This window comes from Tenrec ecaudatus, chromosome X (genome assembly GCF_050624435.1).
Source record: "Tenrec ecaudatus isolate mTenEca1 chromosome X, mTenEca1.hap1, whole genome shotgun sequence".
Taxonomy (NCBI): domain Eukaryota; kingdom Metazoa; phylum Chordata; class Mammalia; order Afrosoricida; family Tenrecidae; genus Tenrec; species Tenrec ecaudatus.
The window spans coordinates 159,779,008-159,851,096 of NC_134548.1; positions in this window are offsets into that span (position 1 = coordinate 159,779,008).

Here is a 72,089-nt window from a genome sequence, read left to right on the forward strand (position 1 = left end):
GTCTGAACAATAAGAAAACCTACATTTGAAGAAAGAAGGGGGAAGAGAAAAAGATGAAAGAAAAGCAAAAAGACCCTAGATAGGTCCAGGTCTGTTTGCTGATCCCCATGGGACCCTTCCCCCTGGTCCTGAGGGAGATCTGGGGGCTGCCCCTGCTCACCCTAAGTTCAAGCTAGTGGAGAGGAAGCACTAAGAGTTGGAAGAAGGTGGAAACTGATGGTAGGGCAGGAGGAGGCAAAAGGAAACAGAGTCAAGCTCTAGGAAGCAAAGGCATAGATAGGGACATTAACAGAGGCATGCACTTATGCAAATAAATCAGTCCATAACAATAGTAGTATTGGCCTGTGTACATATATTTATAAGGCAATACAAGAACACTTTGTTCTAACAAATTAGCATTTTGTGATGCTCGCCCCACACCCCTACATGATCGCTGAAGACAAAATGGGTGCATAAGCAGATGTGGTGAAGATAGAGGTTGGTGATTGGTTATAAAAAGATATAGCATCTGGGGTCTTAAAAGCTTGAAGTTAAACAAGCGATCATCCACCAGCGAAGCAACAAGTCCACATGGAAGAAGCACATCAGCCGGTGTGATCATGAGGTGATGAGACTGGGCAACAGGCATCAGAAGATTCACAGCAAACAGTTAGACAAACAAACAAAAAATGCATTGGTGAGAATGGAGGGGGGTTCAAGTGGAGACCCAAAGCCCATCTATGCATCTATGCACAATGGAGCATCCCCCCACAGAGGGGTTCCGGGGAGGGGGTGAGTCATTCAGTGTGCCTTAGAGCCCTAATGGGTCATGCAATATACCTGTTCCCTGGAGGCCTCTTCACCCCCGCCTATCATGACCTCAATGTCGCCTCCCAATCTAGACTAGAGAGGAGCATGTACCTAGGTATAGACAAGAGATAAAACTCACAACATATGGAATCCAGGAACCAAAAGGGTAGGGGGGAGGGGGGGTGATATGGGGAGGAAGGGGACAGTGATTGTAATGAATGGCACATAACCACACACCCCCAGACAGGGGGGAAAACAAGATAAACCAGAGGGGAAGGGAGACAGTAGTCGGAGTGAGATTTGAACATAATTAACAATCTATGATCTATCAGGGGGCCACGAGAGTTGGGAAGGAAGAAGAGGGAAGGAAAAAAGGAGGAGCTGATCCCAAGCACTCAATGGAAAGTAAATGTCTAGAAAAGAATATATGATGGAATATATGAATATCTCAGATACAATTGATACATGGTTTGTAACAAGAATTGTAAGAACTCCCAATAAAATGATTTTTTTTAAAGAAGTGAGCCTGGTGAGACTTTGTCTTATCAGAAACCAGTTCCTGGGACAGGACATGGGTCTTGGTAAAGTCGAGGGCCAGTGAAAACGTGGATAATCTTCAATAAAATGAACTGGCACAGTGGCTGAAACAATGGGTTAATGCACACAAAAGAAACCAATTATGAGGATGGTGCAGGAATTATCAGTGTTGTGTTTGGCTTTGTTTCATTGTACATAGGGTTGCTATGAATCCGGTCAGGCTGCATGACATCTAACAGCAACAGAACTACATGAGTCGGAATCAACTTGATGGTCAAGGGTGGGTGAGGGTGTAAAAGAAGTCCTTCACTTGAAAAGCATTCCTGGGCAATACCCGTTTGTGAGGCTTCCGACTTTACAGTCCGTTTAAGGCTTGTTTCTCATGTATACCTAACTTCTTGAATACATGGATTTGTATAATTTGTATAAGATGCACATACAATTATAGATTATAATAATAATTACATTACAATAGTTTTGTCTCTAAAACCTCTCTTTGATTGAATCTATCAACATGGAGCCCTGGTGGTGTAGTGGGTTATGTGTTGGAATGCTAAACTCATGGTTAGCAGTTAGAAACCACAAGCCACTCCCTGGGAAAAAGATGAAGCTTTCCATTCACACAAAGAATTACAGTCTCAGAAACTCTGAGAGGCAGTTTTCCTCCATCCTATAGAATAAATGCATTGGAATTAATGACATGAATGCGAGTTTGCATTTGTGTTTCATTGTGTGTGTGTGTGCGCGCGCACGCACGTTTATTTTTAATGTAGGGAAGAGTTATCAATCTCTTTTCCATTTTAAAATTTTACCTTCAGAATTAGCAGTGTTTCATAATGGAAGGTGAGAAACCCTTTTCAATCAAATATGTTGATTCAAAGTTTACATCTAAAACACAGAGTGACAATGTACCAAGAGGTTCATCAAATATTTGGCCAGTTCCTAGGCATACAGAAATGAAGACAGGAAGCCTGTTTCCAAGGAGCTCAAAATCCACTAGGAAGAATACCAATTCCAGTTTCTCCAGACTCCTAGCCCCAATACCCTCCCTGCCCAATGTTGTCCAGGGCAGAATGACCTATCACATAAACATGTTACATTCTTTGTCAGAGTGATGTTTCTGGCAAAAGGCCACTGAAAACGTTCTGAGTGGGCAGAAAGGATTATTCCACAGGAGCAGGAAAACAGAAGATCCACCCATGGTTCTGGAGTCCATTCTCACTCAAAGCCATGAGACCAGTCAGGTTAAACTTGTTCACTGAGGTTTACAATGTTCTAATCTTCCCCGGGAACAATCTGTCCCCTCTTTCTTCCCCAGAGCTGCCGGTGGGTTCCATCCACCACCATTCCAGCTAGCAGCCCACCACCGAACCGTCAGGGACCCCAGGGAGATTTTTCAAGAACCAATGTGACTGAGAACATAAAGACATACCATGCAAAGGCAGTCAATAAAATCAACCATGGAAATGGGAATTTCCTACAGATAGAACAAATTGTTTAGAATCACTGGCCCAGTGGCCCTTGGGCATCTCTTTTGGTAAATCAGGATTTGCTGGATAGCAGTCATGTCCATTTATGTATGTACTGGCCCTGGCTGTCCTTGAAGAAGGACAGCCAAGCTGAGTAGCTGTGACTGAGACCATCTAGCTCACAAAACCTCAGATATTTACTACCTCACCCTTTACTGTAAAAGTTTGATGGCCCTGAATTAGAGGAAGACTATAAAATAAGCATGTGTTGGGTGTTCATAGAGATAAATAGAGTGATCCTCTCTCTCTCTCTCTCTCTCTCTCTCTCTCTCTCTCTCTCTCTCTCTCTCTCTCTCTTCTCAAAGACACACAATGAGAAATGAGTCTATTGCAAATGGAAACATTAAAATTCTTGTAAAATAAATCTAAAGCCAGCCGAAGGACAAGGAGAGGAAGCACAGACATGAAATGAAAGCCAAATGACCAGTAAAGGCACAAAGTCGACCTCGTCAGTAGTATTAGAGCAAGAGTACTTACCTTACTTGTCAGAATGGTAAACAGACAAAAATCCTGAAAGCGCTCACTACTGGTGAGGAGGTGGAAACCCAACCCCAAAGCCGAGCTCATTAATAATAAAGTTTGTGCAGAGAATGTAGCACTGTGCCTACCCATTCAAGCTTCCATTTGGGGTGATTCTGACACAGATGACTCCATGCGTTTCTGAGCAGAATTGTGCTCCACAGGGTTTTGAGAGCTGTGACCTTGCAGTAGCAGATCGGCAGGCCTTTCTTCTGAGGCACCTCCGGGTGAACACCAACTATCAACCTATCAAATCTTAACCATTCACAGCGCTTGGGGATTTCAGTAACGTGCTCCATAAAATGACAAATCTACATACTCTATGGTCCATCAATTAGACGTCCACATATGTACCATACAGGGAACCTACATATGAAAGAGTTGGTACACAGTGCTTATATGAGCATTAGCTCTAACAGTAAAACACTACAAATAAACATGGTGTTTATCTCAGCTTTACCAAAGTGGCTGCTAACAAACCACCCCCAAATTCAGTGGCTTCAAACATTGATCTTTATTCTTCCTCTCCTTTCTATGGTTTCCACAGGAAGGTCTGGACTGAGCTGCTCTTGGACCCACCCCTACAAATGGCTTCTAGTTGCTCATGTGCCTCTCATTCTAGCTGGGCCTACTGTCTTCCCCACGGCGATGGCAAAAGTGCAAAAGGGGGAAGGTCCCCACATGGAAGCGCATCTCGGGCCCCCTCTTGCATCAGGCCTAATACAAAGGTGCTTTAAAAAGTTTGTGGCAAGATGGAATGGACAGATACTGGAATTTTCCCGTGAATGTTTGAATGCCCCCTGCCCCTGGGAGTCTTTTGGCCAAAGTATATCATGTAGTCAAAGCTAACATTAATATAGTGGCAAAATGTACTCTGGCTCTGAGGAAGGAAACTGAAATGTCAAATTGCAAAGGACGTAGCTAGAGGGAGGAGCGAAGGACAGAGAAAGACACAAAAAAAATGCATCGCTCTATGGAATTTTATGAGAATACTCACTAAGCAACGAAAATACACAAGCTCGAGCTCTCTGTGTTAACAAGCCATACCCCAACAACCTAAATTTTAGCAAAGGGCAAACTGTCAAAAAATAGGCAAACTAATTCTATATGCTGTTGATGCAGAAGTGCATATGCAGGAAAATTCTAAAAACTTGCATGGAATTGCTCAGAACCAGATATAAAGAATGGGTGTCTGTGGGAAGGCTAGAAGGGGAGAGATTGTAAAGGAAAGGTATATGGTGAGGAACAGTCAGCTGTATTACATTATTTTATTTTAAAGCATACCAAAATATTGCTTGAAGATGGTACAAGGAAGGCAGTTTAGTGTAAGTGGTTAAGGGAACAATGAGGGTTTTATCCTACTCCCACCACCTAATAGATCACTTCCCTCTCTAAGACGTGAATGTTTTCTATTGCAAACTAATGTTCATAGTAACATATTTCAGAACACTGGTTATGGATTAAATGAACAGGTAAAGCCATTAGAGCTGTGCCTGTTACAAAGTGTACTTAAGGAACATTCGTATCATTTTATCCATTGCAATTACAAAGAAAGAAAAATAATTTACAGGATGATAAGGGAGGCTGAGAGTTTCGAAGTCGGGGTCACAGCTCACACTTTATATTGGTGAGACGCTATTTCTACTCTATTTGATCTAAAGTCTAAACTGAGAGCATCTTTCTAAATTGAGAGATGTGATGCTTGCATCCTAGTCCTATTGAAGGAGCCCTGGTGGAACAATGGGTTCAGCACTGAGCTGCTAACCATAAGGTCAGAGGTTCAAACTCACTAGCAACTTTAAGGAAGAATGCTAAGGCTATCTGCGCTCATGAAGATTCAAAGTCTCAGAACCCTAGTGAGAAGCTCTGTTCCATCCCATCCGGTTGCTGCGAGTGAGAATGGACTCTGCAGCAGTGGGTATGACCTATTATTGGAAAAGGCTTGGTGGTACAGTGATTAAGCTACCAGGTGTGAACGAAAAGATCAATGGTGTGAATCCACCAGCTAGCTGTTCCTTGGGAGCCAGACAGCCTTGGAAACCGTATGAGGACACAGTTCTACACTGTTCTCTGAAGTCATTATGAGTCAAAGTCAACATAAAAGCAGTAGTTTTAATTTGGTGGTTTATTCTCCATTGGACATTGGATCCGGAGAGGACACACATATGAGTAAGATATACTCTCTGAAAATCCTAGAATCTAGCCTATTAAAAAATTACTCGAGAAATGTTCTGTGAATTGAATGCCTCTACTTTTAAAATCGGACAGGAATACATTTGCGCCCCATTCCTTTTGAAATGGCATGCATACACATCAGTTCTTGAAAGATATTCATCGTGTCAGTGTTCTGGAACTCCAGTGAGTCCTGGTGAAGAAAACAGCTTGAAGTTGCCATCACCAGAGAATACTGAAAGAACACATTTCAGAGCAATTAATTTACCTCTCTTCACAGTTCCCATGTCATCGGCTCCACAAACTGTTCCTCTCCAGCACAGTAGAAGGGAGTGAGCAGAAGGACTAATGTGTTGTCGATCTTTTCCCACCTCGAACTCCTGTCTTTACTCATGAAACTCTCGAAGGCCTGAGTTCTGGTAGCTCGGGAGTTATATGTTGGGAACTTAGTTAACCCTTGAGCCACCAGGGTTCCTTAATAACTATAGTAATGACCATTTACTTAGCACTTACGATGTGCTGAGCAGTCAACATGCACTAATACTTACTTCCTATGAAAACCACATCATGTTATAAGCTCTATCTTCCAAACAGAACACAATGTCACCAAGTCCATTCCAACTCACAGTAGCCTATGGGACAGAGGAGAACTGTCCCTGAGGCTACACATCCAGAGGGAAGCAGACAGCCTAAAGCCCATTTCTCCCAAGAAATGCCTGGGGGGGGGGGGGTTCAAACCGCTGGCCCTTTAATTAGCAGCTAAGCACTTCGCCACTGTGCCACTAGGGCTTCTCTTTGTGACTAGGCAGGTAAATACAACTAATTCTGATACTCTACATTAGGAAGTGAATGGGGCTCTCAGGCCGAAGCCATAGTCTCCAATACCTACTTTCTCATTAATCCACATACTTCCCATCTTTCTGTGCCACTCTGATGCCTTCCTCCATGCAGAACGTAAGGCATGCTATGGTCACTAGTTACTGGGTGCTTTTAAAAGACCCTTCTTCCACTTTCTGTCCCTGCTGTCTGGAATCAGATCAGGGTCCAGCTTACACAAATCAATTCCTATTCATTCTTCAGATCAGCTACTTTCTAAGCAAAGTTGTCTGGCAACCTATCTGACGCAAGGTCAATGAGGCCTATTTATGAACTCTCCTAGTACTACGTACCTTCTCCTACCCCTCAAGTACCAAGGCTTTGGCAGATCACCTAATTACTTGTCTTCCCTATTAAAGTATCGGCTCTATCATGGCAGTGGTGATCACCCAGTTGAGTCATCATGCACCTTAAATACCTAGAACAGTCTTCAAAATGCATAATAAATTATCGATGCATAGGTGTTGAGGAATGGATGAATGAACGAATGATATTCCCATCTTACTTCCTGTAGGAACCCGTTTGGGCATATAGATTGAGTGTCCCTCCTGTTTTCCCATGGCAGAGTGGTTTGCTTTCATGACTCTTACCATACTTTACTGTCATTGTTTATGACTTCATCTCTGTAACCTAACCCTGACCTTGCTGAAGGAAAGGACTTCATTATATTCACCTCTGAATCTTTAGAAACTAGCACAGTCCCTGGCCAGGTTATTTGGGCAATAAGTTTATACTGAATGAATGAAATCATGTGGGCTTTGCTACATCATGAAAGTAATAGTCTTTAAAAGTCATGGGTCAACAGTAGTTGGTGAGAACAAACCAGAGGATGTGAACTTTCAGCAATGCAAAACAGCACAGGTAGTCTATGGGAATGTCTCCGGTGTTTCGAGACAGGGTAATAACAGGGTAATGGGAGGCAGAGTAATGACAAGAAATCAAGTCTTTCCCTGCAGTACAATGCCAAGGTTGTTTTGCAACTTTATCACACTTTAATTGCCTAAGACAAACAACCTCAAGAACCCCAGGTGGCACAGCGGTTAAAATTCTGGAGGGCAGTTTGAAACCCTCGGATGCTTGAGTGGGAGAAAGATAAATCAATGTGCTTTTGTAAAAGATTCACAGTCTTAGAAATCCTATAAAACCATTTTACTTTGTTCTGAAATTGACTTGTCAATGTTGGGCTTAGATTTTGGAAGTCGGCTTCAGGTACTCGGAGAATACAAACCGCCAGAAAAGTTGCAACTAAAAAGTGATTTGTAACAATAACAATAAAAAAGAAGTTTGTTTGTTTTTTAGGAGCATGCCACATCATATCTCTCTTAAAATACTAGTATATAAAAAGAGAGAAATGCCCTCCACAGATGCAAAAGCTTGTGACCAAACCCAGAGACACTGTAAATAACTACCGTAAAAACTCAGAAACAGACAGTGGCATACAGAACTTTACAGAACAGATCCAGGCTCTTATTGGAGTTTTATGAAAGCAGCCCTAGAGATGAATCCTTAGCGTTCCCATTTTATAGCCCGCAAAAGTAAGGCACACAATGACGAGGTGATCTAAGATAACATGGTTATTAAGGTTTGGATTCAAGGCTTATTGTAATATGTCATGCTGCCAGCCTCTGTGCCTGGCAGAGTCACTCTCTCTCAATCTCTGCGTTGAAATATATAACACTACAGTCTAAAACCTACCAGCTAATCCTGCATCTCAATGAGATTCAGGGTATTGGGTAAATGGGCTAGAAAAGTCTGTACTAGGATTTACAGCAAGCACTTTGGAGAAGGCACTGTTGGCCAGAGAATTGTCTTTGAGCCTTTCTTGTCTGTGTCCTTTTTATGATCAGCTGCCCAAGAAAATCCACTCTGTAAAAGCACAGTCTCTTTTCAACTTCAAATCTCAACTCAGCAGCTTAAATGTTAGAACTAAAAAAATTATGAAACATCCAATCCTTTCCTTTTGAGCGACTCAGAATCAATAAATTATCTTTAGCAGACAGCTCTCCGCCGACCTGCTGGGATAGCTTTTGGTAGCACATCACTTTGGCTTTCAGCTGCAAGAAAAAAGATGCTGGCTGCACTTTTCACCATAAGCATGCCTATTTGTTAGTGGGAAGAAAGGCTTCAAAACAGAAAAATGCTCACTCAAGCAGGCAACTTTTGAAATAAGGTAGAGGGTAGAACAAGTAAAGGAAGAGAAAGCCTTTTCCCGTCAGTGAATGGAATAAGCAGCTCCCATGCCATCCTTGAAAAGAAAATAAATATGTGCAGCCCTGTGGGCGGTAGATAATTGTATCTGGCGCTTTCAGCCATGGTTTCGGAACTCCCATCAACTGGGTGGCTGCGGCGATGCAAATAACGTGCTTGTGGCCTGAGCACGTATCAGCTTGCTAATAATGCAAAATGGAGGCCTGACCATACAGATAAGGTATCAGCAACCCTAATGAGGGGATTATTCAGTTTTGCCATCTTTACTAAGGTTAAAATGAGTCATCCCAGAAAGGGAAAATGGTGACCAGATTGCCACCAAGAAGAAGGGGTATGCCCTCTAGATCTGGGGTCATGGGGCTGAGAACCCTGTAGACCCAGCCAGCAGCGCTGTAATGCCAGAGATGGTGGGAGGCAGTGAGAAGCAGCAGCAGAGGAAGAATGACCACAGAGACAATAACACAAGAAGTAGTGCAAGACGGCTCAGTGGATCTCCTGGCCCATGGACTGAGTGGCTTCGGGCAGGCAGTTGTCTCACAGAACAAGGTGCCTCTAGGCCTAGGCATTTATCAGTGGAGCTATGGCATTTTGCAGTATTTACAGAAGTAGGACAGGATCAAGGAGAGTCCTGGTTCTGGTGATGGCTGAGAAGCGGCTGTCCTGACCAAAGAAATATGTCCTGAGCTCCAGAATTGTAACTTGATACTATCTTACTAAGTCCATAATTGTGAGCTTTGTCTGGGAGTTCTATGTGGCCATTGTAATGAATTATCAAACTGTAGCAGTTAGATCTTTTGTTAACTTGAATGTGTCAAAGTGGAGTCCTGGGCACAGTCTGCTGATGCCTCCCCTGGCGTAAGGCTTTTTTTTATTAAAAAAAAAAAAAACACTGAGAGATTCTCTTCCTGTCTTTGGCCCTTCGCATTTTCTTGAAGCCGGGTCTTGTGTCTGGTTCCTTGAGCTCCTGCTACATTCCCTGCTGGTGCCAGAAGCCATCAGCTAACTACAGACAGTTAAGTCTTTCGACCAACTTCTGATTCATTCACGTCTGCATCTGCACCCATCACCTCTGCTTCATCGCCTTCCTTCCTGTTCATCAGCTCCCACGCGTCAGAAGCAGCCTGACTTGAACCGGACTGGACTTCCCTACTTCTAAAACAGTGTAAGTCATTTCTCTCTATGCAACTTTCTATATACTAATACAGAGAAGCATTACCAGTTTTGCTTCTCTGGAGGACCCAACCTAACACACAAACCCAGCCATGAAGTAGAGCTTGTCGTAGGAGGTATAGCTGGTGTCAGAAGAAGTCAAACGGTTGGAGAGTAAAGGTAAGTCTAAATTCTACCTCGCAGGTGCCTGGGACCGATGTTGATTCTCCAACCTGGTGAAGCCAGAGGAAGTCAGATTCTCCTAATAGTTTGTAGCACTTTTTAAATAGTTATATGCATCTGCACAAATGCATATTATAAAACTGTATATAGTAGATAAAACCTGGAAATTCATGGATATTATTATTAGTCCCAAGTGAATATAAGAAAAATGTTAGGTAAAGGAGAGTACCATGAGTTAAAGGAAAACTGTGAAGATGGTCATCGAAAGACTGAGGTTCAGAGAAAAGTTGGTGAGGAAGCCATGTCTTATACTAATCTCTTTTGTAGGCCAAGTAAGTTAGAAAAGGATTTCATGACCTTGCATACTGACCTGGCACTTTAGACTGGTCAAAGGATCAGCATAGCAGGAGGTTAGCCAGGAGCTGCTTCAATGACAGAATGGATCAAGAAGAGAGAAAGACAAGGAAGGGCAAGGGTCCACTCAAGGATAGCCCACAGGAGGTGGTCCAGGCCCAGCAGGAATCAGAGGATGCTGAGCACAGTGTGCTTTCTACCATTAGTGATCCACACTCACTCAAACAACTTATCTATTAATAGACATGTGTGCTTCAAAGATGTTGAAGACCACTTTACTAAATAATTCAGAAAAGATCATGTCATAAGTAAAAAAATAACACAGGAAAATGAATATCAGACAGTATTGGGGAAGGAATAAATTAGGTCTTTACTATTTTTCCCATCAAAGACATTAACTTATCTTCTGCAGGAAAATAAATTCTAGCTGGATTACAAAAATCAATATCAAAACGATGAATCAACAAAAGTCTAGTCAAAAATAGAGACAAGTATTTACCATGAATGAATATTGCGGAAGGGAGGGCTTTCTTTGGTTTCAATTGTAGAAAGAAGTCACAAAACCATGTTAATACATGAGGGGGGCTCCAAATGTTCCCAGAAGATGAAATTAAAAGATAACCAATATTTAACATGAGCTTTTCAAAGCCCCCTTGTATTTGATGGGATGGCATGTAAAAATCTCTGCATTAAAAAATACAACTGGGAACATAACAAATTGAGATTATGAAATGAAGGGAAAGATGAGGCTCTGTGCTGTCATAATGATTTACAGCTCCAGAAACTCTCCCTAGGGGCTGAACTTGGCTCAAAGGCAGTAGGTTTGTTTTGCTAAAGATGAATGTGGCAACTTCAGATAGATACACATAGAAATGTTGAAGGAAGGTGTTGACACCAGTTAGAGAAAATTCTATAGAGTTAACTCACAAATGAAGAAACACAGATGGCTAGTGAATATGTAACAAAACTACAGTCAACCTTGGTGGAAATCAAGGGAAGGCAAAGTAGAACAGCAAAGTCACCTTGCATTGTTCCCACCAAAGTAATAACACCAAGTCAGTTGTACATGAAATTTTAAAATGAGATTTTGCAACACCATCATTTTTTTTCAGATATTTCTAGGAATCCAGCTTAATAAAACTACTTTGGGTTGAAGAAAATGTTGACAGGGAATTTTTTTTTAATAATGGCATCATAGTTCACACAGTAAAAAAAAAATCACGTCTACCCTAGAGAGGGAAATGGTATTTCATTTCTTAAGAAGATAATTCATAATTATTTTGTAATCAGCTGGGGAATATTAATCTACTAGTGTTAAAGGGAAAACAATAAAGGATGTAAATGTAAAAATTTTTCTGTGATAGCAACCAACTAATTTTAAATATATCCACAATCCTGGGACAAAGAAGCAGTTAAGTTCTCATGCTGGGCCAAAGAAACTAAAACCAGGGGATTTCAAAAAAGTTTCTGGCAGCATTGAATGCTAAATATAATGAAATTTTTCCAAGAACGTTTTAAAATTCCCTTGTATTGCTATCTTCACTATTTCAATCATTAGTTTGGCTGATGCTTTCCTGAGAATTTATCAGTATGTTTGGCATGACAACATCAAAGCTAAATCTCCTTCAGCAAAGTGAACCAGACAATGGAGTGTGATGGGCAGATAATTGTAGACAATAGCCTAAGCTTGCATTAATCCTGTTGCTGCTTAAAACTGGACCTTTGATCTTTTCTTAATATCTCTATCTAAATATTCCAGCTCGACAGCAGACACTAATTGGGTACAGTGCTTAGCACAAGGAAAATGGCATCAAATCGATAAGCCCTGGTGGCATGGTGAAGTTTAACTGCTAACTGCAAGTTCAGCAGTTCAAACACACCATCTGTTCCTTGGGAGAAATTTTAGGGCTACCTGCTCCTGTAACGATTTAGATTTATGGCCTTAGAAACCTTCTGAGTTGGAATCGAATTGATGGCAGGTGGTGTGTGTGTGTGTGTGTGAGAGAGAGAGAGAGAGAGAGAGAGAGAGAGAGAGAGAGAGAGAGAGAGAGAGAGAGAGAGAGAGAGAGAGAGAGGAGAGAAATGGGAAAGTATTAAGTGAGGAAGAAATAGCACATTCCCACACACATGCACACTGCAGATTCACAGCAACTCTATAGAGTGTTTTTTCAAGGTTGTACATTTTTACAGGAAAAGATAGCCTCATCTTTCTTGTAAAGAGAAACTGGTGGTTTTGAACAGCTGGCCTTGGAGGTTAGCAGCCCAACGGGTAGAACCCACTAGAGCAGCAGGTTTCCTGATGATGGTGGAGAAAGGATCTCCCTAAATATGCTTTATTACTGATGCACTGCAGTGCACCTCCCCCCCCCCACCCCACCCCCCCCCCCACACACACACAAAACCTGCAGGCAGAAATAAGGCACCAGTATGTTTCCAAGCTTCATGTGGCAATGGTTATGTGCCCAAGTTCCATTAAAAACACAAATCCCAGAGAAGTTAAAAGTCACCTTGAGAGACTTGGACTCTTTAATGGAGAAAAATCCCCTTGTTTGCTATGCATTGTAGCAGGAACTTAAATAAGCAGGCTGGCAGGAAGATGTTATTAGCACTGATTAGGAAAATGAGTTCCAAGAGCCCAGGGTTGGGGTTCAGAATTTGGATCACTCTTATAAAGTGAGTCTTACAAAGAGAAATGAATGTTGCTTTTGATTTCTAAATCCCAGACCTGGCTTCTCATTTTGGTAAAACTTTATTTTATTTACCCTTTTGTGTTTGGTTGCTTGATTTCAACCTATTGTCTATCATGACTCAGAAAAGATGCTTTCAGTTCCATCCTCAAGTGCTACTAGTGTGTATTATCCATACAAATTTTTTTCTGTTGAAATACTAAACTCACGAAGGAGTATCAACAAAGAACGAAGTCTGCTTCTATCTCCTTACAGACCTACCCACAGAACTCCCTGAATGTCTGTGCACCAGTGACAAGTTGTACAGAGAACCTGTATTTGAGTTGGCCGGCTGTTTATTTTCACATTTTGAGTTTCCATATTCTTGGCTATAAAAAGTCAGACAAGAGTTCTTAGATGTGTTAGCAGGAGAAACCATGGGAGGATATGGTTTTATAATGGTCCCTCGACTACGCTACTGCCACGGAGGCATTTCCAACTCATGGGGACACTGGGTGGGATTTCTAAACCTGTGCGCATTTGTGGGAGAAACTAGTCTCACCTCACCCTCATGGATGGACTACTGGGTTTGAACTGTTAGTCCAGCACCTAACCCACAGCACCAGCAGGGCTCCTACTTCAAGAGCATTTACTCTCATTTCCCATGGGCCTCTTGTTATTAGCAGCAAGTAAAACATCCCCTAATGTAATGATTGTCTTCACATATATAACACTAATGGAAACAAAATAGTAGCCTCTTCATCTATTTTAAGAACTGTATATACAGGTCAGCCCATGCACGAAAAAACAGTGATATCGAGTTATCGTCGATGTGTATCTTCTTGTCTTAGAATCTTTTACCATTTCTCTTTTTGAATACTTCAGTATTAAAACCGTGCAAATTATCTAATTCATGGCTGCTGGTGGTGGTTGTTAGTTGCTCCGATTATTGGGTTGTTTTTTTTTAAAACTCCCCCACCATGTTAAGATAGCAAGAATCGCTAACTGTTGAGGCTGCCAGCCACACAACGTGCAGCCATGGACAATAAACAAAGGGATAGATGCACCTGTGGACAAAGAACTTTTCATCCACAGAAACAGGCTGCGGACTAGATATGGTCCACAGGCTATAGTTTGCTCAACTCTGAACTAATTCACTGATGAACCAATCTGGGGGAAGACATCAATGCCACCATTTCCACGAAGATGTTGAGTGTGAGACTATTTGGAAACATTCTCTTACTTGTGAGTAATTTCAGCCTCGTGATGCCAGGTTCAGATGAGTGCTCCCTGGGAAGGTTAATTTGATGCAAAGAGTTAGAGTGAACCGTTAACGCATGACTTAATATGCCAGGAACTTAATCAAATGCTGAGTGAAGATGAGATTCCTTGTTGCAAACCAAAAGCAATCCTCCCTCAAGTCAGAATGTTTTTATTCGTGATAACATTGTGATAGTTTGAGAACATGCTGCGCCTGAAGTTGCTGTGGCCCAGTTTATGTTCCTCCTCTGAAACTTCCTGAGCTTCTTCCTTGACGTGTCAATCAAACTGGCTGGGGAGGGAGGTCTTCTCTCCTGAGCCCCTTTCCTTTTCCCTCATGACATTATCTTGTGGCTTGAGTAGCTATCCCATGCCTCTCAGGTATCTCCCAGCTGGCTGGACTGCTACAAAGTCCCCAAAAGAAGGCAGATTTCTTTCAGAAAACATAGTCACAATGAGGACGACAGTAGCCTTGGTAGAATACATTCCCTTTGCCTACTGTTAGGCAGAGTGCTCCAGAGTAACTCAAGAGGATGTCAACAGGCACTCAACTTTCACACTTGTTGATACCTGTTAGCTCAGGGTTCTAAGAGAGCTACTGAAGCTCCCTACCACACCCATGTTCTGGACAAGAAGGAAAAGCGATATTTTACTTATGTGTGTTCTTGGAATGAAAGCTAACTTCTTTGAGTGTGTGGTGTTTCACCAGGCCCAGCCCTGCCTCTCCGTTTCTTTTAGCTTCAAGAGATTTGAGCAGAGTGAAAATTCCACAGCCTCATACAGGAGGGTGACAAGGAAAACTGGAATTGGAAATAGGAGTGGGGGCAACCAGCCAACAATTACTGCCATACCAGTTGAAGTTATTCCATAATCCAAGTATTAAAAGATGGGGCCTTATTATTTAAGAGTGAAGCTTAATATCAAGGTTTTCCAAACTTTTCCACATTGTGACAGGCATGTAAGAAGCATTCATCTTACCTTACAATCAAGTCTTCTCTTAAGTAGAGGCACTGGGCTTTGAAGTACCAACCTTCCTAGATCTTCATTTTGCTTGGCTGATGCCTCCCCATCTGCTCATATCTGTAATCCCATCGAGGTACATCCGTGCACGACAGAAAACCAGCTGGAAAGGTCTGCTGAGACTAAAGTGGTAGAGAGAGAAAAAGGTTGAGAAACATGCGTATTGAGAGTCTGTCTTATATATTACTTCTGTTGTAAACATTTGACTTGTATAGCCTATGTTAGTTTCCTAGGGTCATCGTATGATTGTATATATGAAGGGGCTTCTGGGGAAACTTCCATTATCTTTTCATTCCCTATTGCCATGAATTTCTTGAAGCCCTCTCATATATTACAAAGAGAAAACATCAGATTGAAACAGAACAACTAACCAAAAAAGAAATGTATGACCATATATGAAAAAGAGACCTAACTCACTGCCATCAAGGATTTCCTCAATGGTCCTCTTTGATGGACAAAAAAATATCTCTGGAAAGCCTTATCTGGTTAAAAGTAGGAGAGCTGCTGTGATGTTTGCTGCTGTGAGTGCTCTTGTCGGGGATGAATCGGCTGCTTTCCTTACTGCAATGTAAGCATTTTCTCCTACTTCTTGTAGGTCAACCATGTTGATTGCATACCTCTGCTTCGGCGGCATTTCTATGGGAGAACTGGACTTTACAGCAGAGCGGTTGGTGAGAGCATGCTAGAGAGGAGACATGATATTCATTTTGCTCTAATTTGACGGGTATGTGTGAATTCAAATGGTCTCTCTTCTTACGCTGTTTTTGTTTGTTGTGAAACATATGCTAAAGATAAACCCTTAGAATTTCAGCCGCTGGAGTTATTTTGACTGACTACTAGGCACAACACAATTTTCTCACCCAGCTTCAAGAACTGCCATAGGCCAAAGTTGAGTGGAGAATAAAAATAGGACCTAAGTCCAAGATTTGAAAAGCCTATTTGATTTCATTTCTGGCACAAAAAATCTAGCTGTCCAATCCATTGGACATTGGGAAATAGGGGAAAACTTTATTTAAAGGAATGTAATAGATATAATACCCTGATCACTTTATAAGGGCTAAATTCATTCAACCAGCCTTACAAATGAAGTGAGTATCTGGTGATTTGACATATTTGGAGGGGTTGCATTCTTTCAACGTATTTACGGATAATTCTGTGCCTGGGCACAACGCCAGGTCCTGGCTAAACTTTTGGAAACAAAATGGCACAGATATTCGCTCATGTGATACTAAGAGAGAAGGCTAACAGAATTTTTTTTAAGAAAGATGAGTCTATCCTACATAAATCCTATTGTGACCTCTAGAAATGATGGTCATGCCTATTCGTTTGGCACCACTTTCCATCGACTAAACGAGGCAACAGGAGACACAAGTAATAAGAGAAAGTAAACTCTGTTATTAGCTCCAGCAATTAGGTTTGGGTGTTAAAGAATACTGACTGGGTGGAATTTTATAATAACATTTTCATAAGAATGTATAATTTTTTAAATGTATACATACACAATTGAGCTTGGAAACACAAGGATTTGAACTGTGGTCCCACTTAACTCAGATTGTTTTCAATACATACATTGGACCCATCAGAGGGAAATGGTGAAAAAATTATTTGTACCATATAGAAAAATACTCAGGGAAAGCAAAAACAGCCAGAGAGAAATGATGACATTATTTCCATAAAGTTACACTGCGCGTACCTGCCTCTCCTGCTTTAACTTCTACTGCCTCCTCTGCTTCTACCACTGCCACCCTGGGACAGCAAGACCAAACCCTCCTTTTCCTCCTCCTCCTCAGCCAACTTAGCCTGAAGATATCCATCTTATAAACAGATTATGCACATTTACAGTATACACTTACATAGATAAATTACGGTGCAGTACTGTAATTGTGTTTTCTCTTTATGATTTCCTCAACACTCTTTGCTTTTCTCTAGCTTATGTTAATTTCAGAATACAGTATAGAATACATATAATTGACCATATTTGTGTTCACTAATTATTTAAGTTATCAATAACGTCTACAGTGGGCTATTAATAGTTAATGTATGGGGAGTCAAACTTTACATGTGGGTGTTTTTATTGTAAGAAATCAGTATTCCAACCACCAGAGTATGCAAGGATAAATTATACATAGACCAGATATGTATATGGAAATAAATGTACACACACACACACTTTAGACAGAATTCAGTTCATAGAAAACAGGAGGAGCTGATAGTCAGAATCAACTTACAATGTATCTGGTTTGGGTTCTTCTCTCCACCCAAGAAAAGAGATGAATCCTAGAAGCCAATGGAGAGGGGCTTGCCAAACACTGCCTATTATCCAGTAAAAGCCTTATAAGTCAATATAAAATGACCATTTTACTATTACATCTTATTTCACCTGTTTAATATAATTATGAACTCTTTATATGTATTTCATAGTTATTTTCTACTTGCTTTTCAATTGAGGTTTTTCTCTGCTTTCCTTTGTTATTGTTCATTTGTTGTTGTTTGGGTATGTTTTTCTATTTATTCAATCCAGGATAGGTCATTCTATAGAGACAGTAGCTGAATTGATGGTTCCTTAGGGGCATGGCAGGGGAGGCTGTGGGGAAATGGGGAGCTAATCACAATGAGCCAAAGATGAAAATGCTCTAAAATTGATTGTGGTGATGATTGTACAGCTCTTAATATGATTGAATGATTGACTTGCAGGCTATGTGGATTATGTGCCCAAAACACAGTTAAATGGAAAACCACTTCATGAAATACTTGATGACTGCATGCAAAAATATTACTCAAGAAATAGATATTAAAGAAGACCTGCTGGCGCAGTGCTTAAGTGCTCCATTGCAAAAGAAAGTTCAGCTTTTCAAACTCAGCAGTCATGCTGAGGGAACAAAGTGAGCCAGTCTACTTCCATAATGATTCACAGCCAAAGGCCATTGGGATATTTATAATATATTTGTCATAGACTTCAAGGATCATACAAAATTATCAGCTGAAAATTGCTTGCTAGACTTAGCCCAAAGGGGTCGTGACCCACAGATTGAGAATCGCTGCCATAAGGTGTTCTAACAGAAACCCACAAGGGGCAGTTCTACTCTGCTCTACAGGGCCCCTATGAAGTGGAATAGACTCGACAGCAATATGTAAACTGAGGCAGAATGTTTAAGGAAGCCTCCTGTAGCACTGAGCAGCTAACAGCAAGGTCAGCGGTTCGCTGCCGCTCCTCGAGAGAAAGATGGGGCTGCTTGTTCAGGTAAAAAGTTACCGTCTCAGAAACCCACAGGGCCAGTTCTACCCTGCCCTATGGGGTTGCCAGGAGTCCTAATCTGGTCAATTGTGGTGTGTGTTATTTGCGGATTACTTGTCTCAAAGGAACTGTCATGCAAGGTGAATCTCAAGGTCGGTGGTTTGGGCAGCCAGTCTGCTGAAGAAAAAAAAGGCTATTTGTTCCCTTGAATAGTTAAAAGTGTCAGAAACCCACGGCGGCAGTTGTACTCTGCCCTGTAGAGACACTAAGGTGCCTGAATAGACTTGATGGTAGTAGGTGAGTTTGGCACCCATTAGATGGGAACCCGGATACCAAGCGCTCAAGTAGAAAGCAAATGTTTTGAGAATGATGATCGCAACAAACGTACAAATGTGCTTGACACAATGGATGAATATATGAATTGTCATAAGAGCCCCCAATAAAATAATTTTTAAATAATAATAATGAATAATAAAAATTTTAAAATAAAAATAATAATAAATTTCAGAAGAATTTAAAAAAAAAGAACCCTCGTAGCGCACTGTGTGGCTGACAGCAAGGTCCGGGGTTCGAGGTTGCGGGTTCGGGGTTCGAGGTTGCGCTGCTGGAGAAACTTAAGGCTTGTTTGTGCTATACGGAATTAGCGCCTCAGAAAGCCACAAGGGCAGGTTCCACCCTGTCCAGGGTTCGCTAGGAGTCAGAATCCACTCAACGGCGATGTGTGAGTTGCGACAAATGTTTACTGAAGCCTCTGGACAAGAAAACCGCAAGAGCCATGATTCTAAGTTGCTTGGGGGAGAATGAGATGTTCTTCGTTCCCATAAGACGTTAGTCTCAGAAACCCACAAGGGCAGTTCTATCCTGTCCTGAAGGGTCACTAGAAGTCATATTCAAAGCGAGGACAGTGTGGGAGTTGAGATACAATGTTGAAGGGAACCTCGTGGTGTATTGCGCAGTTAACTGCAAGGTCCAGAGTTGAAGGCTGCTCCGAGGGAGGAAAAGGAGGCTCTTTGTTCCACACGGAGTTACAATCTCAGAAAGGCACCAGGGCAGTTCTACCGAGTCCCGAAGGCGGCTAGGAGTCACGATCCACTCCATGGCCGCGGCTTGTGAGTTCAGATCAAACGCTTAAGAAGCCCTCTTCGCACGCGAAATGTGAGTTATTTACAGGCTACATGTGTGAAGGTGGCAGGTTGCAGGTGCTCAGCTGAAAGGACGGGTTGGGTTGTTCTGGGATAGATCTAGCATCACTTGATCTCCTTTTATGATCCACTTAAATTTGTTTAGTTTTTAATATGTCTGGTTTGCCTTTTGATTGAGGTTTTTATCTGTTTTACATTGTTGTCCTTGCTAGTTTTGTTGCGGTGGTTTGTACTTTAATGTTTTCCTGTGTATGGAATCCAGGACAGGTAAATCTACAGAGACAGAAACTGGATAATAGTTTCTTGGGGGTATGACAGGGGAGGTTGGGAGAAATGGGGAACTAATAATCATGCGTACAAGATTGAAGAAATTGTAGTGATGATTGTACAACTCTTCTTGATGTGATTCCATTATTGAATTGCATGATATTTGAACAAGATGCCAAAAAGCTGTTGAAAATAAATAACTAAAACACTTATATTATAAAGTGTGTGGGTGAGGGGGTGGGCTTCAATCTAGGAAATCCCCAGGGGCAGTTCTTTCCTGTCCCTTACACCTGTACGGGATCAGAATGGACTGAAAAGCAGTGAGTTTGGTTTGGTTTCAGAATATATATATACATATATATATGACTTCAATGCATTCTCTTGAAAAATGAGTGTTGGAGTTTTCATGGTCTTATTGGGAAAGGCCAAGCTTATTGTGAATGGAATAGGCCGTACCTTTGTGTATTTGTTTCACTTGCCTGACAAGTCCAAGTGCATTATGATTGAACTATAAAATGATCATATGCAAGATGGAAGATTTAGATTGGGTCACTTCTACCTCAACTGTCATTATTCAGAGTCAGAGGGGGTGTGGGTCTAATATTTTTAAGAAATCAATTGCTGTGAACTCTATAAAAGGTGTGCCTCTTTCCTATTTTACATTTGGAAAATACTCCAGATGATCATTTTGCCAGTTGCTATCTATATGTGAAATCAATATTTACAGACTTGTGATCTACTGTTGCCAATTAATTTGATTTTTACTAATCACTTATTAATGGGGACTTTATGCAGAGCAGAAATTTGGAAACTAGGTCTGATGCCTTGACCTTTTATATAATTTTAACTTCCAAATTTTCGGTGCTATACATTCCTCTTAAACATTCTTTACCTGCGACCATGTTGCATATTGTGTGTCTTGCATTTATTAGATTACTGCCCCTTCAGCAAGGAAAGGAAAAGCATTGGCTGGATGAAAGGGAATGAGGAAATGAAAACTGACAGGACATCCTACATAAAAGGAATCAGAATAAGCAAGAAAGAATAAAAAGCCATTAAAATTAGCTGGTTAGATCATGAAAGCTCATACAACAGTGTAAATAGGTAAAATTGATCGATCCACTAACAGAATATGTTTAAAGGAATAAAAAGAATAATTGCCAACCAAAGCAATCATCTGAAAATCAATTGAATGAAAAGGGTTGAAATAAGAGAGGTGACCAAGGACTGCCAGAAGCATAAGCTAGAGAGAAGGGCGGGGAGAATGGGGGGGGGGGGAGGAGGCGACAAGGCTTGCAGTGATGAAAATGAGATACTCTTGATGCTGATGAAAAGCAAACTCCATAATAAATACTGATCATTTATTAACATTTCAGGGAGAAATAAAAATAAATTTAGTCTGTGCTTTCTTTCAGTATACATTGTGGACCTGCAGCACACCAATTCAATTAATAGCCATCTACATTTATGATGAATAAAGCAAGACTCTGGATAAATTTTAAATCACTTTATGTTGCAGTGGTTCAAGTTCTCAGCTGCCAACCGTTTGAACCCAGCAGCATCTTGTTGGGAGGAAAAAGAGGCAGTTGTCTTCTGTAAAGATTTTAAGTTTGGAAACCCGACGGGGAGCTTCTAATTTACCTTCTAAGGTCACTGTAAATAGGACTGACTCAGTGGATCTCTTGTGTTTATATATTTTCACCAAGATTTTATTAAAATTATATCATTGCTTTGGTAGATAGTGCAGTAATTGGCCCAATAAATCTAATAAACTTCAATTGTAACGTATGCTCTGTAAGCAGAGAAAAACTCATTGCCATCAAATTGATTTCTGAGTCATAGTGACCACAAATAATAAAATAAACAAATTGGTAGACCCTCCCCATAGGATTTCCAAAGTTGTTTATTGGGAACAGCTTGGGGAAGGACAATAGGCAGCCTTTTAGTAAGCAGCTGAGTGCTTAGCCTTGCGTCACTACGTGAGTAGGGTGAATTCTACGCAGAGAATACATGTACTTTTAAAAATATTAATAGAGAATGCCAAAAAGTTTTTATCCAAAAAACAGAACAGAAACTCTCCTTTTAATGTAAAAATGGAGTGAGACAGTGTGACTCACCTCAGTATGTTCAAACTCCCCAGCCCCCAAACTCCTTGCCAGGGGGTCACTTCCAGCACAAAGCAAGCCTTATAGAACAGGGGAGAAAATGGGCACACATTATGGTGAATAAATAATACAGATCTGTGAAAATCCTGAATTAAATATTAACAAATCAGTAGTCCCAAATACCTGAGCAATATTTATTGTGTAAGAGCTAGGAACTATGTAGGGTTAATTACACGTGCTCCTAAATGAAAGGCCTGTCAACCTGCTTGTAAAAAGTCAGCCCTTGAAAGCCTTGTGTAATACAGCTCTACTCTGACACATACAGGGTCAACACCGCTTACGACCTACAGAAGGGCAGCTGGTTTATTGGTGTATTATGAGCTCCAGAGCATAGAAGCAAGTTTATTTTTCTCAAGGCCAGCAAAATACACTATAGGCACTTTCTCCTTGATTCCTTTGTGCAGTGGAAAATCTGTCTGATTTTAATGGAGACACGAGTCCATGGGGAAAATCGCTTTAACTACTGGGCCTAAAGAAAAAACTTCAGATTCCACAGGAATGAACGGACAATCAACCAGGTTGTCCTGTATGTTGCCAAAGGTCAGAATAGAAGTCTTATCACTATCAGTTGAGTCAGTCGGTCCTTTTAGATTTTCTCACCTTGTTTATTTGCTTTATGAGCAGACCTTTCTTTTTGTGCCATGTATTGTTTCCATTATCACACCGTGTTTGTGTTACTAATTTTTATATTATATTTAGTTTAAATAAAGCTCGGCAAGAGTTGGAACTACAGACAATTTAGATTATTATAATAGTCTTTCAGATGTGGTGTTTCATAAGGAAAAAAATTTTTAAATATTTTAAGAATGTTCAGTAACAGTCATGAATAGGCATATTTTCTTTAAAATTAAGTAGCAAAATATAGATGTAATAAAATATTGTGTCAAAATACAGAATGAATTTACTGACCTTTTATGAAGAGAACCTCTCAAATGATATCAAGCTGAACTTGTTTTGCAAGGGATGCACAAACTAGCCTGCTGCAGTACACCACAAGTTCCACAGGGTGGCAGAAGAGCTATACAATTAAAAGAAACTCGCGTCCTAGAAATCTTGCTAGGAAGCTTATTTTTACCAATTTCTAATTATTTCTGTCATTGCTTTCCAATCCTTGAATTACTCTGTATCCATCCAGCTGTTTCACATTTCATTCTAAAATGTCCATGTCATACTATTGGTAAGACAGGAGGGATAGGACAAGCTACATGTCTCTATCACTTGCTTTTTCTCGGACAACAACCTCACTCTGCCAATATTATTTGTTTGCGGGGGTGGGGGTGGGGGGGTGGTTTTTTGAGTAGACTGTGTGTGGGTGCCCTTTACCTGCGCATCTCAGAGTGGCGTCGTGAGGTTGGTAAAAATCACCTGGAATTAAAGAAGAGTAGCACACCTGATTTCAAGGAGGCATTAAAGACCACCCTCCTCCCATTATTAGGGAAGAGTCAGAGACCAGGGAAAATAATCTGCCCAAAGGCACACAGAATGCAGGCTAAAGTCAGAGCCTCAGGTGAAGCCGTATTTTTTGCCAACGAATGAGAATCAGGAAACACTGATGGTTTGCAGCTGTCATCTAGAAGAGCTGACAGTCCTGGCCTCTCTCTGGGTCTACTGCCGGAGAGCCAGTGGACAAGGCCAGAGACAGGAACAGGGGAAATCTAGCAGTAGCAAACCACATCCCAGCTCTGACACAGGTTCCCTTTGGGTTGCTTCCCAGCCCCAACTCTTCAGGGCACCCACAGAAATTACCTGTGATCCTTCCGGATCCTATCTGCAAAGCCAGGCCCGCCGTGAAGACATTAAAAAAAATACTTTTATTGAGTGCGCTTACATCTCTTATCACAATCCATACATTCCTCCAGGTTGTCAAGCACATTTGCACATATGCCGCCAACATCATTTTAAAAGCATTTTCTTCCCACTTGAGTGTCTTTAATCTACTTCCCATTTCTTCCCCCTCCCTTCCCTGACCACCCTCGCTCACGAACCCTTGATAAGTTATAGATTATTTTTTTCCAGCTCTTACATAGTCCTCCGTCACCCCTCACCTGCTTTTCCAGTATTCGTTCCCCTGGGAGGGAGTTCTAATTAATCCTTGTGATTGGTTCCCTCTTTCTCCCCCCTCCCTCCCCTAATCCTCCTGGTATCTCTACTCTCCTTGTTGGCCCTGATGGGTTTACCTAACCTAGATTCCCTGTGTTGCAGGCTCTTATCTGTAGCAGTGTGTATATTCAGGTATAATCCAATTTGTAAGGTAGAATTGAGGTCATGATAGATGAAGGAAGCACCAAAGAACTAGAGGAAAGTTGTGTGTTTCATCAGTGCTACACTGCAACCTGCCTGGCTCATCTCTTCCCTGTGACCCCTCTGGAGGGTATGTTGAATTATCTACAGATGGGCATTGGGTCTCCATTCCATGGCCCCACCCCCCAACATACATCTTGGGTATGGTTTTATTCTGAGTCTTGGATGCCTTATACCTGATCCCATCGACACCTCATGATCACACAAGTTGGTGTGTTTTATCCACCTGGGTTTTGTTGCTTCTGAGCTAGATGGCCGCTTCTTTATCTTCAAGCCTTTAAGACCCCCAGGCACTATATCTTTTGATAGCCAGGGCACCTTCAGCTTTCTTCACAATATTTGCTTATGCACCCGATTTGTCTTCAGTGACTGTGTCGGGAAGGTGAGCATCATGGAATGCCAGTTTAATAGAGCAAAGTGTCCTTGCATTCAGGGAGTACTTGAGTAGAGGCCCAATGTTCGTCTGCTACCTTAATACTAAACCTATACATATATGCACATAGATCTATTTCCCTATCATCACATATAAATATATTTACATATGCACATGTTTGTATTTAGACCTCTATAAATACCCCTTGCCTGAGCATCACAGAATGCTGGATTGTTAGAACAAAATGTATTGTGTTAAGGGAGTACTTGAGTCTAGGCTTATTAGAGAAGCACATATTTTATACTGAGTGTTATTAATAAGATCACATAAGATAACCAATGGTGCGGTGGTTAAGCACTCACATCTCAACCAAAACTGGACTAATAATTAAGCTTATCTCAAGTTTGAACACATGCGTTTCTCTACCAGGGGATGTGGCAGTTTGCTTTCATAAAGATTATAGCGTGGAAACCCCATGGGGCAGTTCTGCTTATCCTGCAGGGTTGCTTTGAATGGGAATCGACCCCATAGTGGTAGTTTGGGGGTTTGGAGATTTAGGAGTGATTTGTGGAGGCCCGGAGAGAGACCCTAGATCAAGATGTTGTCATCCCCTGCTCGCATGTTCTTCTGAGGGCAGTATTTGCATTTGGGGCAGCAAGTTTAGCATGACTGCTAGCAGTAAGGCCCCATATAAATTTCATTCTTTCACTCCTTAGCTAAAAATAAAACTTCGCTGCTAGAAATTGGCTTGTGGACACAAGATTAAGGCTTACAAGGCTATGTCAATCATAAAATACTGAAATCAAATTCTGAAATAGGCAACATTCAGCCTCCATTCGTACCCCAACACATAATTACAGTTCACTGGTTTTATTTTGGCTTGAAGGACAAGTTCTATGTCAAATGCAAACAGTGGACTCATAATTGAACTATTTTCTTAAGTCTGTGAACTTTGGTAGCATAGCTTTAGGGGGAACTCCCTTCCTTCTTATAATCCCCTTACCCACATCCAAGCCCAACCACTGGGTCTCTCCAGGATACAGGGTCCCCATCTCTGAGCAGTATAAGAGAAACGTCAGCCCAGCCTGGCAACCTTGACTGATGACAATGAGGCCCATCTATGACGGCTGTATGTTCGATTCCCACCCTTTATGTGGTTCCAATGTTTATTTCTGATTACTTGTCCTAGACACAAGTGATAAGTAGAAACAACAATGCATTGAATACCACGGGCTCATCACCTGCTGGAACAGTAGAACATCACCACCACTCTGAGCTCCTTAGAGGATTCCTCCTTTCACATCTCCTCCCCAACTTCCCCACTGGACTAAAAATAGACATTTTGGATTTTTCGACCCCTTACCTTATCCCTCAAGGATTCCTGGGGCACTGTCACGTTAGCATTGGACTGCTAACCTCAAGGGAAGTGGTTGAAACCCACTAGCTGCTCTGCAAAAGAAAGACAAGGCTGTCTACTCCCTTCAAGATTTATACACTCATAAATCCTATAGAGGCTCATTGAGAGCTGGAATTGACTTGATGACAGTGAGTTTGAGTTGCCTTTTTCCCATGTAGTTTAACTGTGATGTATTTGCATCCCAAAACATTCAGTAGTTTCATGTTTCCTGGTTTTGAACATTTTATAAATGAAACATACTGAGAGTGTTCTGTTCCTCACCTCCTCCTCCTCCTTTTTTTTTTTTTTTGAACTCCTGCTTATACGCAACTATGAAGTTTGGTGTGGCCGCAATTGACTCATCTTCATGGCCATTCGTCCCATGACTATATGACTGTATCCATTCTACCTTGGATAGCCATTTGGGTTTTTTACAGGATATTTCAAGGAGAACCAATGAAACACCCAAACTGTTTGTTCGGTCTCCTTCTCCAGAAGAACAAGAGCTCTGGATAAAAATGTGCAAGTGGAATTGCAGAGAGAGCATTGCAACTGATTGTGATGGTGTGTATACAACTCTTTTAAAAAGCAAACTAACCATGGAAGTGTATCATATGTGAATGCTATATCAATAAAAGTTCTAAAAAAGAAAGAAAAAAACGAAGTTGAACTGTAGTTATTAAGCATAAAGGAAAAATTGTTGATTAGGGGGTATTTAGTTTACGTTGTTGGTGGTGGATAATTTAGAAAAGGATATCAATAACAGTTGTACAACATGAGTATTATCAGTGTCATTGAATTATGCAGACATATTACTGGATTGGAAAATGTTTTGTTGTGTATATTTTTGCCACAGTTAGGAAAGAAATAATAACAGGAATAACAATGAGTACAAAGAAGAAGAAAATGCTCTAGAATTGACTGTGGTTATAATTCTTACAGACACAATTGAATTGTGGAATAGTATAACATGTGGATGAAGTGCTAATGAAATTGTTTTAAAAATGTTGCTTCAAAGGAAATGAGCACCTGCAGGTTGATGAGCTGTCTTCCAAAGGGCTCAGACACATTCATTGGCCTATGTTCAAGTATAACAATCTGGGGTTATTCCATACCCTGCCATTTGATGGCGGGAGACTTTTCCCCATTTTTTGCCAGGCTACTAACCTATATAGGTCAGGATTTTGACCCCACCTGCTGCTTCACAGGGAACAGATGAGTTATTTGGCGTCCATAAATATCACAGTGATGGAAACCCTGTGGGCAGTTCTAGACAATGGTATAGTGTTTCTAGGAGTTGGGGACTGATTCGGTCCACTTGGATGTAAAATCTTTTACTATTTAATGTGCATATTCCAATTACTGATGGATTTGTGCATCTTTTTTAGGTTCAAATGTAGTATCTTATCATTTGATCTCTCTTTTTTAAAAATCAAAGACTTTTCTTTCTACTTGAGCCCTTGGTATAAACTCCTCTTTTTTTCTCTCCTTTCCCAACCCTCCCACCCTCATGAACCCTTGATCAATTATAAGTTATTATTTTCATATATCACACCATCCACTGTCTCCCCTCATCCACCTTTTGGTGTGTTTGTCCCCCTGCAGGGAGCGTGGTAGTAATAAATCAATCATTGGGATCAGGTCTCGGTTCTCCCTTTCTCCCCCAGGTTATTAGAACAAAGTATTCTTGAAATGAGGGAGGGCTTGAGGAGAGGACCAATGTTCATCTGCTACCTTAATGCTTCATATATAAATATATGTATATAGACCTATATCCCTGTACATTAATATATTCACATATATAAGCCTATATTTATACCTCTATACGTGTCTTTTCCCTCTTAGTTGTTTCCTCTATTTCCACTTACTTTCCTCCTGGCCCACTATCATGTTTGACCTTCATTTGGCTCTAAGTAATTCCTCTCAGCCACATTGCACTTGATCCCACTCTGCCAGTCATTCTACACCCTCCTCGCCATTGGTGTTAGATCTCTTGTTGTTCCTTTTTTAAGAATGGAAATAAAAGGAAAGCGGACTCAGAGCATGGGTTTCTATTACCAGGTTTTATTACAGTTAATGGCCTGCCAGGGTGTTTAAGTTGGAAAGAGAGTAACCGGGGCAGGGTGAGGGGAGATTGGAAGACAGAGTGAAGAGAGAATAGCTGAAAGTAAGAAAGGGTGAGCTAGAGAGAGGAAGAGACAGAGGGAGGGACATGTGGCCACACGAGAAGGTGAAGAGAGTCAGAGAGAGCAAACAAAGGGATCACATTAATAAACTTTTGAGACAGAAATAAATGACCATGTCTAAAAGGAGCCCGCACATTTCTCTGATTGGCTGTGACATCAGTAAACGGTGAAGAGAGGGGGAAGATTTCTGTGAGACGTCTTGAAAAGGCATGGTGTCAGGGTAAGCTTGGTGGGGATGGAAAAGGAATTAAAGATTCTGGCTATGGTTGAGAACCACAGTGCTACTGCTGGACCCTTTACCTTTGTCCCTGGGTTTATTAGCTCCCCACAACATTTCCCCCCACCGCCCCTCGCCCATTTCCCCCAAGAACCAGAACTGGCAGTCCCATTGCTTTCTCCTTGGGATGGTTTGTCCTGCTTATCTTAGAAAGAAAAGAAGCCTATACATAGTTCCAGGCTTGTCTGTTGGCCCATCTTAATGTTTTCTGACTGGGTCTGATAAAGCTTACACCATTTCATAGATTTATCTGCCCTTTCTGTTTCTTCTATGAGATGCCGGTGAATTATTTTGGCCATTGTCCTATTGGGGCAAGTTTTTGTTTTCAATGATGCATTTTATACACACACACACACACACACACACACACACACACACACACACATATATATATATATATATATTCTGTACACTGATCTGTGGTCAGTTGTATGAGAAGAGTTCCTAATGTTTGTGGGAATATGGAGTTAAAATTTAAGGAGACTCTCTTTGAAACTGCCTGCACTGTGCTCCTACATGTTGCAGGTTTTCTCACTTTGTAGCTGGCTTTCTCACTTTATTTGTTGAGGAGTATTCTTAATTTTACATTGATTGAACTTCTTGGGAATTTACTCTTTCAGTACATTAGTTAAAGGTGTTTGCAAACTTCAGGTCCTAATGTAATATTCTTTCCTTCTGTTCTTGAATAATTGTGTGGTTCATGTTCGTCTTCATTAGCACACACTTCAAAGATTGCTGACTTTGGGCTAGCAAGGTAGTATCATCTGCATATCACAGTTCATTCATAACCTCTGAACCTGAGGCCAAATTCTTCTTCATATAATCCAGATTCTCTCATTATTTGCTAAACATACAGATTAGTTATGGTGAGAGAATAAAATACTGACATACAGCTTTGCTGATTATAAACTAAGCACTATTCTCTTGTTCTGTTCTCACAACTGCGCTTTCATCGATGTACCAAAAAAAGTGTTGGAATTCCCATTTCTAAGGTATTCCATAGTTTCTTATGATCCACACAATAGAATACCTTAGCTTAGTCAATAAAACACAAGTAAACATCTTTCGTGTATTTTCGACTATAGCCCAGATACATCTAACATCACAATGCCATCCCTTGTTCCATAGCCTCTTGGGAATTTAATATGACAGTCTGGGGCTCCCTGTCAATGTCTTGCTTGCAACTGTTGCTGGGTGGTCTTCAAAAATGATTACTTGCACGTGATAATAATGCTATAGATTCTATAATTCGAGCCCTGTGTCCAGTCAGCTTTCTTTAAAATGGGAACAAATGTGCATCTCCTGTTCCATGACTTGGCAAAATAGCGAGCTGACTTCTAAGTTTTCTGGCACAGACAATTAGGTGATTCCAGTAAATCATCAGCATGTTGAAATATTTTGATTGTTATTCCATCAACTTCTGGATCCATAGCTTTGGAAAACTATGGGGCTACAAAAAGTTTATTAACAAGTATAAAGTGGATTTTCAGTATATTTTTGGAAACCCTTGTGCTTTTAATCATTTCATAAACGTGTTAAAACTAAACAGAGAACAAGGAAGACCTGGTTCAAGGCTTTCAAAGCCTTCCAAAGGCTTCGTGGGCAATTTAAAATGGAAATTTTGTGGCAGATGTTATAGGGTCCTTTATATTTTTTTAATCCTTTACACACACAGAAGCTGGTCAAAAAATAAGGAATACAAAGGGCTTTGAACACTTCCTGATACACAGAAACCCTAAAGTCCATAGTTGCAACACCCCTGTGGGTTTTTGAGATCAAATGAAAATGTTCATGGATATATGTGCTAGGGAATATTTCTGAAAACTTTTTGAGCCCCTTTTTTATTTTCAACCACCTCCTACACTTGTAAAGGCTGGCCAGTAATCAGGAAGACTAGGGGCTATCAAAAATTTCATGGACAAATGTAAAATGGAATTTCTGAGGAAATTTTATTTCAAACCACTTTTATTTTTTAAATCAAATGATATACAGTGCCAGCTGCCTTGAGAAGCAGAAGTTTTACTAGGAGCCCCGAAAAGTTCATTGTCATTTGGAAAATAGAACTTATGTTGTGAATGTTTGGGGCCCCCTTGTATGTTGTATCATCTCACACATCTGTGAAGCCTGGCTAAAGAATAAGGAGGACTCAAACTAAACGCACTACCATTCAGTGTATTATCACTCATAGTGACCTTAAAGAACACACCAGAACTGCTTCTGGGGGTGTTTGGAGACTATAAAACTTTATTGGAGGGCAAAACCTCATCTTTTTCCAGCATATGATCTGGTGGTTTTGAACCAAGGACCTTGTTGCTAACAGGCCACCATGTAGCCCACTCACTCTCCAGGGCTCCTAAGGAGCATTAGGGAGTGTCAAAGAGTGTGTGGAAGAATATAAAATGGAAACTTAGTTGTGAATATTTTGGAGACCCCTTGTGTTTTTAACAGCCTCCTACCTACATGAATGCTTGCTAAAGAAGAGGTCAGACTAAGGAGTTCCAAAAAGTTCACAGACTAAGGTGAAAAGGAAATTTTACTTGCGAGCTCTTTGGAGAACCCTTGTATTTTTTATCACCTCATAAACATGAGAAATTCAGGCAAAAAGTAATGAAGATTCAAACCAGACTCACTGCCATTTAGGGCAGTCTTACTGCTTGGGACCCTATGAGATACCTTACAACTGCTCCGGTAGGTTTTCAAAAGTGTATATCTTTACAGAAATAGAGAGCATCATCTTACCCTGTAGAGTGACTGATGGTTCCTCTCTGTACACTTTGTTGTAGTTCACAGCCCATTTTGTAACGCATTAGAACCCCCAGTGTTACTGAAGGAAGTTGTTTGGGACCATAGGGTTTGTTCCAAAGCATAAGGATTGACCCTACGTTGCGTAGAACAAAACTCTGCCTAGCTTTGCACCATCATCACAGTCATCCTTGTTTCCGTCCATTGTTGTAGCCACTGTGTCAATTTCCCTTCTTGGGGTGGTCTTTGTTGCTGCCCTCTACTTTACCAAGTATTATGTCTCTCTGCAAATAGTGGCCTCTGCCAAGAGGAGGAGTCTCACCATCTAAGGGCCATTCTGCCTGAACTTCTTCCAAGACAGATTTGGTTGTTCTTGGGGCTTTCCTTGAGACTTTGAAGATTCTGCGCAGCACCATATTTCAAATGCATCTATTCTTTGCATGACGTCCTTATTCAGTATCCATCACTTACATGCATATGAGGCAAATGAAAATGCCATGGCTTGAGTTGAGCACCCCTCTATTCTGCAGGTAACATCCTGTCTTTTCATAAATTTAGAAATGTCTTATGCAGCAGATTTTTAAAAATGCAATGCGGTGTTTGATGTCTTTATTCTTGGGCTCCCTGAGTGTTACTGTGCATCCGTGGAAGACTGTGACTTCCACTTAAATCTGTGACAACTTCAATCTTTCCCCATTTTTCATGATGTTACGTCTTGCTCTAGTTGTGCAAAACTTTCCTTTATTACAGATCATTTTATTGGGGGCTCTTACAGCTCTTATAACAATCCATACCTCAATTGTATCAAGCATATTTGTACATCTGTTGCCATCATTATTTTGTAAACATTTAGACTCTACTGAGCCCTTTTTATCAGTTCCTCTTTTTTCCCTCTGTCCCTCCCACCCTTGTGACGCCTTGATAAATTAAATATTATTATTATTTTCATATCTTAAACCAACTGCTGTTTCATTGGTGCTATTCTGTGCCCTACTTGTCTCATCCCTTCCTTGTGACCCTTCTGTGAGGGTATGTCCCATTGTCTACAAATGGGTTTTGGGTCTCTGCTCCGACAACTCCCCTCCCACCACCACTTGTTCTCAACAATATGGTTTTTAATTGTTTGTTTGTTTGGGGTCTTCTGATGCCTGTTACCTAATCCTGTTAATAACTCATGATTGTACAGGGTTGGTGTGCTTCTTCTATATAGGCTTGTTGCTTTTCTGTTAGATGGCCGCTTGTTTAACTTCAAGTCTTTAAGGCCCCCAACACTGTATCTTGTGATAGCTGGCACCATCCCCTTTCTTCACATTTGCTTATGCACCCATTTTGTCTTTAGTGATTCTGCCGGAAGGGTGAGCATCACTTAATGGCAATTGATTAGAACAAAATATTCTTGCATTTGAGGGAGGGCATGACAGAGGCCTGAAGTTCATCCACTACCTCAGTGTATTGCCATATAAATATATGTAGTTAGGCCAACACCTCTATTTTAATGAATTAATGCTTTTACATAAGTACACACTTATGCTTATACCTCTATCCATAACTTTGCTTCCTATATTGTTCTTCTGTTTCCTTTTACATTCTTCCTGCCCCACCATCATGCTCTCCCTTCTTCTGCCTCTTAGTAATTCTTCTCAGATAGATTTATGTTGTTTCCCACCCCCAGGACCTCTAGGTCCTCCTTGTTGCTGATTTTAATTCCCTAGTTGTTTCCCTGTCTATGGCATTGTTTGCTCACTTCTCCCTTCCACTGACCCTCTCAAGTCCCTCTGGAACCTTCATTCCCATTGCTTTCTCCTCAAGCTTGCTTCCCATGTCTATCTTATATAAGTCGGTAAACCAATAATAACAGACCAAACAAAAACAAAAGATTGAATAAAAAGAGAAAAAAGATAATAGTAACTAGCAAAAAAATACATAAATCCATGTCGGATGCGATCTTTATGATGATCTTCCTACTGGTCCTGCGGGAATTCTGGGAACAGCCCCTCCTAGCTTGAAGTCTATTTGGGGAGGTTCCTCAGGGGCCTTGTGGCTGTGCTTTGCTCCCATTGCTGATCTGTTACGTTCCCTTCTTGGTTTGCCCCGCTGTGGGGTGTTCATACTGGACTCACTCCTTGCTGTGTGTCCCCAGGATTGTCCTCTGTTCCGGTGTGCTCCAATGAGGGGACATTATGTCTCGAGCTATTGTTGGCCCTTCAGTCCTCTCTGTGCCTTAGCAGCTCCTGGCAGGGATGTCGTCCTCTGGGCTTGGTGTGCTGACATGGGATCTAGACTGTCCCTTTCTCTTTTTCCTTCTTGGTTTGCTTCTGTGTGGGTGGGGCAGGCCAGCCCCTCTCCCCAACCTGTAGGTTCAGTCTTGTCCTCTGTAGCACATACTTCTAGGGAGGGGTTCAGTTTGGCTCTGATTGTGGCCTGCCCTGTGCCGCCTCTTTTTATGCGTTCCTCCACATGGTTACGTAATTTCAGTGTTTGGTGCACGGTGGTGGAGTCTGTATGCCCACTTCCAATTCTACGCAGACATAACCAATTCTCTCCCCCTGCGCGGGTTAGTGCCCTGCTCCCCCTGTGCCACCGCCTCCCCTTTCCTTCCCCGCTCTTTTTATACCTCCCTCTTGCCCCCTTTCCCCTTCTTTGTGTTGGAATAACATGTTTTTAGTCTGTCCTCAACCCAACTGCCTGTACCCTGTATAGTCTGAGATAAGTGGCTTTTTTCCTATACCTACTGTAACTAAGGTGACTCGTGTTGTACTTGTCCTTTTGTGACTGGCTACCTTCACTTAGCATCTTTTCTTCCAACTCGTTCCATGATATGAAGTGCTTAATGCTATCATCAGTGCCTTTTAGTGTTGCATAGCACTCTGTTGTGTGTATGTGCCAGGGTTTTCTAATCCACTCCTCTATCAATGCAAATTTAGGTTGGTTCCAAATCTTTGTGACTGAATTGCACTGCAATAAACATTGGAGCACAGAAGACTGGGAATGATTTATTTCTTACCTTTTCTGGGTATGTGCCCTGTAGAAGCATAGCTGGCTCATAAGGTAGCTCAATTTCCATTTGTTTTAAGTAGTGCCATATCGTTTTCCACAGTGGCTGTATGTACCTACATGACCACCAACAGTGGAGGAGATTTCCTATCTCGCCATATCCCCTCCGACATTTGCTGCTTTCTGATTTTCTGATTTGGGCTATCCTCAGGGTGTCAGATGCTATCTCATGGTTGTCTTAATTTGCCTTTCTCTGCGGACTAATGATCGGGAACATTTGTTTACATATGTAAACATATGTTTATTGGCCATTCAAATCTCCTCCCTAGTGAAACTTATTTTCAGGTATTTTGCCCACTTCCTCGGGGGGTTAACTGTTTTCCTCTTTTTGCAGGCTTGGGGGGAATTATAGATTTTAGTAATACGCCCTTTGCCTGTTGTATCATTGTGGAAAATCCTCTCCCAGTCTGTGGGTTCTCTTGTTACTCTCTTGGTGAAGTCTTTTGAGGCACACAAGTGTTTTATCCTTAGTATGCCCCACTTGTCGATTTGAGGTTCACTTGTGTGTGTACCCTTCCCTAGTGCAGTTAGCCTACGTATTCCCTGAGCCAAGGATCTTAGGTTTATCCTGATTCCTTCATTGATAGTTTGGGGTTTTACTCCAGGTCTGTGATCAACCTTGAGCTTGTTCTTGTGCATGAGGTGAGGTAAGTATCTTGTTTCATTTTTATACAGGTGAATATCCATTGTTTCTATCACCACTTGTTAAAGAGGGCACCCACCTCCCACTTGATGCTTTTGGGTCCCTTGTCAAAGATCAGTTTTCTATATGCTGATGGTTTTATTTCTGGGTTTTCTGTTCTTTTCCATTGGTCTGAATATCTGCCATTATTCCAGTACCATGCTGTTTTGACCACTGTAGCTGTTAAAGGCAGGTAAAGCGAGCCCTCCAACTTTGTCCTTCTTCTTGAGGAGTTCTCTGCTCATTCTGGGCTTCTTCCCTCTCCATATGAAACTGGTGGTCACTTTTTCCAATTCTTTGAAGAAGGTTGTTGGAATTTGATTCAGGATAGCATTACACTTATATGATGCCTTGGGTAAGATTGACATCTTTACCATATTGAGTCTTCTGATCCATGAGCACGGGATATTCTTTCATTTGTGGAGGTCACTTTATGTTTCCTGTAGCAGGGTCCTGTAATTTTCCATTTAGAAAAGGCTTCTGTTTTTTTGGTTAAACAAAGCCCGCGATATTTGAATTTGTTCTTGACTATTGTGAAGGGTACTGCCTTCTTGATCTCCTCTTTCATGGTCCTGTTGGATGTATATAGCAAACCGATAGACTTCTGTTTGTCAATCTTGTGTCCTGCCAATCTTCCATATTCTTCTATCGCTATCAGTATTCCTGTTGTGGAGTTTTGGGAATTTTCAACTTATGGAATCATGTTGTCTTCAAATAGTGATAGTTTCACCTCCCACTCTCCTGGTTGGATACCTTTAATGTCCGTCCGATTTCTTATGTTGTTAGCTAGATCCTACATTCTGATGTTGATTGGAAGTGGGACAAGATGCATCCTTGTCTGGTCCTCTTTTTCAGAGGGACCATTGATTTTGTTTTTTCTCCATTGATTTTGATGTTGGCTGTTAGTTTTTTGTAGATTGCTTGTATTTACTTGAGGAATTTTACTATCTCCTTGAATGTCTTAATTAGGAATGGGTGATGGATGTTGTCAAGTCCTTTCTTGAGTCTATTGATCTTATCATGTGATTCTTATCCTATTTCTTATCAATGTAATAAATAATATTGATGGATTTTCAGATTTTAAATCATCCCTGCATCCCTGGATGAATCCCACTTGATCATGGTGGATGATATGTTTTATATACTTTTGTATATTCTATTGGCCAATATTTTGTTAGGGATTTTTGCATCTATGTTATTTAGATATATCAGTTTGTAGATCTCTATCCCTGTGGGATCCTTGCCCTGCTTGGGTATCAAAGTTATCCTGACTTTGTAGAATAAGTTTTGGACTTTGCAATCTTTTTCTATGCTCTGGAATAATTTGTGGATGATTGGTGTCGACCCTTCCCTGAATACTTGGTAGAAATCTCCTGTGAAGCTATCTGGTCCAAGAACTTTTTTGGTTGGTAGTTTCTTGATAGCCATATCTACTTCTTCTTTTGCTATAGGTTTTTGAGGTTCTTGACCTCTATCTGCGATAATCTAGGGAGGGATTATTTTTTAAAGTATTTGTCCATGTCTTCCACATTGTTGAATTCATTGGAATACAGACTTTCGTAGTACTTTGTGATTATCCTTTCAATCTTGTTGGCGTCTGTTGTAATTTCCCGTTTCATCCCTCATCCTGGCTACTGACGTTTGCTCCTTCCTTTCCTTGGTTAAGCTTGCCAGAGTTGTTTTGGTCCTTTTATAGAACCAATTTTTTGCTGCGTTGATTTCCCCCCACCCCTGTGCGCGCGCGCACACACACTCACACACACACACACACACACACACACACTTTATTTTCTTGTCTTCTCACTCATTTAACTGTGCCCTGATTTTTATTATTTCTTTACTTTTGCTATTGGAAGGGTTGTTCTTTAGACTCTGTTCTAGTTGCTGGAAGTTTTGTGATAGCATATCAGTCATAACTCTCTGCCTTTTTTCATATATTCACTTATACTATGTAGCTATCTGATAACTGCTTTTGGTGTATCCCATAGGTTTGGTGCATTGTATTCTCTTTCACATTAGTTCCTAGAAATTTCCTAAACTCCTCTCTATTTTTGCCCAGTACCCATTCATGTCACAAAAGAATATTATTCATCCTTCAATTATTTTTCTGGTTGTCCTTTTATTCATCTCCAGTTTTGTGGCATGGTGATCTGAAAGGGGCTTCTGAGTAATCTGTATAAGTTTGAATTTACTCAGGTTCAACTTGTGCCCCAGAATGTGGTCTATTTTTCAAAATGAGCCATGTTCACTTGAAAATAATGTGATTTACTTTTTCAATTGAATGTAAAGCTCTATAAATGTCTATCTTGTTCAATTGCCCAATTGTAGTGTTTAACCCTGAAATCTCCTTGCTGAGCTTCTTTCCCAATGATTTATCTTTCTCTGAGAGTTGGGTATTAAGGTCACCTACTATCATTGATGAGTCTGTGATTTTTTTCCCAACTTTTCAATATTTTGGATTTTTTTCCCTTTCCTTTGACTGTACTACATACAGAAAACTACAATTTTGACATTTATCAGCCAGTTCTTCAAGTACTCACTAGTCACTTTCAGCAAGTAAGGTTGTGTCATCTGCATGCAACCTCAATGTATACCTTTCCCCAAATTTTAACTGCATAGTGTTCCCTTGTCCTGTTTCCACAACTATCTCTTGACCCTTGTGTAGAATCTACCTGTGTACAATTAATGTGCTGGACCTCCTGTTCTTCTCTGGGCTATCCTGAGATTTTTTGATACACAAAATTGAGTATTTTAGCATAGTGAATGAAACAGAAGTAAACATCTTTCTGATATTCTCTACTTTTACCAGTCATTCCGAATGCCATCCGTTGTTCTGTATCCTCTTCTGAATTTAATATGACACTCTGGCAGCACCATGTCTTGCCGCTATCATTGTTGGATGGTCTCCAGGAAAAGATTACTTGCCTGAAATATATTAATGATATTCTATAATTTGTGAGTTTGGGGGTCAACTTTCTTTGGAGGGAGTACACATGTGGTCCTCTCCTGACCAGCTGGCCAGCTAGGTGTCTTCTAAATCTCCAGCCATAGGCCAGTAAGTGCTTCCAATACATCGTCAACTTTTTGAAACATTTCAGTTGGAATTCCATGAAACCATGAATGCATAACTTGGGTAAAGTCGGAGCCTTCAAATTGTTCGTGAACAGGTGTAAAGAGGAATGGTCAGTAAATTTTTGGAACCCCCTTGTGTTTTTATTCACCTCAAGACCAGCAGCTTTTATAGGGCCATGGGCAATGTAAAATGGAACTTTTGTGGCAAATTTATTGAAGACCACTTTTATTTTTTTACAGAATGATATGCAATGAAACTTGGCTAAAAAAATAGCAATACAAGAAGAAAAACTACTGGGGGCTCCAAAAAGGTCATTGTCATATGGAAAATAGAACTTGTGGCATGCATTTTTCTGAGAACTTCTGTATGTTTTATCTTCTCATAGACCTGTGAAAACTGGTCGAAGAATAAGGAAGACTTAAACCACACTCACTACCATTTAGTACAGGAAGCCTCACAGTGACCTTCAATGATAAAGTAGGACTGCTTCTGTGGCATTTGGAGAATATAAAACTTTATTGCAGGACATAACCTCATCTTTCTCCTGCAGAGGATCTGGTAGATTTGAACCAACAACCTTGTGGTTAAGATGCCAGCAGCTACCCTACTAAGTCACCAGAGCTCCTAAAGACTATTAGGAAGTGTCAAAGAGTGCATGGAAGAATGTAAAATGGAAATTTTGTTGTGACTATTTTGGCAACCCCTTTTATATTTTTAACCACCTCCTACACATGTGAAGACTACATGAAGCATAGGTAACACTAGGGAGCTCCAAAAAGTTCACAGACAAAAGTGCAAAGGAACTCTAGTTTGGGACACTTTTGGAGATCCCTTGTATTTTCGAATCACCTCATACACATAAGAAATCCAGGCCAAAGTAATGAAGACTCTAACCAGACTGACTGCCATTTAGGGAGTGCTCACTTGTATGGACCCTGTGGGATAGCTTATAACTGCTCCAGTGGGTTTCCAAAACTGTTCATTTTTACAGAAATAGAAAGTGTCATCATTACCCTGTAGGGCAGCAGTTCTCAACCTGTGGTTTGCAACACCTTTGAGGGTCGAATGACCCTTTCACTGGGGTCACCTGATTCATAACAGTAGCAAAATTACAGTTATGAAGTAGCAATGAAAATAATATTTTGTTTGGGGGTAACCATACCATGAGGAACTGTATTAAAGGGTCATGGCATTAGGAAGATTGAGAACCACTGCTGTAGGATGACTGATGATTCTTCACTGTAATTTTTTTTTTACTTAGCAGCCTGAAGTGGAACCCACTAGAGCCCACATTATTACTTAAGGAAGATTATTGTTGTTCTGGGCCCTTGGGTCTGTTCCCAGGAATGAGGTCCGACCCATTGTCGAATAGAACAAAACTATGTCTGGTACAGCACCATCCTCAAAATTATCCTTCTGTTTCAGTTCATTGTTGTAGTGCAGTGTTAATTCATTTTCTTGGGAGTGTCCTTAGTTGCTGCCCTCTACTTTACCAAGAATTATGTTTTTCTGCAAGTAGTGAACCTGCCTAGAAGAGGAATCTACCATGCTTGCCTCTAAAGGACATTCTGCCTGTACTTCTTCCAAGACACATTTGCATGTTTTGGGGGCATTTTTTGCTACTATGAATATTCTTCACAGCACCGCAATTCAAATACATCTACTATTTGTATGTCTTTCTTATTCAGTGTCCATCATTTACAAGCATAGGAGGCAAATGAAAATGTCCTGGCTTGATTCAAGCCCTCCTTAATTCTCAAAGTAACTTTCCTTCTTTTCATAAATGTAAGAAAAAGAGTATGAAAAGAAATGTCCGTTCTTTTCATAAATGTTAGGGCTTTGAGTATGATTTTGCATCCAAGGAAGAAGAAATCTTTGACAACTTCAATCTTTCCCCCATTTTTCATAATGTCACGTCTTGCTCTAGTTGTTCCAACATTTTTTATTCTTATTCAACTCATTCTGGCCTCAGTACAAATTAGACCATCATTCAAAGTTTCAAACCCACATAGTTCTCCTGTCCAGCAGTTGGGAGTTTGAATCTGCAGACCGCCTTGTGGTTAGCAACTCAGTGTGTGACCTGCTAAGATAGACAGTCTCCTGGAGGAAGCTTAGGATGCTTCCAAAAGACCATGGAAAGAGGTAACATGGCACTTGGGCCAGAGGAAACATGGCATTTTGGTGGTGAAGGTCTCCTACTCCTATTCCTTTCCCTTCCCTGTATTCAACCCCTGACACTGATGCAATGGCTGAGCAAAGGTGAACAAAGACTATGACACTACAGAAAGTTCACAGACGAGTTCATGAAAAGTTTATGAAATGGAATTTTGCAAGCAAACTTTTTGTAGGTGCCTTATATTATTAATCATCTACTCGTGAACCCATGAAGCTGCCCAAAGAGACAGAAGAAAAAAGTTCAAACTAAAGTCACTGCTCCAAGTTCATTCTTTCTCTTTTTTTTTTCATTCTTTCTCTTAAAACACCTATCAGACAGGGTAGAAGTGCCCCCTTTGGGTATGGGTTTGGTTAAGTCTGCACAAGGACTGGAAGTTACGTGGTTGTCATGCTGAACAGCTAGTGGCTTGGAACTGAAGACCCTCTTGAGTATGTAAGACAAGGGGCCTTCAAAAATGTCATAGCAATTGCAAAGTGTACCTCTTATTCTTGTGCCCTTTTGATAATCCATATGTATTTTTCCCTTTTTTCTCCTTTTATCTCACAGAAATGGAAAATCGGGCAGAAGAGTAACCAAATATAGGGGGCCTTCGAAAGGTTCGCATACAGATGTAAAATAGGAGTTTTTGTGCGTACTTTTCGGAGTTCCCTTGTATTTTTATCATCTCGTGTACACGTGAAATTTATCCGACTGAGAGGGGAAAAAAGACATAAACCAAAGAGACTGCCCACATATCCAATTCTGCTAACTCTCAGGTGGAACAAGGCAGAAGTACACCCTTTGGTTTTCAGTGAGGATAAGTCTGTACCAGTTTGGAAAACCACATGGTATCCTGGTGATTTGGACAGAGGAGCTTCTTGTGAGTAGAAGCACAATATGGGAACTGCTGAGCCACTAGGTCCTATAAGGGAAGAAGGCCTCCAAAATCTGTGTCCAGATGCCAGGGGACACTGGTGAATTCTTCTCGTCCTCTTTTCATTGTAGATGGCCACATTCACATGGGATCCCTGACCATGGAAGAGGGAGTTGTACAGGGGCAAGATTCAGAGTTTGGGCAGCACAATGTACCCTGTATTGACCACTCCAGATAGATTTAATGCAGGAGCTCCACTGAGAGTACTGCAGTTTGTCTCAAACTCACTCATAGCAGATCTCACATGCTCCGTTGGATGGAAGGCTGAAATGACAGAATGTGAGAAGAACGTGAGTCTGCTTTTCCGGTTTCTGGAATTACTGGTTTTGTGATGTGGATGGGGAACACTGGCTTGGAGGGTTCCCAGTGAAGGGTGTCTTGGTCAAATACACATATTATTATGGCCATGCCTTCTTATCTTTCTTAAGACGTCTATTATTCCTGCTGCATACCGGGTGTTTGTGTTTAGCAGAAAGAGGTGAGGTTTCTCAGACAATAGGTTCAATATTTCCAAAAAGGGGAACTTCTGTTGTGAATACATACAGCTCGAACATGTATGTAGGTTTACAATTTCTTCATTGACACCTCAAACACATGTGCAAACTTGCCTGACAATAAGAGGTGCTATGGGACTTGAGAAAGCACATTGACACATGTCACATGGGGTTTTGTGTGTGAAACTTTTGTAATCCATTTATATTTTGAAACTTCGCACACACAGATGCTGAAGTGGGCCAAGGAATAAAGAGGCAGCAAAGAATGCTAAGAGGCTTCCACGGGTCCTTTCCAGTGACCCCAGAAGGCTGAACAGCACTTTTGAAAATCCCACTGTAATCCTGATCACCCCATGTATCCAAGAAAGGTGGCAGAAACTGAAAGAATGTGTGGACCACATTCACTGACATCAAATCAGCTCTTACTTCAGGGCTATTCTGTGGAATACTGTAATGCCTACCTGTTCTTTGTGGAGACTGTGATTCTTTGTGGAGTAGAGAACCTAAGCCAGTGTTTTCTAAGTACGGGCATCACAGTGCTCAGCATACCAATGTGAATTTCCAAGGCTGTAGTGCATCACAAAGTTCATAGTCAAATTCAACATGGACCTCTCCTTGTCCCATTTTGGTACTCATCACATGTTTCCTTTTAATTAGTCATCTCACAGACATGAGCAAGCTGGTGTGTAATAATGAAATACAGGGGGCCTTCAAAATGACCGCAAACCGACGTGAAATAGATGTTCGTTTGATGTTGTGTTTGAATCAGCTGGTGCACATGGGAAAGCTGTCCAAAGGAGAAGAAGGACTAGAACAAAAGATTAGAAGCCAGGTCATGCTCCCAGTCCATTCGGACTGACTCTTTATATCCTCGGGGGATGGGGCCAGCTTAGCACGGACCTGCACCTTGCCATTAGAGCACCTTCTCGCCATGATTTTTTCCACTTCCACATCTTCCCAATCATAACAAAGACTTCTCATGCGTGTCGTAGTTTACATCACCTTCGCCAAGTTCAAACATGCCACTCAGGAGGAGATGCTCTGTCTACCAGCCCCCATCCCGACGCCTAATTATTCAACACAGACCCTGAGAAGAATTGAGATGTTGGTTTGGTTTGTTTCTGTCTTGGCTCTAATCTCTCTCTTGCTTCTTATCCTCCTCTTCATTTCTCTTGCTCTAGGTTTCAGCCTTACACACTCTTGCTTTCTCTCACGTGTGACTGTTTTGATTCCTCTGTTGTTTCTTTGATCCCCCTTCGTTCTGTTTCTTTGCTCTCCTTACAACTCTGGAAGAAATTCAAAGGTGCCATTTTCAAAATAAAGCCTGTTATTCCATACTGCCTTTCTTTCAACTTGGTGCTGCAAGTGAGGAAGTGAAAATAGCATGGGAATTGGTGAGGCACTCTTTCTTACGTTGGTCTGCATGCCGGCTGCAACCTTCCTGGGCTTCATGGAGAGAGGATCTTCAGAGGACCTTCTATGTCTGCTGCTACACGACTTGCCACCCAGACTGCCAAAATGCTGGGTGAGTATATGAACGTCTGAGGGTTAGGTAAAGCCAATGGCTGCCATGTAAATTTTGGAGTCATTGCTTTTGGTATGTGGTTTGCCATTTCTGCCTTAGAAGACTCCCAGGGAAGGATGGACTGCAGCCGCCACCAATGTCCTCGGTCCATGCCCACCTTGCTTGCACTGATGTGAATAATCTTATTGGCAGGCATGGTCGTGCATCTGCGGCTCAGTGTGACTCACAGCTGTGCACCAAGAACAGCTCCCATGGTTCATTTAATTGTCTGCAGTATTTTCAGTGTCCATATCAAGAACCAGGGTTTTACCCAGAACACTTATGGGAATCACAAAGTTCGTATGGAAATGCAACATGTAACTCTGTTGGTGCCATTTTTCTAATCCTCTGGTGTTTTGTTTTGTTTTATTTTTCCTCGCACAGACATGGGCTATTTGGTAATAAATAATGAAATATAGGGGGCCTCTGAAAAGTGCACTGACAGACGTAAGATAGAGGTTCGTCAGTGACCTTTTTGGAGTCCCCTTGTAGTTCCATCAGCTTGTGCTCAGGGGAAAGCTGTGCCAAGGAGAAGATAACCACAAAGGATTTAAACCACACTCCATTCGGACTCTGAACTTCCCTATGGTTCAAGGTCGGAACAGGGCCTGCTGAGCTGGGGGCAGCACCTTGTCATTACAATCTTTTCAACCCCATGATTCTCTCCACTAGCACTTCTTCCGAATCAAGACAAAGACTTCCCATGCGTATTCAGTAGTTTCATTATCCAGGCTGCATTCAAACTCCCCTTCAGGAAAAGATGGGGTGCCCCCTCCGACACAACCCTCATTATTAACCATCACCTCCAACATTATATAAGAGGGTAGATTTCTTTGTTTCTCTCGCTTGGCTCTAACTTCCATCTTGTTACTCAATTTGTTCTAAGTTACACTTGTCCTAGCTCTAGGCCGTATGTCGCTGTTACTCCCTGTCACCTGGGGATTTTCTGATTCCTCCCTGTCTGGGATCTCCTTCTGCTCTGCTGCCTTGTCCTATGTATTGGTATGGAAACAATCCATGGTTCCCATGCTCAAAATAACTCCTTTGATTCAATACTCCCTTTTTTTCAAACTGGTGCCAAAAGCAGAGAAAAGATAGTAGGATGGCCATTGGGGAGGCACTGTATTACGCTGATCTCCATCCAGGATGCACGTTTCCTGGGTCTCATGGAGCACATGTCTTCAAGGGACCCTCTATGTCTGCGGCTACAAGACCTACAAATGGACACTGGCAAAAGTCTAGGTGAGTGTATAAAAGCTCTATCTCTCAAGTCATCTCTTCTTCTTTTTATGGCCTTCATAAGGAATCCTCTCATAAATCTCAGTGCCCAGTGGGATGAGGCTCTTGGTCCCTAGTGCCTGGCTGGGACACATTCAGTGGAAGGATGCTTTCTTGATTTGTTTGCTAACCACGACTTCTTTTTGTGATTCGAATTTCATGGGCTTTTCTAGAACTCACCCTATGTCTTTTCAATTTCTCAGGTGCTCAAATACCACGCACCCTCTTATCATGGGTTGTATACAGTCAATGCCACCTCAATATTTGACTGTAGGTGGTGTCATCACCAACCTTGTATCGCTGGGTCTCAAATCAGTTCTTGAATAAGATCTTCTAATATTCTGAAGCAGTACCACCTGGCCTGAATACAAATTTGACCATAAGTCAAAGGTCCAAAGCCATATACTTCTCCTGTCCAGAACACTGGAGTTTCCATGTGCAGTCTTCTTGTGCTTAACAACACAGGGTGTGAACTTTTCTTCCAACAGGTGCCTGGAGGAAGCATGGGGCGAGTCGAAAAGTCCATGGACAGATGTAAAGGGGTACTTTGGCCAGAGGTCACATGGCACTTTGGTGGTGAATGTCTCCCCACCTTCCCCAGAGAGTTCTTTCTTTTGTCCTCTGTCCTACATGAGAGAGCACACCAAAGATGAGGAAACACTATGGAAATTCAGAAAGGTCATAGGTGAGCTGGAAATGGAGTGTGGTATGCAAAATTTTTGAGATGCTTTGAACTATTAATCATCTACACTTGCAACGAGGGAGCTGTGCACATAGGTGTAGGAGAGTCTCACACAACAGGCACTACCTGCACAACCCTCTTTCGTCATTGGACCCCATCAGAGAAGAGATGGCCATTTGGATTTATGAGTGGTTAAGCCTGTTGGAAGTCAAATAGCCAGGTGGTTGTCCTGGTGCACAGCCGGTGCACACCTCATGCACTCAATAAAAGTAGCTCAAGGAGTTAACCACACTAACCAAACACATATATATGAAATCCCTGTGGTTTTCTGTCTCCTCTAGGGGACACTGTAGAAGCCTGCTCATCAGGTGCAGAGACGGTAACTCTTTGAGCATTAGAGAGCCTTTCACCTGCAGGGCATTTAGTGGCTTCTAATTCCGGACCTGCTTGTGCTCCATTACTCCCCATGTAAACCACGAGTTAAATAGGGGCTTGTAAGGAAGAAAGAGGTTTTCACAGGTTTCATATCAATTGCAACATGCATCTCTTCTTCTTATGCCATTGTGATAACCTTCTTGTAATCGCCCCCCATCCCCCGTGCACATGCAAACACACACTTTTTTTGTCCCCTTTAGCCATCACAGAGGAATGGGCAAGCTGTTGGAAGAGTGACCAAATATTGGGTGCCTCTGAAAAGTTTGCTTACAGATGTAAAACGAAAATTTGTAAGCTAATTTCTCAGAGTTTCCTTGTATCTCTATCACCTGGTGAACACGTGGCAGCTGTCCGACAGAGAAGAAGGAGAGAATTAAACTAAAGAGCCTCCATGTACATCGAAAGGTAGAAGTACCTCCTTAGGGTATCTGCGAGGGGAGGTCTGTACCAGGGTGGGCATCTACATGGTCCTCCTGCTGCACAGCTGGTGGTTTGGACCTGAGGACCTTCTCAATAGCACCACAATGAGGGAACTACTCAGCCACTAGGTCTCAGGATGCCAAGGACCTTCCGAAATACGGTGACCATATGCCAGGTGACCCAGGTGATAATTTGCTAACCCTCTTTTAATTTTAGTAAGGCCATTTCTCATGGGGCCACATGCCAAAGAAGAGGGTGTTCCTCTGGGGCCACCCTGAGAACTTTGATCGTACAGTGTTCCCTCTGTTCCAAACTCCAGGTGGATTCGATGTGGAAGCTGCCCCGAGAGAACTGCGCTTTTCCCCAAATTCACCCAAGGCAGATGTAAAGGACACAGTCCATTGGACGGAAGGCTGAAATGGCAGGATGTGAGAAGGACCTGACCACTGCTATGCCAGGTTTCTGCAATTACCCGGTATTGAGATGTGGGTGGGTATCCTGTCTTGCAGGGTTCCAGGGAATGGCATTAAGGGCTGCCACAAATAGGATCATGGGCATGCCTTCCTCTATTGGGACATGTATCATTCCTACTGCGCAGCAGGTCCTTTGAAACTGCAGATCATCCTGTGATTATAAACACGATGTGGGAACTGTGCAGCCCCCAGATTGAGTACATCCAGAAAATGTTACTTTTTATGTGACTTCAAAAATCTCATCGCACAGAAATGGGAAAGCTGGCTGGAGGGTGAACAAATGTAGGGGACCTTTGAAAAGTTCGCATGCCGACATAAAATAGAAGCTCGCATGGGAATTTTTCAAAGTTTCTGTATGGGCAAGCTGGCTAAATGAGAAGAGCAAAAGACTGAAACCAAAGAGACTGGCTGCATGCCCGCTATTCTAGTCCCTCTCCGCAGGGACAAAGTAGAATTACCTCCTTCCTAATATTTTCTCCAAGGGTAACTCTGTAGGATTGTGGGAACCCACATGGTCTTCCTATTGTATAGCCGGTGGTTTGGATTGAGGACCTTCTTGTGAATCGAAGCACAATATGGGTGCTACCCAGCCACAAGGCCCATATGCCCAGAGTTCTTCCAAAAAGAGTAAAATAAAAGATTAGAAGCCATGTAATGCTACCAAGAACATTCTGACTCTTATCTCCTCGGGGGAAAGGGTAGGGATGGGATGGGGCCAGCTTAGCACGGACATGCACCTTGGTATTAAAGCACCTTCTCACCACGATTCTTTCCACCTCCACATCTTCCGAATAATGCCAAATGCTTCTCATGTGTGTCATAGCTTACATCACCACCACCACCCTGACTTCAAACAAGCCAATTAGGAAGAGATGCTGTGTCTACCACCACCACGTCGAACTCTAATTATTCACCACAGATCCTGAGAATAATTGAGATGTTGGTTTACTTTGTTTCTTTTCTCTTGTTTATCCTCCTCTTCCTTGCTCTTTACCAAGGTCTCAGCCTTACACACTCATGTTTACTCTCACCTGTGACTGTTTTGATTCCTCTGTTGTTTCTTTGATCTCCCTCTGCTCTGCTTCTTTGCCCTCCTTACTACTCTGGAAGAAATCCAAAGGTGGCATTTTCAAACTAAAGCCTGTTATTCCAAACTCCCTTTCTTTCAACTTGGTGCTGCAAGTGAGGAAGTGAAAATAGCGTGGGAAATGGGAAGACACTCTTTCTTAAGTTGTTCTGCATGCCGGCTCCAACCTTCCTGGGCTTCATGGAGGGAGAATATTCAGAAGACCTTATCTGTCTACTGTTACAAGACCTGCCACCCAGTGCTGCAATAAGGCTGTGTGAGTACATGAACATCTGAGGGTGAGGATAACAGATGGCTGCCATTTAAATTTTTCAGTCGTTGCCTTGATATGTGGTTTGCCATTTCTGCCTTACAAGATTCCCAGGGAAGGATGGACAGTAGCCGCCAACAATGTCCTCGGGCCCATGCCCCCTTGTTTGCACTGATGTGAATGATCCGTACTGCAGCATTGTCCTGCATCTGAGGTTTGGTGTGACCCACAGTTGAGCAATGTGAAAAACCCCATGGTTCATTTAACTGTCTACAGCGGTTTCAGTGTCCATAGGAAGAACCAGGGTTTTATCCAGAACACTTATGGGAATCACAAAGTTCATAATGAAATGCAACCTGTAACTCTGTTGGTGCCATTTTGTTAATCCTCTGGTGTTTTGTTTTGTTTTATTTGTCCTCTCACAGACATGGGCTACTTGGTGACAAATAATGAAATATAGGGGACCTTCGAAAAGTGCACTGACAGACGTAAAGTTCGTTAGTGAACTTTTTGGAGTCCCCTTGTAGTCCCATCAACTTGTGCTCATGGAAAAGCTGCCCAAAGGAGAAGACAATTGCAAAGGACACCTCCAACTCCATTCGCACTCTGAACTACCCTATGGGGCAAGGTAGGGATGGGGGCTGCTGAGCTGGGGGCGGCACCTTGTTATTAACAGCGCCCCCACCCCCACCCCCACAATGCTCTACACTGGCCCGTCTGCCCAATCAAGACAAGGACTTCCCATTCCTGTTCACTGTTTCCATCTCCTCTGCTGCATTCAAACTTCCCTTATGCAACCCTCATTATGAAGCACAGCTCCCAAATTTATATATGATTGTGGTTTTCTTTTGTCCCTCTCTTGGCTCTAATTTCCCTCTTGTTGCTTAACTTGCTCTTACTTACACTTACCCTAGCTCTTGGGCTTATGTCGCTCTAGCGGGCTGTGCCCTAGGACTTTTCAGATTCCTCCCTGTTTCTGGGATCTCCCTCTGCTCAGCTACTTTGCTCTCCATATTGTTCTTGAAGGAATCCATGGTTCCCGTTTCCCAGATAAAGCCTTTGATTCAATTCTCATTTTCTTTCAAATTGGTGCCTAGACCTGGAGATGGAAAATAGGATGAGACTTGGGGAGGCCCTGTCTTAAGCTATTCTCCATCCAGGGTATAACTTTCCTAGGCCTGCTGGAGTACATATCTTCAAGGGACCCTCTAAGTCTGTGGCTACAAACCTGCAAACGGACACTGGCAAAAGTCTGGGTGAGTGTATTCAAGCTCTATCTCTCAGGTCATCTCTTCTTCTTTTTAGACTTCATAAGGCCTCCTCTCAAAAATCTTAGTGCCCAGTCAGATGCCTCTCTTAGCCCCTAATGACTGGCTGGGACGCATTTAGTGGGAAGACACTTTCTGTTTTAGTTTGTTAACTAGTACTCCCATTGCGATTCGAATTTCATGGGCTTCTCTAGGACCCTACCTATGTCTGTTAAATTTCTCAGGAACACAAATTCCACTCAGCCTCTTATCATGGGTTGTACCCAGTCTACGCCACCTCAATATTTGACCGTGGGTGGCATCATCACCAACCTTATATCACTGGGTCTCAAATCAATTCCTGTACAAGATCATCTGATATTCTTAAGCAGCACCATCAGGCCTGAATACATATTTGCCCATAACTCAAAGATCCAAAGCCATATGCTTCTCCTGTCCAGAAGCTGGGGGTTTCCACGTGCAGTCTTCTAGTGGTTAAGAAACAGGATATGAACTCTTCTTCCACGCGACTCCTGGAGGAAGCATAGAGCTAGTTGAAAAATCCATGGAGAGATGTAAAGGGGTGCATTGGCCATAGGTGACATAGCACTTTGGTGGTGATTGTCTCCCCGTCTTAGTGTTACCCCCTTCTACGCACTGTTTTTTGCTTGCACTCTGCCGTGCATGAGAGAGCATACCAAAGATGGAGAAACTTTATGGAAATTCAGAAAGTTCATAGGTGAGCTTGAAATGGAGTGTGGTGTGCAAACCCTTTAGAGATGCTTTGAAATATTAATCATCCGCTCTTGCACCAAGGGAGCTTTGCACATGGGCGGCGGCAGAGGCTCACACAACAGGCATTGACAAGCAAAATTCTCTGTTTTAATTGTACCCAATCAGAATAGAGATGAACACTTGGATTTATGAGTGGGTAAGCCTGTACAAAGGCAGGAAGCCAAGTGGTTGTGCTGGTGCACTGCAAGTGCACAAGCCGCGCACTCAATAAAGCTAGCTGAAGCAGCTAATCAAGCTAACCAAACGCACGGACGGGAAATCCCACTGACTTTCTGATTTCTCTCTGGAACACTGTAGAAGCCTGCTCATGGGTTTCAGAAGCAGTAACTCACTATTCATTTGAGAGCCTGATCTTCCTCCTGCAGAGTAGTTGGTGGCTTCTAACTCCGGACTGCGTAGTGCTCCGTAACCCAACGTGTTAGCCCTGAGTGCAATGGGGGTTTGTAAGGAAGAAAGGGGTTTTCACAAGTTTCATAGCAATTACAAAGTGAACCTCTTCTTCTTGTGCCATTTTGATAATCCTCTTGTAATCGCAGACCCCCATGCAAACAATCACTTTTTGTCCCCTTTAGCCATCACAGAGTAATTGGCAATCTGTCTGAAGAGTGAGCAAATATTGGGTGCCTCTGAAAAGTTCGCTCACAGACGTAAAATGAAAGTTTGTGAGCGAATTTCTCAGAGGTTCCTAGTATCTCTATCACCTGATGGGCACGTGGCAGCTGTCCGACAGAGAAGAAGGAAAGAATCAAACTAAAGAGCCTCCCTGCAAGTTCAAAGGTAGAAGTACCTCCTTTGGGTTTCTACGAGGGGAGGTCTGCATCAGGGGGGTACCCACATGAGCCTCCTGCTGAACAGGTGGTGGTTTCGACCCGAGGACCTTCTCAGAAGCACCACAGTGTGGAAACGACTCAGCCACTAGGTCTCAGGAGCCCAGGGACCTTCCGAAATTCGGTGACCATATGTCAGGTGACCCAAGTGATAATTTGCTAGCCTCTTTTAATTTTTGGAAGGCCATTTCTCATGGGACCACATGCCAAAGAAGAGGGTGTTCCTCTGGGGCCACCCTGAGAACTTTGATCGCACAGTGTTCCCTCTATTCCAAACCCCAGGTGGATTTGATGTGGAAGCCGCCCCGAGAGAACTGCGCTTTCCCCCACACTCACCCAAAGCAGATGTCAAGGACACAGTCCATTGGAGGGAAGACTGAAATGGCAAGATGTGGGAAGGACCTGACCACTGCTATGCCAGGTTTGTTCAATTACCCGATGATGGGATGTGAGTGGGGACCATTCTCTTGTACGGTTCCAGGGAATGGTGTCACGGGCTACCACAAATAGGATCATGGCCATGCCTTCCTCTCTCTTGGGACATGTATCATTCCTAATGTGCAGCAGGTCCTTTGGTTCTGCAGACCTTCCTGTGTTCAGAAGCACGATGTGGGAAATATGCAGCCCCTAGATTGAGTACTTCCAACAAATGATAATTTTGATGTGACTTCTTAAATCTCATCTCACAGAAATGGGAAAGCTGGATGGAGGTTGAACAAATGTAGGGGACCTTTGAAAATTTCGCATGCCGATGTAAAATAGTAGATTGCATGGGGATTTTTCAAAGTTTCCTTGTATTTTTATCATCTCACCGTAGGGCCATTCTGTCTAAATGAGAGGAGCAAAGGACTGAAATCAAAGAGGCTGGCCACATGTCCACTACTCTAGTCACTCTCTGCAGGGACAAGGTAGAAGGACCCCCTTCCTAATGTTTTCTGCAAGGGTAACTCTGTAGTTGTATGGGAACCCTCAAGATCTTCTTGTAGCACAGCCGGTGGTTTGGAATGAGGACCTTCTTGTGAATGGAAGCACAATGTAGGAGCCACTGATATACAAGGTCTGTAAGCCCAGAGGTCTTCCAAAATGTTGTTACCACATGTCAGGTGACACTGCTCAGTTTTCCTAGTCCCTCTTTAATTTAAGAAGGCCACGCTCACATCAAAACCCTGGCCTAAGGAGAGAAACTTCCACAGGAGCTGGATTCAGTTCTTGGGCAGCAGTGTACCTTTTCTTGACCACTCAGGATGAATGTGATGTGGAAGCCCCACTGAGAGAACTGCGCTTTTCCTTAAACTCACTCACAGTAGGTCTAACAGACTTCCTCCCTCAGAAGGAAGGCTGAAATGGCAGAATGTGATTGGAACGTGAGGCTGTTATGCCGGTTTCTGGAATTACTGGTTTTGAGATGGAGTCGGGATCATTGCCTTGGAGGGTTCCCAGTGAAGGGTGTCTTGACCAAACACAGATCTATTTGTTTCCAGGCCTTCCTAACTTTTATGAAGTGTATTTATTCATGCTGCAGTGGCGTGATTGGGACCTGCAGACGTTATTGTGATTAGCAGTGGGAGGAGTGATTTCTCAGCCACTAGGTGAATTCCTTCCACAAAATGGAATCTTTTAAAAATTCATAGAGCTTAACCTTGTCTGTATGCTTACAATTTTTTCATTGAATTCTCACACACATGGCAACTTGTGGAGCAATAAGGATTGCTAGGTGTCTTCAAAAATTCATTAATAAATGTCACAGGGGCCACTGATGATAAAACTTTTGAAGCCCTTTTATAAGATGAAACATCCCACACGATGCTGAGGAGGGCCATGGACTAAAGAAGTGGGCAAACATTGTATACGGATTCCCCAATTACTTTCCAGGGACCATAGTAGGCAGTCCTACACATTTTGCAATACCTTTATGGTTACCATTCTCACATGCACTCAAGAAAGTTGGGTGAGGCTGAAACAATGTGTTAACCAAACTCCCTGGCATCAAATCCCACTACATATCAGCTACTCTGTGGAAGAATGTAGTAGCCTGTATTTGCAGTAGCGCGATAGTATGTGGTTCTCTGTGGAGCAAAAGGTTAATGCTGGTGATTTCCTAGTGTGTGTCTCACAGTTCTCAGCATCCCAGTGTGTTAGCCCCAAGGTCACCAGGGTTTTATGAGGAACGCTCAAAGGCTTCCCACAATTCAGATGGAAATTCACCATGCAACTCTTATCGTGCCACTTTGTTGATCCTCTGGTGTTTTGTTTTATTTTATTTTGATTTATTTGTACTCTCACAGACATGGGAATCCTGATGATACATAACTAAATATAGGGGGCCTTCGAAAAGTGAGCGGACCAACGTAAAAAGGAGGTTTGTCCGCGAACTTTTTGAAGTCCCCTTGTAGTTTGATCAACTTGTGCTCCGGGGAAAGCTGTCCAAAGGAGAAGACAACCACAAAGGACCCCTTCAACTCCATTCAGACTCTGAACTACCCTGAGAGACAAGGTAGGGATAGGGGCTGCAGAGCTGGGCTCCTCTGCTTTGCCTTCGGGATTGTTCTTGAAGAATCCATGGTTCCCTTTTCAAGGTAATGCCTTCAATTCGATACGCCCTCTCTTTCATATTGGTGCATAGCGCAGGAGAGGGAAAATAGGAACAGACTTTGGAAAGCACTGTCTTAATCTATTCTCCACGCAGACTGCACCCTTCTTGGATCACTTGGAGCACATATCTTCAATGGACCATCTACATCTGTGGCTAGAAATTCTGCAAACGGGCGCTGGCAAAAGTCTGGGTGAGTGTATTCAAGCTCTCTCCCTTGGGTCATCTCTTCCTCTCTTTAGGGCATCATAGGACCTATGTCTAAAATCTAGCGCCAAGGTGGATCAGTCTCTTAGCCTCTAGTGCCTGGCTGGACGCTTCCTTGTTTTGTTTGCTGACCCACTACTCCCTTTGGGGGTTCAAAACTTCATGGGCTTTTTTAGGACTGTACCTAGTCTGTTAAATTTCTCAGGAACTCATATCTCACACACCTTCCTAATCATGGGTTCTACCCAGTGCAGACCACCTCAATTTTCGCCATTGGATGCTATAATCACAACCTTACATCGCTGGGTCTCAAAACAATTCTTGAACAAGATCATCTGATATTCTTAGGCAGCACAATCTGGCCTGAATACAAATTGGCCCATAACTCAAAGATCAGCAGCTATGTAGTCCTCCTGTCCAGAAGCCGGGTGTTTGAACCTGCAGCCTTCCTGTGGTTAGCAACACGGGGTACTAAGTGCTCATCCACCCGGCTCCTGGAGGAAACCAAGGACGAGTGGAAAAGTCCATGAAGAGATATAACATGGCACTGTAGCCTGAGCAAACATGGGACATTTGTGGTGAGTGTCTCCCAGCCCTATTCCTGAATCCCACGCCAGTATTATTTCTTTTTTTCCCCTGCCACACATGAGGAAGAAGTCCAAAGATGAGGAAACATTATGAAATTCAGAAAGTTTATAGATGAGCATGAAAAGGAGTTTGGTGTTCATACTCCTCTGTGGTGACTTGTACGATTAATCCTCTGCTCCTGCACTCATGGATCTCTCCAAAGAGGTGGCAGCTGAGGCCCACACAAAAGTCAATGCCCCCTAAAATATTCTTTTTTCATAAGACCAACCAGAGTATAAGTGCCCTTTTGTAACTATGAGTGGGTAAGCATGTACAAAGACAGTAAGCTACATGCGCAGCCGGTACCCAACCCATGTACTCAGTGACACCAGCTGAAGCAGCTAAGCAAACTGACCGAACGCACAGCCATCAAATCCCCTCTGACTTCCTGACTATTCTGTGGCATCCTGCAATAGCCTCCCTGTGCATTGCAGAGGCTTATTCTTTGTGGTTTCCAAGCATGGGCCTCACTGTGCTCAGCATCCCATTGTGTGTTCCCATGTTCAAAAGGGATATGTAAGTAAGTCTGTAGTGCATCACTGAGTACATAGAAAAATGCAACATGGACCTCTCCTTGTGCCATTTCGGTACTCATCATGTGTTTGTTTTTAATTAGGAATCTCACAGACATGGGCGAGCTGGTGAGTAATAACGAAATATGGGGGCCTTGGAAATGATCGCAAACCGTCGTAAAATAGATGTTAGTTTTCGAACTCTTTGGAGTCCCTTTGTGTTTGGCACACCTTGTACACATGAGAAAGCTGTCCAAAGGTGAAGAAGGAGTAGAAGAAGAGATCAGAAGCCCGGTAATGCTCCCAAATCCATTCTGACTCGTATCTCCTCAGGGGAGAGGGTAGGCATGGGGCCACCTTAGCTCAGACATGAACCTTGCTATTAAAGCACCTTGTCACTATGATTCGTTCCACTTCCACATCTTCCCAGTCATAACAAAGACTCTTCATGCTTGTCATAGTTTACACCCCCCCACTCCTGAATTCAAATATGTCAATCAGGAAGAGATGAGGTGCCTACCACCACCCCTACACCCCAATCCCTAAGGATTCAACACAGACCCTGAGAAGAATTGAGATGTTGGTTTGGTTTGTTTCTCTCTTGGCTCTAACCCCTCTCTTGTTTCCTATCCTCCTCTTCGTTGCTCTTGACCTAGGTCTCAGCCTTACACACTCTTGCTTTCTCTCACCTGTGACTGTTTTGTTGCCTCTGTTGTTTCTTTGATCTCCCTTCGCTCTACTTCTTTGCCCTCCTTATTACTCTGGAAGAAATCCAAAGGTGGCATGTACAAAATAAATCCTGTTATTCCATACTCCCTTTCTTTCAACTTGGTGCTGCAAGCGACGAAGTGAAAATAGGGTAGGAATTGGAAGGCACTCTTTCTTAAGTTGGTCTGCATCCCGGCAGAAACATTCCTGGGCTTCATGGAGGGAGGATCATCTGAGGACCTTCAATGTCTGCTGTTACAAGCCCTGCCACCCAGAGCTGCCAAAATGCTGGGTGAGTATGTGAAAGTCTCAGAGTGAGGTAAAGCCGATGCTGCCATGTAAATTTTGGAGTCGTTGCTTTTGATGTGTGGTTTGCCATTTCTGCCTTAGAAAACTCCCAGGGAAGAATGGACAAGAGCCACAATCATTGTCCTCAGTGGATTCCCACCTTGTTTGCACTGATGTGAATGATCCGTTTGGCAGCCATGGTCGTGCATCTGAGGCTTGGGGTGACCCACAGTTGTGCACAAAGAACAACTCCCATGATTCCTTTAATTGTCTGCAGTAGTTTCAGTGTCCATATCAAGAACCAGGGTTTTAGCCAGAACACATGGGAATCTCAAAGTTTGTACGGAAATGCAACATGTAACTCTGTTGGTGCCATTTTGCTAATCCTCTGATGTTTTGTTTTATTTCTCCTCTCACAGACATGGGCTACCTGGTGATAAATAATGAATTATAGGGGGCCTTCGAAAAGTGCACTGACAGACGTAAGATAGAGGTTCTTCAGTGAACTTTTTGGAGTCCCCTTGTAGTTCCATTAACTTGAGCTCATGGGAAAGCTGTGCCAAGGAGAAGACAACCACAAAGGACTCAAACCAAACTCCATTCGGACTCTGAACTACCCTGTGCAGCAAGGTAGGGATGGGGCCTGCTGAGCTTAGGGGAGCACCTTGTCATTGCAAGCTGCTCGACCCCATGATTCTCTCCACTCCACTCGCACTACTTCCCAATCAAGACAAAGACTTCCCATGCCTATTCAGCGACTTTGTCACCCAGGCTACATTCAAAATCCCATTCAGGAAAAGATGCGGTGGCCCCTCCCACAGAACCCTCAATATTAACCATCGCCCCCGACATTATATGAGTGTGGTTTTCTTTGTTTTTCACTCATGGCTCTAACTTCCATCTTGTTACTCAATTTGTTCTAACTTACACTTGTCCTAGCTCTAGGTCTTATGTCGCTGTTACTTCCTGTCACCTGGGGCTTTTCTGATTCCTCCCTGTATGGGATCTCCTCTGTTCTGCTGCTTTGACCTATGTATTGTTATGGAAGCAATCCATGGTTCCCATGCTCAAAAAAAAAAGCCTTTGATTCGATACTCCCTTTTTTTTTCAAACTGGAGCCAAAACAGGGGAGGGATAATAGGATTGCCATTGGGAGGCACTGTCTTAAGCTGATCTCTATCCAGGATTCACTCTTCCTGGGCCTCCTGAAGCACATATATTCAAGGGACCCTCTAAGTCTGCAGCTACAAGACCTGCAAGCAGACACTGGAAAAAGTCTGGGTGAGTGTATACAAGCTCTATCTCTCAGATCATCTCTTCTTTTTTTGAACTTCATAAGGCCTCCTCTCAAAAATCTTAGTGCCCAGTCAGATGAGTCTGTTAGCCCCTAGTGCCTGGCTGGGACACAATCAGTGGGAGGATGCTTTCTTGTTTTGTTTGCTAACCACTACTTCATTTTGCGATTCAAATTTATTTGGCTTTTCTAGGACACACCCTACGTCTGTTCAATTTCTCAGGTGCACAAATAATACTCACCCTCTTATCATAGGTTGTACGCAGTCAATGCCACCTCAATATTTGACTGTTGGTGGTGTCATCACCAACCTTATATACCTGTGTCTCAAATCAGTTCTTGAACATGATCATCTGATACTAATAAGTAGCACCAGCTGGCCTGAATAGAAATTCAACCATAACTCACAGTTCCAAAGCCATATACTTCTCCTGTCCAGAGGTTGGGGGTTTCTATGTGCAGTCTTCTTGTGGTTAACAACACAGGGTGTGAATTCTTCTTCCACACAGCAACTGGAGGAAGAATAGGGCTGGTCCAAAAGTCCATGGACAGATGGAAAGGGGTGCTTTGGCCAGAGGTCACATGGCACTTTGTTGGTCAATGTCTCCCCACACTAGTCTTCGCCCCTTCCCCAGAGAGTTCTTTCTTTTTTCCTCTGCCATACATGAGAGAGCACACCAAAGATGAGGAAACAATATTGTAATACAGAAAGTCCATAGGTGAGCTTGAAATGGTGTTTTATGTGCAAAAACTTTGAGATGCTTTCAACTATTAAGCATCTGCTCTTGCTCCCAGTGAGATGTACAAATAGACGCTGCAGAGGCTCACACAACATGCACTGACCAGCACAACATTCTTTCATCCTTGGACCCAATCAGAGAAGAGATGACCATTTGGATTTATGAGTGGTTAAACCTGCTGGAAGGCAGAAAGCCAAGTGGTTGTCCTGGTGCACAGCCTATGCACACCCCGTGTACTCAATAAAGCTAGCTCAAGGAGCTAACCAAACTAATGAAATGCATGAACATCCAATCTCTCTGAATTTCTGGCTTCTCTCAGGTACACTGTAGATGCCTGCTCATGGGTTGCAGAGACGGTAACTCTTTGTGCATTAGAGAGCCACAGCTTCACCTGCAAGGTAGTTGGTGTGTTCAAGTCCGGACGTGCTAGTGTTCCATTACGGTCCATGTAAGCCATGAGTTAAATAGGGCCTTGTAAGGTAAAAGGGGCTTTAACAAGTTTCATACCAATTGCAAGGGGCACCTCTTCTTCTTATGCCATTGTAATAATCCTCATGTAATTCCCGCCCACACACACAAACACTATTTCCTCCCCTTTAGCCATCACAGAGGAATGGGCAAGCTGTCTGAAGAGTGACCAAATATTGGGTGCCTCTGAAAATTTCGCTTACACACATAAAATGAAAGTTTGTGAGCGAATTTTTCAGAGTTTCCTTGTATTTCTATCACCTGGTAAGCACGTGGCAGCTGTCCGACAGAGAAGAATGAAAGAATTAAAGTAAAGAGCCTCCCTGCAAGTCCAAAGGTAGAAGTACCTCCTTTGGGTTTCTACGAGGGGAGGTCTGAATCAGGGGGGATACCCACATGGTCCTCCTGCTGCACAGCTGGTGGTTTGGACCGAGGACCTTCTCAAAAGCACCAAAATGTGGGAACTACTCAGCCACTAGGTCTGAAGAGCCCTTCGACCTTCTGAAACTCCGTGGCCATAAGTCAGGTGACACAGGTGATAATTTGCTAGCCTCTGTTAATTTGGGGGAGGCCATTTCTCATGGGACCACATGCCAAAGAAGAGGGTGTTCCTGTGGGGCCACCCTGAGCACATTGACAGTACAGTGTTCCCTCTGATCCAAACCCCAGGTGGATTCGATGTGGAAGCTGCCCCAAGAGAACTACGCTTTCCCCCACATTCACCCAAGGCAGATGTCAAGGACACAGTCCATTGAATGGAAAGCTGAAATGTTAGGATGTGAGAGGAACCTGACAACTGCTATGCCAGTTTTCTGCAATTACCAGGTATTGAGATGTGGGTGGGTATCCTGTCTTGCAGGGTTCCAGCGAATGGCTTTAAGGGCTGCCACAAATAGGATCATGACCATGTCTCCCTCTCTCTTGGGACATGTATCATTCCTACTGCGCAGCAGGTCCTTTGAAACAGCAGATCATCCTGTGATTATACACACGATGTGGGAACTGTGCAGCCCCTAGATTGAGTACTTCCAGAAAATGTTACTTTTTATGAGACTTCGAAAATCTCATCTCACAGACATGGGAAAGCTGGCTGGAGGGTGAACAAATGTAGGGGAGCTTTGAGAAGTTCACATGCCGACGTAAAATAGGGGTTCGCATGGGAATTTTTCAAAGTTTCCTTGTATTTATATCATCTCAGCATACGGCCAAGCTGTCTAAATGAGAAGAGCAAAGGACTGAAACCAAAGAGGCTGGCCACATGCCTGCTATTCTAGTCACTCTCCGCAGGGACAAGGTAGAAATACCCCCTTCCTAATGATTCCTGCAAGGGTAACACTGTAGGCGTGTGGGAACCCACATGATCTTCCTATTGAACAGGCGGTGGTTTGGATTGAGGACTTTCTTGTGGGAGCTACTCAGCCATAAGACCTCTAAGCCCAGAGGTCTTCAAAAATGGTGTAGCCACATGTCATTTGACACTGGTCAGTCTTTCCTTGTCCCTCTTTAATTTAGGAAGGCTACACTCACATCAAATCCCTGGCCTAAGGAGAGAGACTTCCACAGGGGCTAGTTTAAGTTCTGGGCAGCACAGTGTGCCTTGTCTTGAGCACTCCAGATGAATGTGATGTGGAAGCCCCACTGAGAGAACTGCACTTTTCTTTAAACTCACTCACAGTAGGTCTAACGGACTTCCTCCCTTGGAAGGAAGGCTGAAATGAAGGAATGTGATTGGAACGTGGGACTGCTCTGCCGGTTTCTAGAATTACTGGTTTTGAGATGGGGTCGGGATCATTGCTTGTAGGGTTCCCAGTTAAGTGTGTCTTGGTCAAACACAGATCTATTTGTTGCCAGTCCCTCCTAACTTTAATGGAGTGTATTACTCCCCTCCAGATGGGGTGTTTGGACCTGCAGACACTCTTGTGATTACCAATGGGAGGTGTTAACTTCTCAGCCACTAGGTTAAAAAGTTCCACAAAATGGAAACCTTTTAAAGTTTATACAGCTTAGCCGTGTATGTATGCTTACAGTAACTTCCTTAATTCCACACACACAGATGGCACCATGTGGTGGAATATGAAGTTAGGTGTCTTCAAAAGTTCGTTGATAAATGTCACAGGGGCCACTGATGATGAAACTTTTGAAGCCCTTTTTTACGATGAAACGTCCTACACTGATGCTGAGGAGGGCCATTGACTAAAGAGGTGGGCAAACATTGCTACACAGCTTTCCCAAGTCTTTCCAGGGACCCTGGTAGGTAGACATACACAATTTTCAATACCTTTATGGTTCTCATTCTCCCATTCCCTAAAGAAAGATAGATGAATCTGAAACAACGTGCTAACCAAATTCCCAGTAATCAAATCCCACTGCCTATCAGCTACTCTGGCATAATGCAGGAGCCTGGGTTTGTAGTAACCTGATAGTTTGTGGTTCTCTGTGGAGCAACCATCTTCTGCTGGTCATTTCCTAGTGTGGGTCTCACAGTTCTCAGCATCCCAGTGTGCTAGCCCCAAGGTCACCAGGGCTTTATAAGGAACACTCAAAGGTTTCCCAGAGTTCATATGGAAATTCACCATGCACCTCTCAACATGCTATTTTGTTAATCCTCTGGTGTTTTGTTTTGTTTTATTTGTCCTCTCACAGACATGTGCTACCTGGTGATACATAATGTATTATAGGCGGCCTTCGAAAAGTGCACTACAGACGTAAGAGAGAGGTTCGTTAGTGAACTTTTTGGAGTCCCCTTGTAAGTTCCATCAACTTGAGCTCATGGGAAAGCTGTTCAAAGGAGAAGACAACCACAAAGGACTCCTCCAACTCCATTCGGACGCTGAACTACCCTATGGGGCAAGGTAGGGATCGGGGCTGCTGAGCTGGGGGCGGCACCTTGTCATTAACAGCATCCCCACCACTACCCCCACAATTCTGTCAACTGGCACATCTTCGCAATCAAGAAAAAGACTTCCCATGCCTGTTCACAATTTTCATCTCCTCTGCTGCCTTTAAAATCCCATATGAAAACATGGGCTGCCCCCTCCCACCGAACCCTCATTATTAACCGCAGCTCCCGGGATCACATACGAGTGTGGTGTTCTGTTTCTCTCTCGGCTTTAATCTCCGTCTTGTTGCTTAGCTTCCTCTTGCGTACACTTACCCTAGCTCTTGGCCTTATGTTGTCCTAGCTCTCTGTGACCCAGGGCTTTTCAGATTCCTCAATATTACCGTGATCTCCCTCTGCTCCGCTGCTTTTCCCTCCATATTGTCCTGAAAGGAATCCATGCTTCCCATGTTCAAGAAAAAGTCATTGATTCAATAGCCCCTTTCTTTCATATTGTTGCCTAGAGCCAGAGAGGGAATGTAGGATCAGACTGTTTTAAGCTGTTCTCCATGCAGTGTGCAAACTTCAGCGACCACTTGGAGCGCCTATCTTCAAGGGACCCTCTAAATCTGCGGCTTCAGTACATGCAAATGGACGCTTGCAAAAGTCTGGGTGAGTGTATTCAACCTGCCTCTCTTGGGCCATCGCTTCTTATTTTTATGGCCTTCATAGGGACTCCTGTCAAAAATATTAGTGCCAATTCAGATGAGTCTCTTAGTCCCTAGGGCCTGACTCTGGGGCGTTCTGAGAGAGGATGCTTTGTGTTTTCTATGCTATTCCACTACTCCCTTTGCAGAATTTAAAATTCATGGGCTTTTCAAGGACCCAACCTCTGTCTTTTAAATTTCTCAGGAACTCAAATTCCACTCACCCTTCCAATCATGGGTTGCACCCCATCTTGACTAAATCTGTGTTCGTCTTTGGATGGTATAATCAACAAGCTTACATTGCAGGGACAAAAATTCAGTTCTTGAACAAGATCATCTGATATTCTTAGGCAGCACAATCTGTCCTGAATACAAATTTGACCATAACTCTTGTCCTGCAGCTGGGTGTTTGAAACTGCAGCCTTCTGTGGTTAGCAACACGGGGCCATAAGTGCTCATCCACCCGGCTCCTGGAGGAGGCCAAGGACGAGTGGAAAAGTCCATGGAGAGATATAACATGGCACTTTAGCCTGAGCAAACATGGGACATTTGTGGTGAGTGTCTCCCAGACCAATTCCTGAACCCCACGCCAGTATTCTTTCTTGTTCTTCCCATTGCCACACATGAAAAAGAAGTCTGAAGATGAAGAAACATTATGAATTTCAGAAAGTTTATAGGTGAGCATGAAATGCAGTTTGGTGTGCAAACTATTCTATGGGGCCTTGGATTATTAATCCTCTGCTTCTACCTAATGGATCACTCCAATGAGGCGGCAGCAGAGGCGCCTACAAAATCACTCCCCCCTAGAATATTTTTCTTTCTTAATACCAACCAGAGTCGAAGTGTCATTGTGGATTTATGAGTGAGTAAGCCTGTATGAAGGCAGGAAGCCACATGGTTGTCCTGCTGCGCAGCCGGGGCCCAACCCGTGCACACAGTAAAGCGAGCTGAAGTAGCTGAGCAAAAGGACCAAACACATAGCCATCAAATCCCCTCTGACTTCCTGTCTATTCTGTGGCATTCTGCAATAGCCTCCCTGTGCATTGCAGAGACTGATTCTTTGTGGTTTCCAAGTATGGACTCACAGTGCTCAGCATCCCATTGTGTGTTCCCGTGGTCACCAGGGGTCCGTTAGGAAATCTGTAGTGCTTTACGAAGTTCATAGACAAGTGCAACATGGACCTCTCTGTGTCCCATTTCTGTAGTCATCACGTGTTGGTTTTTATTAGTAATCTCTCAGACATGGGAGAGCTGGTGAATAATAATTAAATACAGGGACCTTCCAAATGATCACAAACCGTCATACAATGGATGTTCATTTGCAAACTTTGTGGAGTCCCCTTGTGTTTGAATCACCTGGTGCACATGGGAAAGCTGTCCAAAGAGAAGAAGGACTAGAACAAAAGATTAGAAGCCAGGTCATGCTCCCAGTCCATTCGGACTCTTCTGTCCCTCGGGAAAGGGTAGGGCTGGCACCAGTTTAGTTAGGGCTTACATAGTGCGATTAAAGCACCTTCTCGCCATGATTCTTTCGACTTCCACATGTTCCCAATCATTACAAAGACTTCTCATGTGTGGCATAGTAGACATGACTGGCCCCCCTCCCCCCGAGTTCAAACATGTCAATCAGGAAGATATTCTGTGTATACAAACAGCACCCCAAACCTAATTATTCACCACAGACCCTGAAAATATTTGAGATGTTGGTTTGCTTTGTTTCTGTCTTGGCTCTAATCTCTCTCTTGTTTCTTATCCTCCTCTACGTTCCGCTTGCCCTAGGTCTCAGCCTTACACACTCTTGCTTTCTCTCACCTGTGACTCTTTTGATTCCTCTGTTGTTTCTTTGATCTCCCTTCGCTCTGCTTCTTTTCCCTCCTTACTACTCTGGAAGAAATCTAAAGGTTGTATTTTCAAAATAAAGCCTGTTATTCCATACTCCCTTTCTTTCAACTTGGTGCTGCAAGCCAGAAGTGAAATAGCGTGGGAATTGGGAAGGCATTCTTTTCTTAAATTGGTCTACACCCCGGCTGCAACCTTCCTGGGCATCATAGAGGGAGGCTCTTCCAAGGAATTTCTATGCCTGCTATTTCAAGCCATGCCACCCAGAGCTGTCAAAGTGCTGGGTGAGTATATGAACATCTCAGAGTGAGGCAAAGCTGATGCTGCCATTTAAATTTTGGAGTAATTGCATTTGATATGTGGGTTGCCATTTCTGCCTTAGAAGATTCCCAGGAAAGGATGGCCAGGAGTCAGCAACAATGTCCTCAGTCCATGGCCATCTTTTTTGCACTGATGTGAATGATCCGTTTGGCAGCCATGGTCGTGCATCTGAGGCTTGGGGTGACCCACAGTTGTGCACTAAGAACAACTCCCATGATTCCTTTAATTGTCAGAAGTAGTTTCAGTGTCCATATCAAGGACCAGGGTTTTACCCAGAGCACTTATGGGAATCTCAAAGTTCATAATGAAATGCAACATGTAACTCTGTTGGCGCCATTGTGTTACCTCTGGTGTTTTATTTTGTTTTATTTCTCCTCTCTCACACATGGGCTACCTGGTGATAAATAATGAATTATAGGGGCCTTTGAAAAGTGCACTGACAGACGTAAGATAGAGGTTCGTTAGTGAACTTTTTGGAGTCCACTTGTATTTCCGTCAAGTAGTGCTCATGGGAAAGATGTCCTAAGGAGAAGTCAGCCACAAAGGACTCAAACCAAACTCCACTCGGACTCTGAACTACCTACCATATGGGGCAAGGTAAGTACAGGGCCTCCGGACCTGGTGGCTCCACCTTGTAATTACCAGCATCCCCACCCCATGATTCTCTCCACTGGCAAATCTTCCCAATCAAGACACACTTCCATGCCTGTTTGCAGTTTTCGTCACCCGGGCTGCATTCAAGCCCCTTCAGGAAAAGATGCGGTGCCCCCTCCCACACAACCCTCCTTTTTAACCACCGCCCCTGAGATAATATCAGAGTGTGGTTTTATTTTTTTCTCTCACTTAGCTCTAACTTCCCTCTTGTTACTTAACTTGCTGGTACTTACACTTGTCCTACCTCTTGGCCTTCCATTGCTCTTGCTTGTTCTCACCTGGGCTTTTCTGATTCCTCCCTGTTTTGGTTCTCCCTCTAAAGAGCTCTGCTGCTTTGCCCAATATATTGGTCTGGAAGCAATCCATGGATCCCATGTTCAAAATTAAGCCCTTGATTCGATTCTCCTTTTTTTTCAAACTGGCGCCATAAGCCGCAGATAGATAACAGGATGGCAATTGAGGAGGCACTGTCTTAAGCTGATCTCCATCCATGATGCACCCTTCCTGTGCCTCCTAGAGAGCATATCTTCAAAGGACCCTCTAAATCTGTGGCTACAAGACCTGCAAAAGGGCACTGTCAAAAGTGTGGTTGAGTGAATCCAAGCTTCCTCTCTGCAGGTATCTCTTCTTTTTTTATGGCCTTCATAGGGCCTCCTGTCAACAATATTAGCCCCAAGTCAGATGAGTCTCTTAAAACTTAGTGCCTGGTTGGCAAGCACTCAGTGGGAGGATGCTTCCTTGTTTTGTTTTTTAACCCAATACTCCCTTTTGTGATTAAAATTTCCTGGACTTTTCTAGGACACTCCCTATGTCTGTTACATTTCTCAGGTACTCAAATTCCACTCACCCTCCTTTCATGGGTTGTACCCAGTCTACGCCACCTCAATATTTAACTGTGGGTGGTGTCATCACGAACCTTATATCGCTGGGTCTCAAATCAATTCTTGAACAAGGTCATCTGATTTTCTTAAGCAGCACCATCTGGCCTGAATGCAAATTCAACCATAACTCAAAGGGACAGAGCCATACAGTTTTCCTGTCCAGAAGCTGGATGTGTCCGTGTGCAGTCTTCTAGTTGTTAACAACAAAGGGTGTGAACTCTTCTTCCTCCCGGCTGCATAGGGCAAGTCGAAAAGTGTATGGACAGATGTAAAGTGATACGTTGGCCTGATGTGGAATGGCACTTTGGTAGTGAATGTCTCCCTGCCCTAGTCTTCCCCCCTTACTCAGTGTCCTTTCTTTTGTCCTCTCCCATACATGAGACAGCACACCAAAGATAAAGAAATATTATGGAAATTCAGAAAGTTGATAGTTGAGCTTGAAATGGAGTTTGGTGTACAAACCTTTTGAGGTGCTTTGAATTAAAAATCACCTGCTCTTCCACCCAGGGTGCTGTGCACATTGATGCCTGCATAGACTCACACAAATAGCACTGCCCCGTAAAACCCTCTATTTTCTTTTGACCAAATCAGAGTAGAGATGAACATTTGGATTTGTGAGTGATTAAGACTGTACACAGTGGTTGTGCTGCTGCACAGTCAGTGCACTCCTCATTTTCTCAATAAAGCTAGCTGAAGCAGCTAACCAAGCTAATCTAACACATGTACAGCAAACCCTCCTGACTTTCTGACTTCTCTCAGGTACACTGTAGAAGCTTGCTCATGGGTTGCAGGCACGGTAACTCTTTGTGCATTAGAGAGCCTCAGCTTCACCTGCAGAGCAGTTGGTGGTTTCTAACTTAAGACCACCTAGGGTTCCATAACCCAAAAGGGTAAGAGTGCAAAAAGGGGTTTGTAAGGAAGACAGGGTGTCTTCACAAGTTTAATTGGAATTGCAACATGCACTTCTTCTTCTTGTACCATTGTAATAATCCTCTTGTAACACCCCATTCCCCATAAACACACACTTTTTGTCCCCTTTAGCCATCCCAGAGGAATGGGCAAGCTGTCTGAAGAGTGACCAAATATTGGGTGCCTCTGAAAAGTTCGCTCACAGACGTGAAATGAAAGTTTGTGAGCAAATTTCTCAGAGTTTCCTTGTATCTCTATCACCTGGTGAGCACGTGGCAAGTGTGCGAGAGAAAAGAAGGAAAGAATTAAACTAAAGAGCCTCCCATCAAGGTCAAAGGTAGAAGTACCTCCTTTGGGTTTCTGTGAGGGGAGGTCTGAATCAGGGGGGTACCCACATGGTCCTCCTGCTGCACAGCTGGTGGTTTGGACCGAGGACCTTCTCAAAAGCACCAAAATGCGGGAAATACTCAGCCACTTGGTCTCAGGAGCCCACTTACCTTCCGAAATTCATGTCCATATGTCGGGTGACCCAGGTGATAATTTGCTAGCCCTCTTAATTTTCAGAAGGACATTTCCTCATGGGACCACATGCCAAAGGAAAGGGTAATCCTCTGGGGCCACCCTGAGGACTTTGACAACACAGTGTTCCCTCTATTCCCATCTCCAGGTGGATTCAATGTGGAAGCCGCCCTGAGAGAACTGTGCTTTCCCCCACACTCACCCAACGCAGATGTAAATCACACAGTCCATTGGACAGAAGGCTGAAATGGCAGAATGTGAGAAGAACCTGACCACTGCTATGCCAGGTTTCTGCAATTACCCAATGATGGGATGTGAGTGGGGAACCTTGTCTTTAAGGGTTCCAGGGAATGGCGTCACGGGCTACCACGAATAGGATCATGGCCATAACTTCTTCTCTCTTGGGACATGTATTATTCCTGCTGCACAGCAGGTTCTTTGGAACTGCAGACCTTCCTGTGTTTCAAAGCATGATGTGGGAACTGTGCAGCCCCCAGATTGAGTACTTACAGGAAATGATACTTTTGATGTGTTTTCATAAATCTCATTTCACAGACATGGGAAAGCTGGCTGGAGGGTGAACAAATGTAGGGGACCTTTGAAAAGTTAGCGTGCAGGCATAAAAGAGGAGCTCGCATGGGAATTTTTCAAAGTTTCCTTGTGTTTTTATCATCTCATCGTAAGGGCAATTGTCTGAATGAGAAAAGCAAAGGACTGAAACTAAAGACACTGGCAGAATGCATGCTCTTCTAGTAACTCCCCGCAGGGACACCATAGAACTACCCGCCTCCTAATCTTTTCTGCAGGGGTAAGCCTGATCTTCCTGTTGCAGAGCCAGTGGTTTGGACTGAGGACCTTCTTCTCAATAAAAGCACAATGTGGGACCTACTCAGTCAAGAATCTTTTAAGCACAGAGGTCTTCCAAAGGATGTTGCCACACGTCAGGTGACAGTTGTCAGGTTTTCCCTCTCCTCTTTTACTTTAGGAAGACCGCACACACATAGATACCCTGCCACAAAGAGAGAGAGTTCCACAGGAGCTAGATTCAGTTCTTGGGCAACACAATGTACATTATATTGACCACTTCAAATGAATGTGATTTGGAAAAACCACTGAGAAATCTCTGCTTTTCCTTAAACTCACTCACAGTAGGTCTAACGGACTTCCTCCCTTGGATGGAAGACTGAAATGGCAGCATGGCATTGGAATGTAAGGCTGCTATGCTGCTGTCTGAAATTACTGGTTTTGTGATGGGGTCGGGATAATTGACTTGGAGAGTTCCCAGTGAAGGGTGTCTTGGTCAAACACAGATCTATTTGTTGCCAGGTCTTACTAACTTTCATGAAGTGTTTTATTTTTGCTGTAGTGGGGTGGTTGGGACCTGCAGACATTCTTGTCATTAGCAGTCAGAAGAGTGATCTTTTCAGGCACTAAGTTAAATCGTTCCTCAAAATGGAAATATTTTGAAATTCATAGAGCATAACCATGTATGTATGCTTACAATTTTTTCATTGATCCTTCACACACATATGCCACCTTGTGGAGCAATAAGGAGCGCTAGGTGTCTTCAAAAGTTCATTGATAAATGTCACAGGGGCCACTGATTTAACTGTTGAAGCCCTTTTGTAGCATGAAACGTCCTATACTGATGCTGATGAGGACCATGGACTTAAAGAGGTGGGCAAATTGCTACACGGCTTCCCCAAGTCCTTCCCAGGCACCATGGTCGGCAAAACAACACATTTTGCAATACCTTTAGGGTTCTCATTCTCCCATGCACTCAAGAAAGTTGATTGAGACTGAAACAATGCGCTAACCAGACTCCCTGGCATCAAATCCTACTGGCTTTCTGCTACTCTGTCGTATAGTGCAGGAACCTGTGTGTGGAGTAGCCTCAGACTATGGGGTTCTCTGTGGAGCAACGGGTTTGTGCTGTTCATTTCCTAGTGTGGGTCTCATAGTTCTTAGCATCCCAGTGTGTCAGCCCAAGGTCAGCAGGGTTTTCTAAGGAACACTCAAGGGCTTCCCAGACTTCATATGGAAATTCACCATGCACCTCTCATCGTGCCATTTTGTTAATCCTCTGGTGTTTTGTTTTCTTTAATTCGTCCTCTCACAGACATCGGAAAACTGGTGATGCATAACGAAATATAGGGGGCCTTCGAAAAGTGCGTGGACCAACGTAAAATGGAGGTTTGTTCACGAACTTTTTGAAGTCCCCTTGTAGTTCCATCAACTCGTGCTTCAGGGAAAGCTGTCCAAAGGAGAAGCCAACCACAAAGGACACCTCCAACTCCACTCGGACTCTGACCTACCCTGTGAGGCAAAGTAGGCATGGGGCTGCTAAGCTGGTAGCAGGGCCTTGTCATTAACAGCGTTCCGACACCTACGCCCACAATTCTGCAACTGGAACATCTTTCTAATCAAGACAAATACTTCCCATGCCTGCTCTCAGTTTTCATATCCTCTGCTGCCTTAAACCCCCCCTTACACAAACGATATGCTGCCCCCTCCCACCTAACCCTCATTATTATCCACTGCTCCCGAGATTATGTATGATTGTGGTTTTCTTGGTTTCTCTCTCTTGTCTCTAATGTCAGTCTTGTTACTTAACTTGCTCTTTCTTACACTTACCCTACCCATTGGACTTATGTGACTCTAGCTCACTGTGACCTGGGGCTTTTCAGGTTCCTCCATGGTTCAGGGATTGCACTCTGCTCTGTTGCTTTGCCCATTGTTCCCATGTACAATACTCCCCTTTGTTTCACATTGGTGCCTAGACCCAGAAAGGCAAAATAGGATCAGACTTCTGAAAGCACTATCTTAAGCTCTTTTCCTTCCAGAGCGCACCCTTCATGGATCATTTGGAGCATATATCTTCAAGGGGCCCTCTTTGTCTGAGGCTACAAGACCTGAAAACTGGCGCTGGCAAAAGTCTGGGTGAGTGTATTCAAGCTGCTTCTCTTTGGCCATCCCTTCTTCTTTTTATGGCCTTCATAGGGCCTCTTGTTAAAAAATATTAGCGCCAAGTTGGATGAGTCTCTTAGTTCCTAGTTCCTGGCTGGGGTGCATTCAGTGGGAGGATGCTTGGTTCATTTGTATGTTGACCCACAACTCCCTTTGCAGATTTGAAATTTCATACAGTTTTATAGGACCTTACATATGTCTGTTAAATTTCTCAGTAGCTCATATTCCACTCACCCTTCTACTCATGGTTTGTACCCGATCTAGACTACCACATTATCTGACTCTGGATGGTATAATCAGCAAACTTACATTGCTGCGTCTCAAATCAATTCTTGAACAAATCATCTGATATTCTTAGGCAGCACAATCTGTCCTGAATACAAATTCGACCATAACTCAATAGTCAAAAGCCATATAGTCCTCCAGTCCAGAAGCTGGGGGTTTGAAGCTGCAGTCTTCTTGTGGTTCCCAACACACAGTGGTAAGTGCTCATCCAGCAGGCTCCTAGAGGAAGACTAGGATGAGTGGAAAAATCCATGGGGAGATATGACATGGTACTTTAGCCAGAGGAAACACGGGACTTTCATGCTGAATGTCTCCCAGCCCTATTCCTAAACCCAACACTATTATTCTTTCTTTTCTGTCCCTTGCCACACATGAGGAAGAAGTCCGAGGATGAAGAAACATTGTGGACATTCAGAAAGGTTATATAGGTGAGCATGAAATGGAGTTTGGTGTGCAAACTCTTCTGTGGGGCCTTGTATTATTAATCCTCTGCGCCTGCACTCACCATCTCTCCAAAGAGGCATCAGCAGAGGCCCTCATAAATGTCACTGCCCCCTAAAACAGTCTTCTTTCATAAGACTAACCGGAGTAGAAGTACCCATTGGATTTATGAGTGGGTAAACCTGTACAAAGGCAGGAAGCCACATGGCTCTCCTGCTGCGCAGCCAGTGCCCAACCCGAGCACTCAGTAAAGCGAGCTGAAGCAACTAAGCAAAAGGACCAAATGCATGGCCATCAAACACCCCTCTGACTTCCTGGCTATTCTGTGGCATGTGGCAATAGCCTCCCTGTGCATTGCAGAGAATGATTCTTTGTGGTTTCCAAGTGTGGGCCTCACAGTGCTCAGCATCCCATTGTGTGTTCCCGTGATCACCAAGGGTCCGTTAGGAAATCTGTAGTGCTTTACAAAGTTCATAGACAAATGCCACAAGGACCTCCCCGTGTCCCATTTCAGTAGTCATCACGTGTTGGTTTTTATTAGTAATCTCTCAGACATGGAAGAGCTGGTGAATAATAATTAAATACAGGGACCTTCTAAATGACCACAAACCGTCATACAATGGATGTTCATTTGCAAACTTTGTGGAGTCCCCTTGTGTTTGAATCAGCTGGTGCACATGGGAAAGCTGTCCAAAGAGAAGAAGGACTAGAACAAAAGATTAGAAGCCAGGTCATGCTCCCAGTCCATTCGGACTCTTCTGTCCCCGGGGAAAGAGTGGGATGGACCAGATTAAGTAGGACTTGTACCTTGCAATTAAAGCACCGTCTCACCAGAATATTTTCGACTTCCACACCTTCCCAATCATAACGAGGACTTCTCATGTGGGCCATAGGTAACATTACCCCAGCAGAGTTCAAATATGCCAATCAGGAAGAGATGCTGTGCCTACCACCACCACCCTGAACCCTAAGGATTCACCACAGACACTGAGAATAATTGAGGTGTTGGCTATGTTTGTTTCTCTCTTGTCCCTAATCTCTCTCTTGTTTCTTATCTTCCTTGTTCTTGACGAGATCTCAGCCTTAAACTCCCTCATTTACTCTCACCTGTGGCTGCCTTGATTCAGCTATTGTTTCTTTGATCTCCCTTCCCTCTGCTTCTTTGCCCTCCTGACTACTCTAGAAGAAATCCGCAGGTGGCATTTTCAAAATGAAGCTTGTTATTCCATACTCCCTTTCTTTCAACTTGGTCCTGCAAACTAAGAAGTGAAAATGGCGTGGTATTTGGGAAGGCACTCTTACTTAAGTTGGTCTACATTTTGGCTGAAACTTTCTTGGCTTTCATGGGAGGGAGGATCTTCAAAGGACCTTCTGTCAGTTGTTACAATCCCTGCCGTTAGAGCTGACAAAAGACTGGGTGAGTATATGAATGTCTGAGGGTGAGGTAAAGCTGATGGCTGCCATTTAAATTTTGGAGTCGTTGTTTTTGATATGTGGCTTGCCATTTCTTCCTTACAA